At 37.9% G+C, this 72,089-nt stretch overlaps 1 protein-coding gene across 1 annotated transcript; it reads left to right on the top strand.

The window, feature by feature from the left end:
* The first annotated feature begins 37,036 nt into the window (after nucleotides 1-37,036).
* On the top strand, nucleotides 37,037-53,438 carry LOC120540521 (alpha-1-antitrypsin homolog). The gene is made up of 5 exons (XM_039771361.1): nucleotides 37,037-37,165; nucleotides 42,799-43,427; nucleotides 48,192-48,456; nucleotides 49,459-49,606; nucleotides 53,134-53,438. Exons 1-5 carry the CDS (start codon nucleotides 37,155-37,157, stop codon nucleotides 53,323-53,325), a joined length of 1,245 nt encoding a protein of 414 aa, XP_039627295.1. The 5' UTR covers nucleotides 37,037-37,154; the 3' UTR covers nucleotides 53,326-53,438.
* The last annotated feature ends 18,651 nt before the right edge of the window (nucleotides 53,439-72,089 follow it).

The raw sequence follows: 72,089 nt of genomic DNA, 5'->3' as shown, positions 1-72,089 counted from the left end.
TACTTTAGAATAAGTCATTTTTACAAACAATCCATGAAAGCTTATTTAAGGAACAACATAAAAAACTTAGTAGAGTAGTGCAACATGATACAAATTGAACGTTTGAGACAGTACTCGATTCCTTGTATTGTAAGTCCATAACAATTACTCATGATTTGATTATATTTTATCTTTATATATATTACACTACCGTGGCTGTTCATTTATCTGTCCAGGGTTTTAAGTCACCTGTAGCTCGCAAACCGTTTGACCGATTGACCTGAAACCTGGTACACATATACTCCGTGACCTCTACTATCAGGGTGATGATTGACCTCCAAGGTTATTCATCTTTTTATCTTTATTTTATTTTATTGTAGAATCAACTCTCGGCAGCGACACATGTGTACGGGCGCTGTTCTCATTCCCTACCACCTTCACCGTCACCTCCCCAACTCTTTATATCTTCAATCGTTCTTGAGGCAGATTGAAGGCTTAAGTGCCAGCTTAAGTGAAAAATGAAAGAAAACGTACTAAGTAATTGCAACACAAACACGGACTTAATCAGTTTTTAACGTGAAAAGATGCCAACGAAAGAAGAGAAGAAGCGGGCTGCTAGGGTGGAGAAAAGAAGAGCTGATCAGGAAGCAGCAAGCGCATCGTCATCTGAGCAAACGAATGATAAACGTACAGAGAAAGAGGAGGAAAACTAGAAATGCTCAAGTCAAGTGGATTCACTGCACGTTATCGTTATAGCAGTGCGCTGTTACTGGTAGATAATAATTTATTGTCTGCCTTCCATAGCTTGCAGATATGATAGTATTTTTTCTTTGAAAATTTTCTAAGATTTGAATCCACCAAATGCATAACAAGGAAGTTTGGAATGCAATTTGAAAGAGTAAAATTAGTGAACACAAAGAAATAACTAACATATTAATGAAACTATGTAAACATTGCATACTCATTGGAGTGTAATAATAGTGAAGCCTATAATAATTATTTACTAGAATAAAATGGAAATGCCACAGCTTGATGCACATAGAGAAGTTAGATAAACCCTATTTGAAATGCACGATATTATAAATACCTCACAAAACAGACTATCCAGTGTAATTTTATAAAAACAAATTCATTTAAATTGGTCCTGCTAATGTAAGGTATATTTAAGAAAAAAAAAGAAAATAGCATATGACCAAAAACACCTCTTTTGAGTGTGCATCCTACAAACCAGTCTGCCTACTGAACAGCAATGTGAACATTTTAGCCAAAAAAAACAAAAAGAGTGGAAATGTCACTTTTTTAATATCACAATACCATCAAACTGTACTTGAATTGTTAAAGGTATACATTTATTAATAAACATTTGACTATTGCTTAGCATAATATACATATTCCTGCAGGAAATGAGCTTCCAGCAGTCTTTCTACCTCTCGATTACAGTAAAAACCTTTAATAACCGTTGGAATGAGGAAATCTGTTTACTGTGCTGTGCAAATTTGTCTTTGGGCTCAACATATGTACATGCATTATATTATTATACTCCAGCTGAGAAACCTTGGTTGTATATACATCATAAATTCCGGCTGTTTCTACACTATAAAATTACAGCTTGCCTGAAGAAGGGGCCTGAATTGCCCCAAAAGCTTGCATATTGTAATCTGTTTAGTTAGCCAATAAAATGGCTAACATGGCACAACACCCCTCTACTATAACATAGAAATTGATGGGGCTGTTCTTGAATCCCTTGCTGTTCACCTCTACAGAACAAGATTAAGGTTATTATTAAATAAGGATTTCATTATTTATTTTAAATGCTCTGACTCTCCCATTGCAAGACTTTTGCTACAAAGAAAAGCTGCATTGAAACTGGCCGACCTTAATTTAGTGCACGACATGTTTACCTGGTATATTACAAACATTTGTCATAATAAGACTAGCAGCAATTTGTAATTTAGCATTAAGACGTTAACAGAACAATAATGAAAGCTGCCAGCAACTTTGAGCAGAGGTCATTAAACAGGAATAGTTTATTATCAGTACATTTCACATTGTCTGAGCAATACTTACTTGCAATTCCAGAGATCTGAGTTCAAAATCCTCCTGCTTGCTGTCTGTGGGGCATTTTCAAATTCCGCCACACTTGTAAGAGTTTTTCTTCAGTGGCATCCCTAACATGCACATATTAGGGTAATTGGTGAGGGTAAAATAGTGTGGCATGATTGAGGTGCGGGTGTAAGCATGACTTCATATTGCTGGAAAGTACATATAATATGGTTTTCTCAGACACATTTAATTCAATTTTAAAATTAAATATTTATTGATTAATCTCTGCTTTAATTTCACAGTCCAAAGATAGTCTGTTGTCTTTATTGGTAGCAACACAAGTGGTAGTTGACGAGTTTAAACTGTGTTGAATTGGCATGCAATTCCATCTACGCTCATGTGTTGCATACACACACTATTACTTGGAATATTTCCAAAGAAGAAAATGTATTTAGATAATGAATAAATGAGTGAATATAATCTTCATGTGCTCTTTTAACGACTTTTTCATTTTAAATCTCTAAGTAAAGTAAAACTAACTCATGAAATTAAGAATAAAATTTAGAAAACTAAAAATATGTACATGATTTTAATGCCATTCAAAATTCCTGCCCAAAAAACCTAGAAAGTACAGATGCTTTAAAATACTGAAATGTTTCTTAGTCCCCAAACGCATCTCTGATGAGTCCTCGCTTGTTTCAACTTATCATTTTTAATGTCATGGTTTATTTTTCCGCTAGCCAGTTTTTGCTGTCCTGCTTCAGACGATGAGACTGTGTGAAAGTGAAGAGTAGTACCCCACATTTTAAGCATTCGGGGCTAAGATTATATAATTAGATTAATACGGCTGACATTTCATTACATTATGATTAAGCTTGTGACTGAGACTTTAGGTCATACAACTGTTGATATTTTGCTATAACTGTAACTTCATCAGAAGCTGTTCTATGCATCATTACCATCAACTGTGCCCACCTATTTTAAATATCACTACTGTGATGGGGGGCATTGCATTTCAAAGCTATTTAAAATGATAAATATTTCTAATAAGTGCAGTGGCGACTCTGCCATAATGACAGTCTTTGCCTTAATGAACCGCACCCCATCCTTGAGCAGGTGGCGCTGTTGTGCAAAAATTAAGTAGTAAACTTAAAGCTGTAATAATTATGTTTTTTACATTTTCTATGATGTATTCAATGAAATGTCTTATATAGAAACATTTTATAGTATGTCACATTTTCTTGAAGCCTGGAGTCATTTATGGATTGCTCAGACAGGCCTTTCCACACCGCAGTGTCCTCTTCTTAGCTTTGCTCAGATTGTGTTCACATGCAGTCTCCGCTTTTCAGTTGTACCTTTAGACTTAAAGGTTTGATTTTTTATGACACAGTATAAAGCATATATGAACTTGCACATCTCACTGTGTTGGAGGGTTATCATTATTATAATGGACCATGTTAATAACTTATGTACAATGGAGTGTAGCACTCCATTCCATTCTAGAAAAGACATATCTTTTAATATTAACATTTGAGGTTGGACTGTATGACAACATAATACAATATGTTGATAGATATTCACTTATACTTAGTGAAACTCCGCGTCTTCCTCTTACTTCCTCATTAGAGATTTACTGGAAGACATCTTCTTCCTCAGCCACCCTGCAGCACCGTTGTCCCCATACCAATCTTCCATGGTTCCTTTCATGTGTCTCCAATGATTATTTTCTCTGCTATGTCCACTGTGTAGACATTCATGCTGTTGGCTCTGCCTTGTACTACTCACTTGGATTCAGAAACAAAACAATCTACACTCCATTTCCTCAGCTTTGTGAGGAGATTCAACTCAGGGTCCTTCCTGAGTTCTGATAGCAGCCGTATACCCAGGCCAATGGATTTCAGAAGACGAGTTGGACTCATAGGTGCTGTAAGTGCTTGATCGTCTCTTTCACTCTTACTCTCTCTCACACACACACACACAAATACACACACCCTTCTGTTTGCTCTGCCCCTTCTGGCACTGTGTGTGTCTCTCTGTCTTTCTCTTTCCCAAGTTCATGTGGCCTTTCCAGAATTTCCAGTCCAGAACATTCAATAATAATTAGGAGAAAACACTCACAGCTTACATTTAAATGTTTTAAAGCAATTAGAAAACAACAACTCTTCAACAACAGTATTTAATTTGTGGCAGTCTTCAATATAAAAGGTGCTATAATAAAGCACTAACTAACTGATATTCTTCGTCATGAACTAGATTGCTCATTTTGAATAGCCATCTGTATGGTGTACCAGTTACTGTAGAGCTCAGTGGACACCACACGGCAGAAAGTGGAGTCAGGCGTCCCGTAGTCGATGCACAACTGCCAACTTGTGTCCCTGAGAAATGACCTTCTCTGCTACCACAAGTACAAGTTAGAAGCACTTTGACTTCACTACACTTCATATTCTGTCTACTTCTCCTGATGTGTCACAGTGGCTACATGCTGAGCTGGGTAGCCTAGATGACCATATACTCAATCAATTATTCCAACCCAACTTGAAGAATTCCCAGAAAATTCATTTTCTGCCATTTGAGACATACAATCTTCCAGCTAATCCTGGGTCTCCCCTGAGTCTTCTTCCAGTAGCTGTCTCTCAACTGACAAATTATGAGTTAATGGAAATGTATGTTGTAGTCTGTCTTAAAATAAAGAATACAATATAAATTTGCATTTAATTGTAAAACATTGTTGTAAAACAGTGATATCTAAGATTAGGTGGTCCATTTGTATCCACCATGGCTAATCTCTAGCTGGCATCAAACCCTGGCCTAAGAAGTCTTCACACTTGAATGAGTAAACATAAAGGACACCTCAGAGGCTCAACAAATGAAGCTCTTCTGAAAATCTGATAGTTAGCATTGTTGTTGTCTTGAGGGCAATACGATCACTGCATCTTTACAGGCTTAGAGGTTGAACATTGTTATAATTGATGATGGGAAGATACAGTATATCTTAGAAAGCAGAGAGCTAGGAGCATTGGCATGATAGCCTTGCATAGCAGAAGAGGGATGGTACAGTCGCTTTCCAGTCTAGAGCATTGTTGTTTTTACTCAGTGGCCTGTGTCATTCATTTTAACATTTCTAGGCCAGTCTTGGCAGTGTGAGGTTATACATATGGAATCAAGAAGAAAAAGGTGTGATGGTTATTTACACTATATTTATATACTGTAAGTTACTCACATTTTGGCTTGATTAACTCTTTCGGGGCTGATGTCGACTTTTGTCAAAAGGAGGAGTTGACGATGGTAATCAACTGTAAAATCGTGACAAAACCAACTGTTATGTTTTAGTTGGACTATCGTTGCTTGAAGGGAACTGAGCTTCATTGGTTTGACAGAGATTTCTTGCGCTTGTGTGAGTAGCAAGGTGCAAAACAACAGCAAAAATGGCACTGACAGCTGATGAGAGATCAAAGTGATTGCATAAAGCAAACTACTGCGTGGACGACGTTTTGATTATTATCTCTGAACTGGACTATGACTTGTCGGACTCCGATTTTGATACAAGTGATCGAAAACAATGTGAGGTTCCAGCTTCAATTGACTGGTCCCCAGCCAATCATGGTGCTGAATGGGTTCATGTAGCTGATATGCCTACGGCAATGTTCGCGAGGAAGGACCTAGATTGCAATGCCTCAGCCACGTGAAGACAGCTTGGCAGCAAGCCTGCCACACATTCTTGTCAAACTGGCAGCCACAGCATGCAGCAACAGATGTTTAATCTTGATTTCTGTGTGAAACCATTGATTTTCAAGAATTGTTTTTTGTAAAAATATTCAGCCCTCAAAGAGTTAAACATATGCAATAATATAAATGAACAAATTTCTTTACAGTTTATTTTAAACAAATTAAAGAGTTTATACTGTATACATAGGTGGCAGGAATGGAACTCATTCATAACTCAGTTTTGTATGTAAGTCAGAGTTTTAACTGAAAAGGACTGTTAATAGAAACATCAACAAAAAATGCATAATGCCTTATTGCTTTTATTACAGAAAAATATTTCATACTTGTTCATAAAATAACAGTGAAGCAATATATTTATACTTTAAATCACAAATCACAATGTAAACCAAAATGAAGCAGTGGTATGTGCAGTATATTGCTCTTACACTCCTAAAACTCAAACATCCTTCAGTTTTTGATAATGATGCAGTAACCTTTAGAGTTAGGCAAACATTAATAATGGCATGGAAGCTCACTACAACTTATGACTGATCACTGCCTTTGCTAAGGGAGCACCTCCACCTCCCAGCAGCAGTGCTCTCCAAAATGACATGGCTGTGACACATACTTAGGACACTGGGGATTACAAGCAGCAGTCTGCACTGCTCCGTTACACAGCCAGATGCCAACTGAGCTGCATCTGGCCTATGACAGAGATTGTTGTGCGGATGCACATTCTCCTGGTTATATTTAACAACATATGAGTAAAAAACACAAAATGGTTGAAAATGATGGCACAGTGTGCAGCACTACACCTCACTCACTGTTAGTGATGGCTGCTATGTACAGTATTCATCCACATCAAAACTAGCTTCTTTCATTTCTAAGTAGAAAAACAGAAGTTGCTAAATGAAAATTAGCTGGATTTCATTTGAAAAGAAAAATTTGGAGGTTTCATGTGCTTGTTCATATCTACAGAATTACATTAACCAATCCTACATATTGTCAACAACCCTAACCCTAACCCTATTGTCAAATTGCCAGGGAGGAGAAACATCCCAGTTTAATATAATGTTTGAAAACCCAAGAACACACAAGAAGGAGGAAGAGGAGGTTGGGAGCATGTGCTGATACTGTACTGTATACACACCCACCACACAACAAACCACCTCAGGATCCCAAATTAGGACCTGAGTGCAGCTGTGTACAAATGTGCAATGTAAGTATTGACAACTGCGGCTCAAAAACAAGATTCTCTGATCGCGTGTAACTCACTGGAGCGCTGTCCTTTGTGATCGCTGGGTCATAATGAGACAACACCTTCTGGGTTTGCCTGTTTTTATGGGGTCTGATCGGAAGGGTGTTGCCTTCTCTGGATATCATGGATGGGTTAGATATTTTCCCTGGGTGGCTTCTCAGGTTGAACTACATTTATTTCTATAGCACATTTTCATACAAATAATGTAGCTCAAAGTGCTTTACATGATGAAGAATAGAAAAATACAAAGTAAGACAAAGTAAGAATTAGAATAAGACAACACTAATTAACACAGAATAAGAGTAAGGTCCGATGGCCAGGGAGGACAGAAAAAACAAAAAAAACTCCAGATGGCTGGAGAGAAAAAATTAAATCTGCAGGGGTTCCAGGCCATGGGACCGGCCAGTCCCTTCTGGGCATTCTGCCTAACATAAATGAAACAGTCCTCTTTATATTTAGGATTCTCATGGAAGGACTTGATGATGATGGTCATGCAGACTTCTGGCTTTTAATCCATCAATGTGGGAACATCATGGTGCTTTGATCAGCTGGTGGTGGTGCAGGTTGCCACCACAGAAAACTGGAAAAAGAAACAGAAGAGAAAGTAGGGGATAGTATGGATTTTAGAGCCATCATGAATAGTTATTATAATGAATTGAATATATAGAGTATCAGGATTAGATGAAGGTGAAGTTATCAGAAAGCCATGTTAAAGTGATGTGTTGTAAGCAGTTTTTTTTAAAGTGCTCCACCGTATCAGCCTGGTGAATTCCTATTGGCTGGCTATTCCAAAATTTTAGGTGCATAACAGCAGACTTCTTTTAAGTTTTGCTCTTGGAATTCTAAGGAGACACTCATTTGAGGATCTAAGGTTACGATTTGGAATATAAGATGTCAGACATTACGATATATAAGATGGAGCAGATTATTTAGGGCTTTGTAAAAAGCAGAATTTTAAAGTCAATTCTAAATGACACAGGTAACCAGTGTAGTGACATCAAAACTGGAGAAATGTGCTCGGATTTTCTTTACCTAGTTAGGATTCTAGCAGCTGCATTCTGCACTCGTTGCAAAGGTTGATAAGTTTAGCAAAAGCCCCCTGCTCATCCAGGAGTGGTACTGCTTACCATAGTAAAGCTGGGAAAATGATCCCCAGGTGCGCCTGCATGACAGTAAGCTCTGTATATATTAATTTATGTTTAAAATGACTATTTACAGTATATCACAGTTGACTCTAAACCCAGATGACCTTGAATTTGATTAAGTGGATTTCAAAATGTTATCTATACTAATAAAAGGCAAAGCCCTCACTGACTGACTGACTCACTCACTCACTCAATCATCACTAATTCTCTAAGTTCCCGTGTAGGTAGAAGGCTGAAATTTGGCAGGTTCATTCCTTACAGCTTACTTACAAAAGTTGGGCAGGTTTCATTTCGAAATTCTATGTGTAATGGTCATAACTGGAAGCTATTTTTCTCCATATACTGTAATGGAGTTGAGCTCGAAAGCCGTGGGGGGCGGAGTTTCATGTGACATCATCACGCCTTCCACGTAATCACGTGAACTGACTTTCAACGCAGTACGTAGAAAACCAAGAAGAGCTCCAAAAAGCACTGAAGAAAACATGCATTATATAATTGAGAAGGCAGCGAAACAATAAGAAGCGAGCGAGTGACACATACAACCATATTCATGAGTTCTGCTACTTTGGAAACAAAGCACGGTGTAAACCTAAAGTTTAAATTAAGTTCATAGACAGGCTGCCGCTGGCGTTTCTCATGCCCACGGGTAATGCGGGATGCAAGTTTAATGAGAGGGCGCAGGATATAAACGAGAGTTTTGATCACTTTGTAACTAAGTTAAAATTGCAGGTGAAGGGCAAATTCCGAGATACTGTGTTTGTGGGGGATTGACAGTTAAGGCGGGTGAGGGAGTCACGTCATCATCTCCCCTCCCATTCACCTCATTTCGCTCTGAGCTGAGCTCCACAGCTAACGCAGTCTTACGGAAGCGACTTTGTGACGCTGCCACCAAATACTCACAGAAAAATCCACAAGTTAATACACACGCTGTCTCTAGAGTTTCTCCACACTGAATCCTCCAGGCACTACTTACAAAAGGTTACATTGACAATCGTGTTACGTTATTTTTAAAATGTTTCCTTTTCTTAGCACAAGCACAGCTGAGAAGCTTCGATGCATGTGCTCTGTAACGCGTTAAAAAATCACACATTTAATCACACTTTGCATTCCAAGTGAAGGGGAACTTCTGTCAATGCATGATTTCCTGGCACACCGATTACATTGATCAGCGCTTCCCGATTCATTTTACCCTCGCACCCCCTTGGTTTGAGAAGAAGTCTGAAAAAATATGAGGTTAACACAGAAAAACAGATCACCAATTGAAGCTTTATGAATAATCGATTCGCCATCAATAATTGTTTTGGTAAAGCCATACTCAGTGTAATCCTCCTTCCATTTTATAATTTTTCCGCCACTAGCCATGATTAAATGAATGGTAAAAAAGTAAGAGCGAAGCGAGGTGACTTATTCAGGCAGGCAGGCGACAGCTCAATAGCTCGAATTTGGATATGAGTAGGTTCTATTTAGTCCCCAGAAATATCTTTGGTAGGAATGGAAGTTGAATTTAGTCTTTAAATTTCTATGGTGAAGAAAAATATATGCAATGATGACTAAATTTAACAATATAAAGTCAAAACTTGTATATATAAAGTCATTCCTGAATATATAAAATCAAAACTTGATTATATAGTCACTGTCGGAATAAATAAAGTCAAAACTTGGGCGCAAGGCAGGAACCAATCCTGGCAGGGCACATTCATCATTTTCAAAACATTAACCGAACATTGTTTTCTTAATTTATTTTTCTGAATACGTTTTTGTTCACTTAGTTCAGTTCAGAGTCGTTTCAATCAATATATTTTGACTTTCACTTTATATATTCAGGAATGAGTTTATATACTCCGATGTTGACTTTATATAATCATGAATGACTTTATATATACCGACGCTGACTTTATATATTCAAGTTTTGACTTTATATATTCCGACAGTGACATTATACAGTATATTTAAATTTATGACTTTATATATTCGGGAATGACTTTATATATTCAAGTTTTGACTTTATATATTCTGACGCCGACTTTATATATTCAGAAAATCTATGTATTTGCCTGTTTGGCACCCCATAGTATATGTGTGTGTTGTGGTCCCCGGCCAGGGCTGGAGCCCGGCTGGGACGCCCAGGAAGACCAGAGGATTATGGCTTGTGCCTCCTCCAGACCGCGAGGGGGCGTCCGTCCTGGTTATGTTGGGGGCCTCGGGTACATGGCTTGGAAGCCCAGCCCTGTAGGGACCCGTGGCCACCGCCAGGCGGCGCCCCGGTGCCGGAATATCCTGTGTGGTCCCCGGCCGGGGCTGGAGGACCAGAGGAGGGCTTGTGCCTCCTCCAGACCGCAAGGGGCGATCACCCTGGTTGTATTGGGGGCCATGGCTTGGAAGCCCAACCCTGTAGGGGCCTGTGGCCACCGTCAGGCGGCGCCCAGGTGCCTGAGGAACCCTGGAGCCCAGCACTTCCGCCACACCAGGAAGTGCTGGGGGGAAGACCACAGGGGACATCCGGACGGCTTCCGGGTGCGCAGCCGGCACTTCCGCCACACTGGGGTGTGGCTAGGACTGATTGCCAGGAAGCAGCTGGAGCCCATCTGGGTTCCCATTTTAGGGGCCACCTCCCTCCAGTCAGAGACAAGAGTCGGGTGGAAGAGTGGCAATGTCTGGAGAAGGGAGGAGGCAGTAAGAAGAAAAGAAAGAGAGAGAGCGAGAAAAAAGAGAAGAAGAGAAGAGAAGGCATTGGAGTAGCCTGGACTGAGGGGTATTGGGGATTAGTGAGCTGAATTGTAAAAAGAGATGAAGAATAAACGTGTGTTTGTGGGTGACATTAACGTGTCTGCCTGTCTGTGTCCGGGGCAAGGTTCACAGTGTGTATATATGTACACATGTATGTGTATATATATAGATATATATAAAAATATATAGATATGACAACAACACTCATATCAATGACAAAACAATTACATTAACAATCATGTTACGTTATTTTTAAAATTTTTCCTTTTCTTTTTCATAACTTCTTTAACACACTACTTCTCCACTGCGAAGTGCGGGTATTCTTCTAGTATTTTTATATATACATAATTCAAGATCTCTTGAGTTATAAATATTTAATAGAGTATTTGTCTTAATTAGAAAAATTAAAATATCAGTCTATTCAGTTTCTAATCCTCTTGTATATTTCCGGGTCATGGGGAACTTCTGCCTACTAGGACACCCTCCAGTCTCAAATAGTCTCCTAACACTTATGTGTTTGATATGCGGAAAGAAAATGTAAGTACCTGGGTGAAAACCAATGAAAACATGAGGAGAACATGGACATTTTGCACAAAAGTGACCAGACTGGAATTAGAATCCAGGACTCTGAAGTTGTGAGGCAGAAATACTAACCAGTGGTCCATTATACCTCCATAAAACACACTGTATATCAATCCAATTATTTTCTAAATTAATATTATCCCATTCCAGACCTGTAAGGTATGCAAAATCTATTCTAGAAGTGTTAAGCACGAGTCATGATCCAACTCAGGAGAGAAATGCAAAAATACAATATTTAAACATATATCCATCCATCCATTGTCTAACCCGCTGAATCCGAATACAGGGTCACGGGGGTCTGCTGGAGCCAATCCCAGCCAACACAGGGCACAAGGCAGGAACCAATCCTGGGCAGAGTGCCAACCCACCGCAGATTTAAACATATATTCTAAATATAATTAAATAATACTCCTGAAGGGAGGCATGGTGGCACAGTGATAGACCAGGGTTCGCATCCTCCCTGCATGGAGTTTGCATGTTCTCCCCACGTCTTTGGGGGCTTTCTCCGGTTGCTTTGGTTTCTTCCAACAGTCCAAAGACATACAAGTTAGGTGGACTGACAATACTTAATTGGCGCTAGTGTGCAGTTGGAGCATGTGTGTGTTTGCTCTGCGATGGACTGGCATCCTGTCCAGGGTTTGTTCCTGCTTTGTGCCCTGTGCTGGCTGGGATAGGGTTCAGCACCCCCCATGACCCTACTCAGGACAAAGCAGTTTAGAAAATGACTGACTAATAACACTGCTGAAACTGAGATCTAGATATTTTGAAAGATATTTTAAAAACATTACCTGAAAATATTTTTTAAAGCATAGCAAAGATTCTTCAATATATTTGAAATACTGTCCAGTATGTACATTTCACATTCAATTTTTAAGCACTTTAAGAAATTCCTCGGTATTCTGACACTGCTAATAGTTCCATATGGATGTTGAGTTGCAAGTTGTCATTTTTTAGGTTAAAGGGACTGCTGCTAATAGTATAATTTGTTTCTTACATTTTTTTTCAATGTTTTTTCTTTTGACTATTATTATATTGGGATTAGTCTAAATACTAATATATTTTTCTGTTCTCGTTTAGAGGGGTGGTAGGTTGTGCTTAGGAACACAGTGTCCCAATGTCTTATTCAGTTGCTGACATTTGCCATGTTTCTGAGATAATTTGTCACCTATAAAGCATTTGTCCACCAGAATGCTATCAATTTCTACAACATGACTCCTAAAATTAAAATTGATTACCACCTACACTTTAATGCTGCTTCCAATAACCCTCTTATATTGTCTGACACATGCTGCCCTGAAACCGAGTTTCTGCTCGGGCCCTCTGTGCTCGATCACTGCTAAAGGGCCGCAGGTCAGGATGTTACCAATAAAGCCGGCAGTGCACACTTAAGTAGTTCTCATTTCACATGAAGCTCTCACTGGGACCTGTCCATTATGCACGCTTGGTTCAGACTTTACATTTTCCTGTTCAAGCGATTGAAACGGTTAATTTAGAATTAAATTCATCATCTAAAATGACTGATTTCTGTTTTTATTTTTTTTACAATCAACTTCTGCCAAAAAAAAAAGTGAAATACTTTAAAATTATATAGAAAATCAAGCAAAGGCTAGTGGTGCATCCTCACAGTTCCAAGGACCCAGGTTCAATTCCCAATCCAGTCTGTGCCCAAGTGGAATTCCCCCTGTGTAGCAGCTTTGTCAAGGCACTCAGCTTTCTGCCCATATCTCGAGGACCTGCGTATCAAATTAGCTGAAGTCCCTGAACTGACACAGTTTCAGTGCCTCTGGCCCTGTGCATAAATGTGCCCTGTGGTTGCCTGATGCTCCAACTATAACTGTTTCCTATTTTCCATACAATGGTCTGCTCCCACCTTCCCCAGCAAACGTACATTAGATTAAGTGGATAATGAAAAAATGAATAGCAAAGTGAAGCTTTATAGGCATTTAAAGATGATAAGACAACACATTTTCACAAAAGTGCAGCCTTATATTTCTACTTATGTGACAGATTTATTCCACTAGCTTTCAGTTAAGATCCAATATTACAATCCTGTTTTTCACATATAGAGACACAAAGAGCTAAAACCGTCTTTTACATTATAAAACCTATTAATGCATATACCCTAATGCATTCCCTTCAATTACAAGATGAATTTATCTCTAAACTCCCACAAAAAATAAAACAACTATAGGAGGTCCTCATCTCCAGGAGCTTAGGTATGGTTGTATCTGTATTAATGTTGTATCTGCATTTTCTTCCAACGTCTGTGTTCATTTTTCCTTCAAGTACTTCTTTTTCCCTTCCTCACCCCAAAGATGAGCACACTAGGTTGATTGGGGACTCTAAATTGGCCTGCTATGAGTGAATGTGGATGACATGGATGGCCCAATGGTGGTGCTGCTGCCTTGTAAAGGAGACCAGGGTTCATGTCCTGAGTTTTCATGTTTTCCTCATGACTGCATGGGTGTCTTATGGATGCTCTGGATTCCGAAGACATGTCCTGGTGTGTGTGTGTGTTCACCCTGTGATGGTCTGACACTCTCTGCAGGGTTTGTTTTTGCTTTGTACCCAATGCTAGCTGGGATTTGCTGCACCCCCCCTGCGACTCTGGTCTGGAATAAGGGGATTAGAAAATGACATGGCACTACAATAAAATGTTAGTTTGTATTAATGTGTCCAGCTCCAGTCTGAAATGTTTCTTTATTTTCACTCAGTACTCCTGGAATATCCTTTGACTCTTTGTGACATGGAAATGGAATGACGCAGTTCATAAAATAAGTGGATGGATGAATGGAATGATTGAATTAAAAGCACCTGGGATGTGCACCTACTTAAAAAGAAGTCTGGCTCCCATTCCTCTAATTAGTTCCGAAAACCTAAAACTTAAAAGTGACTGAAAGAACGTTACAAAGCGGAACTCGCCAGCACAAAATTCATGTGACATAATCTGAAAACTCACATAACTGCTCATTTAATGGCAGTGTATTTGGGCATCATGGCATTGTTTTCTGTATTGAATTCCTGATTGAACTGAAGTAGGAGGCGAGTTGTTTAGTTATAAGACTCCTAAACCCCAACAACTTTCCTGTAATGAACAGATTGGCAAACAGCCTGAACAAAATTGTTAGAGAAGGGTTGGATCAGGAACAGAAAAGAGATTACATGTCTTTTTTGAAGGGGAGAAGGCCGTCTTATGATCTGAATTCAGGCAGAGGGTCATAAACAAAAGATCAAAGTAACCAGTAAACTGAGCCAGGGGATAATGACTAAAGGCCGAGATAAACTGGAGCACATGCAAATGTTCTTTTATACAGATTATCCAAAAACTAGCATATGCAAATTATGACATCCTAAATAGTCCTTGTGTGTTAACATCATACTTCACATCTATGTAAGAAGTGCAGAGTGCATGCAGGCATAAAACAAATTCTCAAAATGGCACCACAAATGGCAAAATGTCATGTCATTTTTCTAACCCACTTAATCCAGACCAGGGTCCTTGGAGGAGACTGGAGTCAATTGCAGCTACCATAGGCTATAAGGCAAGAACAAACCCTGGCCTTGGCATCAGTCAATCACATGGGGAACACCCACACCCAAAACACATACAACCTCCAATTTAACCTCGCTTTTCACCTAACTTGCCGTATCAACGAGTGAAATTAATCAGTCCATTTCAGACTGGGTGCTGGGCATATTAACACACTCTAACAGCCTCTTGTCATGTCATGGCATTTTCTAACCTGTTAAATCCAGACTAGGGCCATAGGAGCACAGGGGCACAAGGCAGGAACAAACCCTGGAGACAGAGTCAGACCATCAGAGGGTGAACATCCACACAGACACACACGCACACACACACACACACACCAGGGCATGTCTCTGGGCAGTGGGAGGAAACCTGAGCACCTGGAAGAAACCCATACAGACATGAGGAGAACATGCCAACTCCACGCAGGGAGAACCTGCGACTCAAACCTGGGTCTCCTTGCTGCGAGGAAGCATTACTACCGCTGCACCACCATGCAACCCCTGATGGCAAAATGGGCTCCCAAAACGATGGCAAAATGACATCATTATTACAATGATCCAAATAGTACAACTAATGTAAAGTAAGCATATTCTTATCAGAAAGTACATGAAACATGTGCAAAATACCAAAATAATCAGATTTATAACGCTACCTACCAGTACAGAAGAGGCTTCATTGCTTTTAGCCCTTAAATGAAATTAGCATTTAATTTAAATTTATATTAGTATTTCATTTAATTTTAGGACAGCGCACTTCTCATACAGCAAACGACTTTGCTTTTTAATAATTATAGCCATCATTGTATTGTTATAAATAAGTCTTTCCATTGTCTTTTTGCTTCTTGGTGTCTTCCAGTGTCACTGTCTTTACGATGAAGTTAACAGTGTTAACCATGGGATGACATTAGATGATGAGTCTCATCGCAAACCATCCACCAACATGGCCACCATTCGCCTCTGGAGTTTTACATTTTGAAATGCCAAGTGGGGGTTTGGCCAACTGAGTGACTGGCATTTTTCATAATGACATTGTGCCCCAGGCACTCATTCTCCATAGTCTTTATGCAGCCTAGTAACTTCTTCTTAATTGCTTTTACATATTAGTTTTCAGTCCTTTCCAACAGCCAATTTTTTAAAAGATCTCTATTTATAAGCGTATATATTAATTAATATGGAAATATTAATTTTTGTTTGGTGTTCAATGTTGTATTTTTCTGTTTAATTTTAACTATAATATTATTTGTAATTGTGTACACATCATGGGAGGGCAATTAATATAGGAAAAAAATTGAACTGAGTCATACAGGGAAAAACGTTAAAACCAACTGTCTTGTTGCTGTATTTGATAAGCGCAAATGTTTTGTGGCTTAATTATACAAATTGTGGATGTGAGTAGTAAAGGTTAATTGTCACACATGCTGTTTATATACAACACAATGAGATGCACTTCTTATCGAGGTAGTTAATGTTCTGTCAAAACCTCACGGCTTTGCTGCCTGATTAGTGAATAAAATAATCTGACAGGAGGATTTTAACTAGTATACTGTAACACGAAGGTCCTCTACAACATACATGTTTGGCACATTGTGCACAAGACGTATGCATTTACTAGTAGTCCCTCCATTGAGTGTACACAATAAAAGTAATGGGCAGGCAGAGGCACTGTCACAGAGGCAATTATGGTGACTGGGAGCAGTTTCAGGGCTGCCAACACAGCTAATACCCAGTTTAAGATGTTTAAAGTGTACAGAAAAGCTGAAGAGAGCCAGACCTGTACAGCCTGAGAAGGGACTGTAACAGATGTGGAATGTACTCATACAAATTTAGAAATACGGACAAACTGTCTCTAGTTATTCATCCTGGGAAACAGAAATTGACTTGTAATAACGTGATTACCCGAAGCAGTCTTATCTAGGACTTAAAACTGAGCATCTCTTCACATTGACTGTAAAATTCTGATTAACTACTGCATAAAATCATGATTGCAGTTCACTAATTATATTTTTGGGAAGAATAATAAAATTTTCCAAGTACAAAATAAACTTGCAGTGTATATTTTGTTTAATTTCACAAATTCAAAGTGATTTCCAAGCAAAATATGTAAACAAAGGCAGAACTATAGTCATAATGGGGTGGGGGGGTACCTCAGTCAGAGTGAGTATTTTATAGTGTTTAAAAAAATGAATGCCCTTCTTTCCGGTGCACAGCAGTGCATCATCCTGCTTCAAGCACCGCGTCCAGTCAGTCCCCAGGTGGAGTTCACACGTTCTCCTCCTGTCTGCATTGATTTTTCTTCCAAGCACTCTGCTTTACCTCCTGCATCCCAAAATTGTGTGTGTTAGGTTAACCAGTGATGCTAAATTGGCCCTGTGTGAATGATTGTGTGTGTGTGTGTGTGTGTGTGTGTGTGTGTGTAATGGAACAGCAGAGGACTGGCATCCCATACAGGGCTTGTGTCTACTGCTGCCAAGATGGCCTCTCATGACCCTGATTGAGTGAATATCATGTGATATTCTTTTATTTTAACACTACACTTATCTATTTTTTGCCATTTTTCCACCACTGGATTTTTACAACAGATAGGCAAAGTTTAATACTCCCTTAGAAAACAGAAACTTCAGAGAGAGAAGTGCTGCACACCACAGCCTTTTATTCAAAAATGGCCCCAGTGATGTGCTACATCAATAGTGTGGAGATCTATCGCACTTCTTAATGAAATTTAATCACGTGGCATGCCGAACATGGTCAACTGCACAAACTAATAAAAACAAACCCATATCCTTACACAGCATTAAACTGGCATGTACTGTTGAGATGGATATGTTGGCCATTCTTTATAATCACAATTGTGATATGCACCTCTCCCTAAGCCATACGTTTCCAGTGGCCATCGTCGCTAGGCAACGGCTGTCATTGCTCACTGATGGCACTTGCTAGATTGTTACAAATCTAAATAAGAGCAGCATTTAAACAAGCCAGGGCAGCACAGCGAGGCAATGATTAGTGCTGCTGCCTCATAGCTTCAGAGGAACCTGGGGAAAGCTTTGAATTCTGGTCTGTTTACTGCTTGTGGAATTTGCAACAACTCCCTGTCTCTGCACTCCAGCTTTCCTTCAACAGCAACAGCATCTAAGTGTATATATATCATGTTTTCATACAGTACATAATTAAAGCTGACAAACTGTACGCATAAAATATAGTTATGGCCCTGAACCTAATTAATCATGTCTAAAATGGCTGAATGGATAGGTTTGTGCAAGTTGTACTCAACTCACAAGGTCTTCTCCTTAGCTGACCTTTTGATCTCAGCGCTTTATTATTTTAGGGGTTTACTATTGTAGCAGTGCTACTATTAGTGAGAACTGCATCTCCCAGCAGTCCCTGCAGGGGCTCTTGGGGTCAAAGGTGGTCAAAGTAGTTTAAAAGGAGGGCAGGAGGCCAAAGGAAAAAAGTGTTTTTTGTTGTTGAATTTTTGTGTGTCGTTTACCTGTTGGACTGCCTTCGGTTAATCAAGCCATATTTAGTCGCCGTGTCCTGGATTGTATTCGTTGTTGGAGTCTACCTGTGTGTTGAGGACTGCTTGTGGATTCATGGCTTTCCTGCAAGTATAGGAGCGCTCCTGAACCATCCATCTGTCTTCACCCTTACAGTGTCTACCAGTAGGACATACAGATCCCTGGACTTACTCCCGTCATCTATCATTACATCCAGTGAGTTATTCCATGGACTTTGCTGTGTGGTGTTTGCGTTTTTATGTTTAATGTATTATCGCCGTAGGGGTACAGGGGTGGTATTATTGTTTTTTAGTGTAATTGTCTTTAGTTCCCAGTGTGCTTTATTTTGTCTCTGTTTTTGAGTTTTTGCGGGTCGTTCCAAGGCTGGGGGCGTCCCTGGGATCTGCTCTACAAAATAAATAAATCACCGTCCTATTGACGATGAGAATCTTAGCGGCACCGGACTGCTACACTCTTCTCAGTGCTAAAATAGTTGGTGATGCTGTTCCCATGGGCATTGGTTTGATTGTTGCCCTACTTTCTGTCTGTTTAGAGTTTTCAAGTTACCCCCATATCTACAGGCATTTTCTACAAATTCCATTTTCTTTCAATATTCTAAAGATAAGCATTTTAGGTTTACATGATGCAGGTTGTAAATGGGCAGTAAATAAAACAAAGAAGAAAGGAAAAGATTTGGGTCACCCTCAGGCAAACCCCATATATAACAAAATGATAAATATGAATGAATGTGTAGTGAGAGAAACGTCTTCACAGAAGAGAGTCTATCATTACACTGGAGAAAGATGGCAGTGGTGCCAGTTATGAAGTTGGTAACGTAGAAGGTGCAGGGCCAGCAGATGATGTCATAAAGCCGTAAGCTGTTGATTTCTAGATCTGCAGAGGGAAGGAGAAGAGAAGCATTACAAAACAGAGCCAGTCCTTGGGTCAGGCTGCAATTATAAGTTGACAAGCTCTGAAATCGTCTCCTAGGCATGCGTGAGTAATAGGGCCCAATATTAATGAACCTTGGGGAGTGTATGAGTGTATCATATTATGGCCTATGTCCTTTCTAAGTTAGCTCTTTGCCTTGGCCGTATATTGTCTCTCTGCAATCCTAATATGGAATGAGCAGGCTCTGAACATAGATGGTGCTATGCTCCAAATGGCCTCTTATAACACCAAATCAGTAGCCCTACCTGGAGTAGGACTGCAATTACATCATGCCATACCATAATCCTAAGAAGGGTCGCATGGGGCTGGAGCCTATCCCAGCAAGCATGGGGTCCAAGGCAAGAACAATTAGCAGGGCACTAGTCCATGGCAGTATTGTATAATGGTTGTGAAAATATGTCATGCATGATGTTCTAACTAATATCACTTATGCTATAATGTGTTTCTGCAAATGTGGGATATAGTGCTAAAAAGGAAATTCGTTTTATGCCTCTATTTTATTATTTCACTAATGCTGTTATTGCCATTCAAGATTTAATGTTGCACATTATTACATCTTTGTGCAAAATGAAAAAAAAAGAGAATACAGAACACAAATCCTGTATTTAGAAGGCATTTTAGTTATATGAAAAACAACAGTCTCTAAGCCAGACAGAAGCAAGACAGGCTTCTAGCGGCACACACATTTTTTTTAACAGCTCTTATTTAAATTATTCCGTTTTCTTTAGGATTAAATTAAAGGCACTTTCTTGTGTAAGCTTGCCTGATTTTACAAGGCCACCTACGCTTTGGACTGCCACATCTTCCTTGTCCAGATTGCTGCTGGTGGGTGGTTGAAAATCTCCTACTGTGATGCCCACTTATTCCTAATTCCCTTATTTCCTTTTGTTCTTTGGTAATGAATTTGTGATTTAGGGTCAAAAGCATGCTGGTGTGTGTGACTTTTTCTTCTTTACAGTGAATTATGAAGCAACCTCTTTGGATTATTTTAAAACATTGTTGAGCTACATTAATGAATTAATACTGTATGAAAATGCCACCTCTGATAAATTGCCTCTATCTTTTTGAAAATTGTCCAGTAAAATTATGTACCATTATTATACAGGAGTCTGTCAGAATCAAGGAAAATTGAAACACTTTTTCCGGACAGAAACAAAATACAATGTTAGGCCAACAACATGATTGTGCAATACTATAAAGATTCACTCAGTGTCACAGGAGCTGGAAGCCAGTGCTATTTCCCTGCAAAGCATTCTGCTTCTTTTGGGAGCTCTGGCGAAAGACTGCAAGATATTTGCAGTCCTAAACTCATCACTCAGTTTCTCAGTAACTTTTGCATTTGTATGATGCCTGCACGTCCTGTACCAAGATGTGGCGTTCTTATTTAACATGACATTAATCACTCCATACTTCACAAGCTGCTAAATGTGAGCACAGAAGTGATTGCCGTAAGGTAAATGAACTCCGAAATTCTAATACTAGCCAAAGAGTCTAAGAGGAAAATAATGTACAAGGACAGCATTGCATCATCAAGTTCAGACTTTGAACTCTTTTTCATTTACATGCAGATGTTTTCCCAAGATGCACTTTAATCTACTAGTTTAAATATATTTTAAAACAATGAATTTACAAAGGCAGACTTACTATATAAAACAGTCATTTCTATAGTGGACTAAGAAGCAAATGTACAGTAAGGTCCATCAAATCTTGCTGTATCTTCTGAACATATTAACAGACATTCATGTTTGTTACATTTTTTCTTCTATTCTACTTATTTATTTATTCCTCATAATTACCGACAACTCTACACTTAAGTAACACCTTACAATGACAAATTAGAGTATTGAATTCAGTTTATTGTTTTGTAGCAGTGCAGTCTCAAAGCATTGTAGTCAGTCAGTCAGTCATTGTCCAACCCGCTATATCCTAACACAGGGTCACATGGGTCTGCTGGAGCCAATCCCAGCCAACACAGGGCACAAGGTAGGAACAAATCCTGGGCAGGGCGCCAGTCCACCGCAGGGCACAAACACACACACGCACCAAGCACAATTTAGGATCGCCAATATACCTAACCTGCATGTCTTTGGACTGTGGGAGGAAACTCACGCCGACACGGGGAGAACATGCAAACTCCACACAGGGAGGACCCGGGAAGCGAACCCAGACGGGTCTCCTAACTGCAAGGCAGCAGCGCTACCTCTGTGCCCCCGTGCCACCCCAAAGCATTGTAAAAGTACTACATAATTATTACACATTACGATACAGATTAGTTTTAATCAGATAAGTAAACAAAGTAGTCCAAGCTACCTACATAAATGGAACCAACCAATTTCTGTCCATTTGTTAATTGTTGAACTATGACCAGTTGACAACAGAAAGAGGAAAACAAAACCTCCAATCCACAACATCCCTGGAAAAAACAAACTTCTGAGGGGTCCATGGTCATTTAATAATACAAAGTCAAAAGACAGAGTTAGACACAGTCAGAGTCCTGGAGATCCAGGCCAACTGGCCACCGACTCCCGTCAGGGCATTATACAGTAGAATCTGTGCTGGGCCATCTATTGTGACAGCAGAATCTCTCCACCTCGTCGACTCCCAGTATCACAGATGAGTTTACTTGTGCAGGAAAACTGCTTGGAAGTTGAGCAGTGCCAGCAAGTGCTATAGCAGGAGACTGTGAAGAGAAACAGAAAAGAGGATTTTTAGGAATGGTTCATAAATATTGTAATTATTATATTTTTGTACAAATGATTAACAAACAGAGATGCAAACAAAACTGTTAATTGGTAGCTCTAAACTAGTGAGACTTCAGGCTGGATTTAAAAGCTGAGACCAATGAGACATACCTTATATAAGTAGGCAGGGCCACAGCTTTGTGATCCTATAACTGAAAGTTTTACTTCCTACTGTTATTTTATTAAATCTTGGAGTCTTTAGTAGGCTGTCATCTTGAGATCTGAATGCACATTCCGGTTTCTAAGTACGGTATATACTCACATATAAATCGGGTCTTGAAACCTGAAAAATCAATCATAAAATCAGACCCTGACTTGTACACCCGTTCAAAAATGTGATACTTAATTTTTATTTTTTTTACATCTTCTTGCCTCCTCCAATCGCCCTCATCAGTTTCTCAGGCGTTTCGAAGTTTGCTGCAGCAGCGCAGTTACCAATTTCTTTTGCTACTTCAACGACGTTTAATTTAAAACCAGCTTCATATTCTCTTCTGATAGAACACTCCGTTGTAGATAAGGGATTCTGTTACAATAAAGGTGTATGAGGGTGTGAGATACAAAAAACACAAATCAGTGCAAACGTTGCTTAGAAATAGTTTGGGTATTACTGTGTGGTCAAGTAGGCACAATAGATAGAGAGAGAGAGAGGTTAGGAGCACACGCTGATACAGCGCATACCCACAAAGAAAAAAAGGCTGTGTGCTCCGTGTTTACTCTCTCAGGCGAGTGTTAGCATATCGTAATCTCTTGTACCAATAGCTTGAGTTTTCCACATTCGATTTATACGAGCGGCATTATAAAATACCAGAAATTATACTGTAAAATCAAGTCCCGATTTATCCGTGGGACAACTTATCCATGAGTATATATGGTAGCAAGAAGTCTATATAAGTAAGCATGGCCTTGGCCATTTAAAGCTTTATATGTAAGAAGGAGGATTTTGAAATCAGTCATAAGCTTAACAGGAAGCTAGTGTAAAGGTTTACGAATAGAGTTATGTGGTTATACTTTCTAGTTCTTGTAATGATTCTCGCAGCAGCTTTTTGAATTAAGTGATATCTGCATATAGAAGGATTTGAAGTAGTCAGTCCTGGTAGAAATAAATACATGAATTTAAATCTCGGTACCCTCCATATTTAGATGTAATGCTGGAAAAACAGGTCTTTGGATAATTTTTCTTTGTGTGTTTTAAAAGACATACCGGCCTCAGGTATGTGCTAATTCAGTGAAACTACTGGTTAGTTCAGCTGAGTTAAAAAGTGACACAATGTTGTTGTTGTTGTCTGCATCACTTTTCCCAGTAATTAACAGTTTTTATTTTTTTCTGCATTTAGAAAGAAGTACTTTACAATTAATTAAAGCCACAATTGGAGAAATATCATTTGGTCATATAGTAAGGTATAGTGGAATATCTGAGTAAAAATTAAGGCTGGCTCCCAATGAAAGCATGCAGAGTAAAACAGCTAAGGTCAGAGGACATTCTGCAGAACATTATATTTAACTTCTGAATATAATGAAGGAGGACTCTCAACACATTGCTCTACATGTTGAAATTGATTTGGTAAATATAAGTAAGCCACGTAAAGTCAGTACCTGAGAGCCAAATGTAATTTTCCAGCCTGTTTAATAGAATAGGGTTGTAATTGGTGCCCAAGGGTGTGCTTGAATCTAACCACACAATTACTGAAGAGTTTCTTTCATTAGGGAATTTTAGAATGTAATTTACAACACAGGTTAGTGCCATTTCTGTACTGTGGCTGGTATAAACGCCAGACTGGAATTTATCAAATAACTTGTGATGTGTAAGGTATTTCTATTCAGCTTCATTCTCTTGTGTCAATTTTCTGCCAGCATCAAGAACCACGTACCAGTATAAGCTGGCATCATTTCTTAAAAACAACATGAGGCTTCAACACTCACTTACTTCCTACTTCATATGGAAACATGCCCCAGTGTAACAGCATTGTGGTGACATTGCTCTCAGTGATTTTTCTTTAGCCTCTGTTGTTGTGAGGACCATAGCTAAAACATGACTGCTTTGAATGATAATTTAAACACATTGGCCTACAGTAGGTGCTTGGATTGTTTTTGTTTTGTGTAATAATCCCATTTTATGTAAAATGAAGTCGCAAGTGCACTTGACACCGCACAGAGTACTGGCATCTACTGCAGTTTAATCAGGTGACAATGTTCAAGGCCTGTTTGATACATAATAGAATAATATGCAGACAAATATCAAAGACATTGGATGAAATACATGAAATGCCTGAAACAGTGCAAGGAAAAAAATAAAACGAGAATATAAAAAAGTAGCACAAGTAACAATTACTAGAGCAATTTGTAATAGAAGATTGTTACTATAGCAAGCAACTAAAGCACAACACTGACATCAACTACCTGTGAGAGGAAATATAATTAAAAAAAGCATATTTCCAAAACAATGGAGTTTCATATGAGTTGATTTTTCATAAAACAATATCAAAGTGAATGAAGTGATGATGTTGTAATTTGCACATCTGCCTGATAACTGGTGTTTCACTGCCCGCCTTGCCACCATTAGTGTGTAGTTTCCCTTTTTCCTCCCACATCTGAAAAAGTGTGGAATTGTGCATTGTGATGTATTGACATGCCACCCAAAGCTGTTCTCCCAAATTTGCAAGGGCTAGAGTTGGTTCAAAAAGGGGTTTATAACAACTGCTGTACTTAATTGGAACCATTTTATTAAATTACTAGCTGTGCTATGATGGGTTGAAATCTAAATATTCAACACAGACTTCAGCATTAAAGTTTGCAGTGCACAGTGAAATGCAAATATCTCTGTAATATGCCACTCTGTATGGGATTTGTAAAAGCAGTGTTAATGTGTGTGATGTGCCATCTACTGGAATGTCAAATGCAATGAATTCTGTTACTAAAAATGTGTGTGATGTGCCATCTGTTGGAATGACAGAGACATAGCAACCAGACTGAGATACAGACAGACACACTGACACTTATCCTTTTATTAAGGTGGACTGTTACCTGCAGACACTCTCATCTTTTTTAATTGGCTCTTGTCTTTTTTTGAGTTTGAAAATAGTTTCAACATGCAAAATTCAAGAATATCCAACAAAGCTGTCCTAAGAAAATGTCCTGACGAGGCACTGTCTGAAATGCATTTAATAAGAAATCAAACAATAAAGTCTGCTAGCATTCCCCATATCAAATTACTATAAATAACAAGGTCACTTCAAACTGTAGTCAGCCATAGCAGCATTGGGCACAAGATTGAAACCAACCATGACCAGAATGGCAGTCAACTGCACAGCAGTCTTATTTATTCATTTTACAAAGCAACTTCTCCAGAAACAAGATGGCAGCAGACTGGATCTTATCCGTAGTTCATGGAGTACATGACAGACAGATTAATTCATCATAAGGCAATCCCCATTACTCATACAAATCTAATAACCCACATGCCTTAGAGACAAAGAGCTGAGTACGAAAAGGAAACAAGCATGGACACAATGGGGACATGTAAACTCCACAAACAGTGACCATGTCAAGAGTCAAACTGGGAAAGAACACAGCTGGCCACTGTTCTACTTTCCTGTCCTGTCAAGATGGATGTTCAATGCGGATGAGGTGACACACATTTTTAGCCTTTAATTAAATGAATATGATGGATTTCTTGAAAATATGAACTCTGCAAATGTGAAACCGAAATGAGTACAAAGGTAAAGGAATGCATTTTAAAATAACTATGCATCAAAGTCTCGATATTTAAATAAATGAATAAATTCTGTTTAATCTGCCTCCATACGGACATAATTAGGTTGTCTGAGGGTAGTCATATATACTTCACATAGGCTGCTTGCCAGTAGATTTGATGTTTTATAGTTGTGTTTCTACTACATTTTACTTCTAAACTTTTGATGGCTCCAGGGCCATCAATATAATAATGAGGATACAAGGATGTCCACAGTAGATTGCCACCTGAATGGGAAAAATTGAGTAATTAAAGGGAATGACTGGAAAGAAAAGTATCTCTTTTAAAGAAGGCCCATTATATAATCTGTTTCTGGAAATAATCTAAAGAACACATTAAAGTTTTTGTACACTGTATATGAAAATAGGTATACTGTATATAAAGTTCTCAATCATAACATATTCACATACGTTTTATATACAATAATTGACTTTTTCCATTTCTAACTTATTTACGGGCATTTACTATTTCCCTTTCCCAGCAATTAACTTACATATTGTCGTCAGTCATGCATGTCTTAAAAAGGTGCGTGATACCACCTTGGGACAAGAGGGGGCGCTGGGGGTAACTGTTTTTTCACTCTCCACTCCAGATATGCGAAGACACCCCAGGACCAAGTCTAGCCCCTCCCACAACACTCTGGATGGCATAAAAACAGGCGGTCATTCTGAACATTAACCTCAATGGAGACAGAGCTCAGTCTGACGTGTGCTTTCGGGATGTTGAAGCCTCATCCACCTGACTGCCTGCAGGTATTATTTCTTTTTTTTCTGTTTTTTGCAGTTAAACAGGGTTGCCCGGTTGGTACCCCAACATTTTGTTGCCATCCCTGGTCTGTTTTCACCAAGTCACACTGTATAACCCTATCACAAGCAGTAGGAATGAGGGAAAAAATCCTTAGGCTTTGAAAGTGTTAAACGACTATAGACGTTAACTTACATTTTTCAGTCTATAGATCTCAGTCTGTTTGTAAGTTGGTATTTAAAAAGACATTTAATGAGCAATTGGAGTAAAGTATTTACCATAATTATCGGTACTAATGATATTACAGCAGGTTACTTTAGCAGATAGAGCTAGAGGACACACAAGCAAATTAAATCAAGGCCAATTTTTTCCTGAAATCAGGGAAACCATTTTCATATAAATGATAAGCACTACATTTAGGGGTTTAACAGAACACAGCTGTATGGGATGATTACTGAAAATAATGTGGAGGCTGTGAAGTTAATACGCTATTAACAGAATGAATAAATAAACAAAGCTAGCTGAATACCAATTGGCGAGACTTCATTTTCTATTAGAAGAGGCTTTAATGGTGAAAAAGTACATAGACAATTGCACTCATGTTGATATTGCACCTTAAAGTCTATTTATTCCTGTAATTTGTTTGCTATGATTAGCTGAGAAACAATTCTCTTTGGATATTTGCACCTGTTGTCATGATGCGAATTTTCTTTTAATTCTTTGCAGGCGTTTCCTTGGCCTCTACATATAATGGAGATATTGTTTTGGGGGCTTTAGTGTTTTAGGGTTCCAGTATATAAGCAGGGTGTCCACAGGGTGCCTAGAGCATTGGGCAAAATATTACCTTACCCGCAGTCATAATGGGTTTTGGAACATAGATTGCGGGTACCCCATGAGTGCAGGGTGAGGAACTGACACATACCTCTGGCAATAAAGTTGTTGAACAAACTGTATAGATAGAAATTGTAATGTTTATGCATTTTACCTGAAAATGTGCTATATGATATTTCAGTAATCTACAGTGCCTATTTAAAACGCATGCAGTTCAATTCTCAAAAGACGCACAAGAGAGGAACACTTTTCAAGCCCGCCTGTGGCTAAATTGTGTGGAGAAATGGGAAATTCTTGTGTCGTGACCACAAAAAAAAGTGGAAACCGCAAGATGGACATTACAGCCCAAAGACACATCGTGACAGTTGTGTGGCATCTTTTGCAAAAACATCATTCAGCGTCAAGTTCTTAATCTGACAACAGCAACCAAATATTTGACTGTTGATAAAATAAGAGCTATAAAGTGCTGAACAAACAGCATAAGGCAAGATGATATAACAGCAGTATATTACACAATTGGAGATTGCAAGTGAAAGTCTGTCATTTTGTCTTCACTGTACTATTATTTTTACTCTTTCCTTTTCATTGTTTATTTTTATTGTTTCAATTGTTGTATGGCAGCCATGAACACACACACTTTTAACACGGGTGCTAAAGAAAAAATGAAGTCTTCACAGCCAGTCGAGATAAAGAGAAATGTCCTCCTTGTAGAACCACTGACTGCCAATTGATGATGCCATGTGTACATTGCATTAACAAGTTTTACTTATTGAAGAATTAAGAGTCTAGCACTTCGTCCTCAGCAGCGAATAGCTCCGCAGTGACAAGTCAGCATTGATCTGTTGAATTCAGTTTATGGTACCAGTGTGAGTATTTTTCTGACAGGAATGTTTCTACACCATTGCGAGCACGCGTGCCTTTGAGGACATAAATTCTGACAGTGTAACTGCAAAAAATCAAGTCTTTGTAGTAATCTTTTAACTTTAATGTCAGAGAGCACTGACGCTCATGTACTCAAACACTTTGGAACAGGCTTCCTTACACGTGAAACCTATTTTTAAGTAAGAGCTAATGTGCAAATGTTGAATTTTTAATTAATATATAATAATCTTTTAAAATTTATTTGAAGTATTTATATTTGAAACCATAACAGAATTAATTATTAGACACAAGGAAAAGGATTGAATGTCACTCAAGGGTTAAGTAAATGTAACTTAAAGCTAAAAGCACATGAGGTCTCTGTCCGATCTTAGAGAAACTACTAAACATTATTTTCCAAGGCTGGAGTGAGGTAAATGAGTAACAAACACCCCTCCAGAAACCGGGGATAAACTGATGGGAAAGCCCATACCTCCCTCCTATGAAGTGGTGCTAAGATCAGTAGGGCAATCTGCAAAGCACCCCTCTTAACGAAGAATCGACATGAGTCCGAAATTACTGATGCCGTTAATTAATTGTAGGAGGTGAAACTGAATGGAGGAAGTTCTGCATATTAAAAGTCAGATAACGTGATGTATTAGATGAGGTAATGACAACAGTATAAAAGCAGATGAATTGTTTAAGTGATTGTTCACTCCATGGACTGAGGCATTTGCCCTACATTCTCATCTGGGCTCCATGACTGCCTTCTTCGAAGACAGAGGAAAGTTTTACCACGACACAAACAAAAGTTATGTTGCACAATTTAACAAAATGTGGCTCTTATATTTCTTTACAATAGAACCTTTATTCCATATTGCCCATGGGTGTGAATACTTTCACCTACAGACTCAATAGAAAACCCACAATATAAAAAGAATGCATGCTTTTCTTCTCAGGTGGCACCAGAAATATTCTGATGAATTTGTGTGTATATGTGTTTGACAGTGGTTCTTTTATGATCAAATTTTATTATGCAAGCATAAAAAGTCTGTTACCAAGCAAACAGATGCAACAAACCTGATGCTATATGACCTGCTTCTGTATAAAATCCCATAAATGTAGATAAAACAAACCCCAACGCTACCCTAGGGAAATAAAAAAAAAAGGTGACACCTGACCTCTGTAGTCCATTAGGGGCAAAAAAGAGAGAAAACACACCTTTACTTTTAAGTACTAGTGAATGTATGTTAGGGGTAGGATTGATGTTCAGTTATCTGGGATCATAATCACCGTGTTAGTTCCTGCCAAATGTTATCTTGGTCATTCCTTGCCACCTTTCCCAGCCGGCAGCTACACCTCCAAGACCTGTGGCCTCGATAATTTACTGAGGTTGAATCTAAATATCAAGCCTCTAACAAATGAAACTTTTCCCCACAATTGACGGTGTAAATATAAGCACAACAGAAAAGCAAATATGTAAAATTAAACTGATTAAGTGTATTTAAAATTAAACAACAAGAAATATGCAAAATTATATACAGTATATATAACCCTCCACCACAGCAACAACGTGACACCACCATATATAAATACAACAAAACCTCCCTTGCTACTGTCACATATAACAAACAACGAATAACAACAATGAATGATAAACGAAATGAATGATCATGAATTATAATCCGGTTATAAAAACTGTCCTGAAGACGGATGACTGTACGAGAGATAAGTGAGTTGTTTGAATTTCCCGGCAAATGGAGCAACCTCACCATGATTCCTCGGCACGTGGTGGATGATGATCCGACCCCGGGGTCTCTGCAGATGAGGGATGGAAGACAGTCCGGCGGAATGAAAAACAAACTAGAGTAAAAGCGCAATGTGAAAAAACAGCAGGTAAGCTGCTTCATGGTTCTGAAAAAATGGTCTCCTTCTTTCTCCTCTCCTCTCTCCTCTTTGTTTCCTGTGCTGGATGTAATTGACTGATAGTTAACAGGTGTTTTCCAGGTTTGGGGCTGCGGTTTCCTTCCATCATCCGTCCCCCTTTGTATTTACGGGGACGACATTTACTGATGCACACAAACAGCAAACGGGACGATGGAAACAAGACGCACTCGTACTAACATTTGACACTACTACTATGTAGCCCCGCTACAACCTAAATATTTAAGATAAGCCATGTTAAGAAAGGTAGCTTTCCACTGGATGAAGGATAATGCATCGCTAAACTCCAACCAGGATATTAGTGCTGGTTTAGCTGCTATTGTGCCAAACCGCTTCGGGTTTAGGTTAAGACATAGCGTGGAAAGATCCAAGAGTTAAAAATGGGAAGAGGAAGGAGTATTTTCATGGATAACAAGAGGCTATAAAATTTGAAATGACTCACTAAAAATTACAAACTTTTGGGTAATTGCAGAAAGTATTGATAAAGGTAACTGGTATTTGACCATAACAGGATGCACAAAAATGATCCATAGACAAATCCATGATATAGCGTCTTCAAGGGGATATGTATATAATCGGTGCACAAATTTGAACTGTATTTGCTGGTGATGTTTATTTCTTGAAGCTAGGTGAATATTTTTGAACACAGAGTTCTAGGAGATAGAAGATAATAGAATTAATATAACAAAGTAAGACTGTATTGTTCAGAATGGGTGATAGGGGGCCTTTTACAGTAAATCGTATAAAACAGCTACTAGTCTTGAATCTGTGCCTAATGAGAAGAAGAGGAAGAGAGGAAAATGATGAAAAAATAGGAACACTAGCAGATTTAAGGACTAACCTTAACTGTAGATAAATGAAAAAGAAATGTTTGATGGAATGGCATCCAGTCTAGGATGGGACTCAGTCTTACATGTGCTGCAGTTGGCATAAGCTTTAGTGAAGAGATACAACAATTTTAACAAAAGAACATTTACTCAGATGCAGAGAAGACTCTTTAAAAGTTAAGTGCAAAACTCATATTAAACTAACAACATGCAACAAAAACATTTCATATAACAAATAAAAATTTGTCCACATTCAAAAGACTGCAGAAGTTACATTGACCTTTAACTGAATGTACGATACTTACTCCAATACTTACACACTAAATACATTTTAAATGGAGTATTTCTTAACAGTTTATCTCCTTTGTATATTGTGGGTCTACAATGAAAGCAGGATATGTTGTCATTATTGTTATATTTTATTATATTTTTTATATCCACTCATTTCTTTCAGAACAGGCATACCGGAGACAAGGGTAATTGGCACCATGCAAGAAGCAACTGTAGGTGAGGCATACCATTTCTATAGGGCATACACTCATTCATCATGGGAACACCATTCCACTTTAATCTGTAGGACGAGAATGGAAACCTGAGTATTTAGTGCACTAAATCCATATACAGTAGTCAGTGAGTGAGCTGGGATCTTAAGACATGACTCTAAAGCTGTTGTAGATAAAATACATTTGGGCACAACCATCCATACTTTACTGAGAAGTTGTATTATTTATGATGAAGTAACAAGAACTAGCTGCATCGTGTCAGGATGAGAGTAGGGTTAAATAATGTACAAGTACAAACTACTGTGGGTATGAGTGGATTAGAGCAAACACTGCCACAGGTACTGGTAGGTTGACCTGCACCAGGTATGAGTTTAATTTTCAGTACCAGTCCATCTAACTATGAAATAAGTCTTCCCACCGTGCCATTTTGTTGTCATTATGGGTATGGCCAGGTACATGACGATTGTGATGCAGGGTTGCCAGGGTGTTGCCAGGGTGTTGCTAGGCCGCAAGACTGGGAGTTTGTGGTTATCATTTCTGTGATGGTATAAAGGTCAGCATCATACACTTCCTGGTTGTTCAAGAGGATATGATAAAGAATTAAGAATTAGTGTTAGTGAGTGCTTATATTCCTGATTATTAATTACTTTCTGTACCTCAACTACAAAATATCAAATTGGCTCTGGTTTGTTAATCTTCTTTGGTTTTCAACAAAAACAAAATGTCTCTTGATTTCTAACTTTGGCCTCAAGTTCTAAGCTGGTCCTTTCAAATCTACAACTTTGCAGCTACCAACCTTTGTTTATTGCTTCTAGTGGTTTGTCTCCTGATTGGCACTCATTCATCCCTGGGATCACCTAGCACGGTTTACACCACTCATTTCTTAATTATGCCATGGTTTCTATGTCAAAGCAGATATTAAACATTGCTCTGTATTTGATTTGTGCATTTAAAAGCTTTCAGAATATTCATGTAGTACAAAACTATTTATTGCCCATACAGTAACTGTGCAAGGAGTTGATTAAAAATTAGGAAGCTGTCTGCTTGTTAACTTGGATACTCCCAAAGTCTCTGACCTCCCATCATCCTAAAATCATGCAGCACAAAATTTGTATCTGAAAGCTATGTTCCCCTTCTTTTAGGGAAACATAAAATAAACTACTATTAGCAGCTCATAACAGTAGTTCATAGTTTATTATGAAGAATATGCTCACATTTAAAAGCTTAGAACAATTGGCACGATTTGTGTCTGCCATCTTGTGTAATAAGGGTCTGCTTTTGAGTTGACCTCACTCGTTTATTGTGAAGCTTGCTTAAAATTCTCTTGCCCATTGTCACGCACGCACGAGTAGGAGACCGCGGACGGATTTTAACACACCTGGGAAAACATTCGCCTGCAGGGAATGGCGGGGTACTAACTTTCTCCCTGTGCTTTCTTACAGAAAAAAGGACGCTCCGCCGCCATAAGCCAGCTTTGCCCGCAGTACGTTTACTTACGCCCTTCCTCCGCCATCTTGTCCTGACATCATTGGTCCCAGCATCCCTCACGGTTCCTTCCCAGCATTCCTCCACTTGCGGCTCCTCCCTCATAAAATGGCCGCCGACGCCATGCTTCGGTGTCTCGCATTTGAACTGTTTAGTTTATGTTTGACCTGTTTTTCTTTTTTTGATTATTGTGGATCGTCTACAATATACGGGGCCGGAAAACCCCAAACCTTTGTGCTGTCTCCTATTGGAATTATTACACCATCAAAGTCCGTGATTACATTTTTTAGTTTGTGCATCGCAGGTCATAGTGGTTTCTGTCCATCTGCTTTGTGTATGTGATAATATTGTTCATTATCAGCTGTGAGGTGCAATTCTAAAGGTTTTTTCCTAATTTGCATATCAAAGTAGTTCTGTTGACCTGACAATCTACTTCTTTTGGTGTTTCCCTTTTTGTTTAATTCCTAGGATATGATGACCTCCTGTAGCACATGCTGATTCAGACCTGCAAGGATTACCTATCTCACCAATGAGGATATCACTCATCAATGTTAAGAACACTTGAAATGGCTGACGAGGCTTCTCTGATTTTCTAATAATACTGAGATACAGATTTGTGTGTTTCCTTTATTATTTTTGTAAACTGCACATACATCTTTACAAAACAATTGAAAAGAAATCAGGACTTGTAGTACTGAAGGTTCATATTCATTTGTAATCTCCATTTACTGCATGTTTATTGGGGTCACATTCTGACGTGACAGTTGCTGCTATGTCATGTTTAGCAAATTTTACTGTTATTTTTACTGTAAAATGTCTTAATGTAATGTGTGTCAGGTTCAAAACAAACGTTGAAGTAGTCCAGAAACGCTTATCTATTTCTACCGTTTGTCATGGCACGTATAGGATCTAATGACCTTTCTTAAAATTTTCTGGTATCTAAGAAGTGATTTCCAAGAAAGGTGTAAAAATTCCCAAAATGTCCTAAATTTGTGTGCTCATATCAGCCCATAACATAAAAAGTGTCACAGGCAGTCTGATTAGAGTTTATAATGAAGAGCATTATTTCTTCTCTGAGTGAGGTGTAAATGATTATTTCTGTCTAAAGACGATTCACATGGATGGACTTCACGTAGTTCTGTGCCTCTGCTGTACATGAGTCTAAATCTTCATGCCTTCACTTTACCTATCGCCTTGGCTTATGAAAGTCCAGAGCAGCGTGTTTGCATTAAGTTTTTTTTTTTATCCAGTCAGCAAATGTTTATGAAATCAGATCCCCGTGGATGAAGTGTCACCCTTCATAATTCAGATGTTGCAAGTGATTTGACAGTGATTGTCTGGTATGAATCTAAAATCTGTCCTGACTCCTTTCTTTTTATCTAATCCTAATTTTGACAATGCGCTGCTTACTTTGTTGCTAGACAATTGTTATTATGTTTCACTCATGTGATGAGGAGTTGGGAAATGAAAAAAGGACTATGTGGCCTATCATCTGAATTTCCCCTTGGGATTAATAAGGTATCTATCTATCTATCTATCTATCGTGACAGATAGGGGGCTCTGTCAGTCCCTTGAACCCTCGGATCAGACGGCAGACACCAGATAAAAGTCCAATTATTTAGTTTTGAACAATAATAATGTGCACAAAGTACCCTAGGCTCCACTTTATTCATAAACAATAAACAATAACCAATACAATAACCAAATCCTCCATTCCCAGATGCATTGTCACCCTGCCACCCGACTCAGCTAAACTCACTGGGGTTTCACCGAGTCCTTTTATAGTTCTAGACCCGGAAGTGCTTCTGAACCCTCAGTCCATGTGACTTCGTAACACTTCCAGGTCAGTTCAAAACTCTTCTTTTTCATCCCAGAAGTACGTCATTTCCTCTGTCGCTGTGCCTAAGACGTACTTCCGGGTTATAGGGAAAATAAACATCTCTGAGCCTCCCTGCAGCATCTCCTGGCGGCCCGACATTATCCAGTAGGGTTGTGTATTAAAACTACATAGTCCATGATGCGCTGCTGGAATTCGGGGCATCTACATGTCACAGGGAGGTCTCCCTCTGGTGGCCTGGGGGTATTGGGCAGGATGAATGGCCAGCCATAGTCCACACTATTTATCATTCAAAGTGAATTTTGAAAACACTAATTTCTGTTTTCATTTGCATGTTCCATATCTTTCTAACTTTTTCCACGTTGGGGTGTACTCTGGGTCAAAAACAGTACAGCTGCTTTGCGCACACTCTCAATTTGGAATCACAGGCTGCTATGAAAATTCCATCAATTGCCCACTCGCTCGGCCGGGGGAGGCATGTTGCAAACTTTTTCAGTTAGAAGTTCAGTTAGCAGTACAGCTAGCTGCATGCTTAAAGAGAAGCAATGTTTACTGGACAGCCCAACACATAAACTTGTGATTGATATGGCCATGCCATGGAAAAATGCATTGGAAATGGGAGAAAGGTTTTTGGAAAAACAGCTAGTCAGCCATCTCAGCAGCTCTACATATAAGCAGGAAGGTTGCTCCCAGTATGACGGGCATGCAGCGTGCTTGTCTGCAACATATCCTCCACCAATGCCATGTCGTTTTTTAATGTAGTGACATTGACTACCACATAGGAATCTGCTTTCCTGGATGTTCAGCTGTCACAAGTTAGTGCTACTCTCTCCACTGACCTGAGGGACATGGCGATGCTTTGCTTAAGATCTTCATAAAGCCTGGGTATAACAACTTCACTGCTTTCTGTTTGCTTTCTGTTTGGCATAGCATACCAAAGTTCCAAAACTGTTATCTTTTGTCGAAAGCCCTCGTTTTCAACAACAGTGTAGGGTCTCATATCTTTATAGATAACAACTGCTGTAGGTTCTGTTATTTTTTGGGCATGAGGTGAATTAAATGGAAGCTTGGAGCTACCCCCATCTCTAGTGTAGATTGTATAGCCTTTACTCATTTGAATGATGTCAGGAGAAATGATTTTTCAAATTTGTTATGTTACAATAATCCTTTACTTCTAAGTTGCACAACTTAAATATCCGGATGTTCTTTACCGACGCACCGTTTGAATCCGTAGGAAGTCCTCACATCTAATTTAAGTGTCTGTCGCTACTCAGTGTTGAGGAGGACACACCATTTTATGCAGTGCTACCTGTAGCCGGACCCTTCTCGTTCTATGCAAGGCAATAAAGCATCTGTTGGATCGGACACCAAAAACAAAGATAGCCAAAACATCTACATATAATAATTCAGCAGGATAGAAATCCACACGATTAAACGAAAAATATCGATTAACTGGAAAAATTGATATTTTTACCCAGGTCTATTTGTGACCCTGGAATTTTAAACAATTACTGAATATCAGAGGATTGATAGTTTTCTAATTGACTTGAATAATTTATAATTAGTTTTGTCAAGTTTCACTTTCCTTACTTGACATGAAGCACATTTTAACAAAAAACAAATATAAAAGGCAAGTAAATTTAATTAAATGGGTAAAGAGACACACAAACTCTTTTAAGGAAAGTAAAAATGACATTATTAGTTAGTAATGTGGAGTTATTTATTAGCAGAACAAAACCAGTGTGACAATTTTATTTTAATGTCACTGTCATGTTGATATTTATTAAAGCCGCTTCTCTTTGGCACTTCTGCCTGAACGCAGGAGGCTTAGCTTTGAAGCTATCATAATTTGTTTTGTGACGTACCAAGTGGCATATTGCGTTAGTGTTTTTGAAACCCTACACCCACGTGTCTTTGCATGATCTCTTTGCTTCTCCATAAAGAGTCCAGTGAATCATGATTTTTATTTATTTTTTTAAACAAATCCTGTGACTAATGCATTAGTGTGTTATAGCAGAACACACTTCACCTTTGTGCTTTGGGTAAGCAAACAAAACCAGAAGTCAAAGTTATTTTGTAACTATATCCAGTGTTGCTTGCCACAGTCTTAGTTAATGTTTAGGAGGCGCTCTCTTCCGCTTAATCTGAGTATAAATTGGTGGGGAAAAAAAAGAAAGATAGTTTAGCATCACACACTTGACAACAATTTCTGTAGCAGAGAATGAAAAGGGGGTAAGTGTGTTTTAGCATTATATATAAAGAGTTTTCACCTTATTGTGTGATAATGAAGAAGGGTTACAGCTGCAGTTTGGAGAAATAAGAATTACATTAAAATGAAACATGCTATGCCAGTTGCTAATATTACATTATATTATGAATAAGGAATAGTATTGTTGAGCCTTGCTGCCACACCGGTTTTTAATCCTCCTTTCAACACAGAAAACAAAGCCATGTCAGAAAAATTGCAAATAATGTTTCAGTCAAGCTCTGCCCAGAATGAAATTCTGATAATTACAAGAGCGTAGCTTAAACGCAGCAGCTGGCTTAGTGGCGTAATCCTTGCTGCTTGGCAAGCGTCACACAACGGACCCTCACAAACATTGTTTTCATTTATTTTTTACAAAGAATCAAAACTAGAGCTTGTTACATTGGACTCCAGCAACTCATTAGAATGAGCGACGGTATAAACCACCAAATTTGCAGCATAATAATTACTGGGTAGCTGTCTTTGAAATAGAGCCAATTGAAGTGCATATTTTTTCTGCATTTACTTAATTATTGATGAGGGAAAAGGCTAAAGTTAAGCAGTCGCTCTTGTCAGGTAGAGTACAAAGATAAGCTTATTTAACATACATAAGAAGAAGAAAAAAATGTTTGTGGATAGAGATGTCATTTTATTTTGCAATATACAATGACTATCAGTACCAGTTTAATTAAACATTTAATAGCAAACGGGTACTTTAGCAAGCTGTTAAGTATGCCTAAATTACACTCAGTTATTCTGCAGTTATTTTTGAATATTTTAACCTAATGTGAGATCAGCAAGTTAATAACTGTTTATAAAATTTAAAGTATTATTTTTTCATGACATCTACTAAATTTGCATGACGTTTATTAAAAATTCTTTGTCATATATGCTGCACAAATAAATGTATTCCTTTATATTAAGCTACATAGTGGCCCAATACTGTGCACGGTTGCTTCAAAAGTCAAATTGTGAGCAGCTCCTTACCACTGTGGAGGCTGCATGTCCTCCTCATGTCTTCATGGGTTTTCTTTTAGGTAGACCCAGTTTTCCTGCTCCATTCCAAAGACATGCTTGGTATTTTAACTGGCCACTCCAAATTGGCCTTGTGTGTGTGTGTGTGTGTGTGTGTAGGGTGTCCCATAATAGACACCTTGTCCACCATTTGTTCGAGCTTATGCATGGTGCTTCCAGGGTACACTCCAGCCTCCTACAACTCTATTGGATAAAACAGATTTTGAAAATGAATGCATGGCCATTTAATATTATTTTCATACGGATAGGTAAATCTTACTTTGGCATATATAACCTTAATAAAAGGTAACAAATAGGAAATCCCTTCAACTGGACTCAAAAGCTATGATTTAAACAAGTAATCCAGTAAATATGCATGCATTGTGTATAGTATAGAACTGCAATTACTGTATTGTATTGCAACGATGAGTGTACTTGATACACTAGTACTTAAAAAGATTAATAGTAAAACAATCTTTACACCTGTTTTACCTTAAAAGGTCCTACATGTAATAAAGAACTTAAAACGTTGATTTAAGTGTATATGATGACATTCACTATGCCCCACGCAAAGATAAACACTGTTTCTGCTTAAGACGGTCGCCTCTCACTGGTAGCAAAACCCGGAGAGATGAACAAAAAATTGAGCACACAATAAAATTAAATGAACCAAAGAAGATTGAGCTGTCAAATGTGCTAGTATATATTACTACAGTATATTTACTCCAAGGATGGAAAAACATACCATAAAAACAGATTTCATTTCATATCCCGTGAGATAAATGAGTGCTCCTTATTTTACTTTTCTTACTGAAGGTTCACACACCAGCTTCCTAAAACAAAAACAGGTATCATGGTCTTTGAAGTTGTTCCTCCATCATAATGTTCTCAAACCTGCTTAATCCAGTTCAAAGTCACAGTACATTCTAGAAGCATCAAGCACAACCCTGGGAGAAATCACACACACACGCACACACACTCATACAGGGTCAATTTAGAATTGGCAGTTAACATGGAACATGCAAGTATTTAGTACGTAGGAAGAAAACTGGAACATTAAAAAAAAAACAAAACACGCAGACACAGAGAACCAAGGAGACTGGATCTGTGAATCACAGCATTAAACTGCTGGCAATGTCTCCCTCCATGTATTTAGCAAAGATATGAAAAAAGGATGCTGTGCTATCAACTCGTTATACACAAAATGGTTCTCCCTAAATCTCACCTTGGCACATGCATGGCACTGATGCTACCATGCATGGTTTGCAGGGCAAGTTTTCATTAGAGGACAGCAAATATAGCCAGAAAAAAATGAAATACAGTCCAATATCCCCAGATCTTGGCACTGAGTAGGACAGCTCAGACTGTTACTATTTTCCGTTATTACTTTATGTTCTTTCCTATTGGCATCTCTTCACACTGACCTGTCAAACAGCATTTTTTAAAGCATAAGCAATGGGGTCCCATTCACTTTGTTGCCAAATTCATAATTTATTATTAAATAAAAAAACTTCAGTACTTTTTAAACCAGGTTAGATTTTTAATACAGTGTTAAGAGCAAGGTTACTTCAAAAATCTTTTAATAATCAAGAACCTAAATAAGTGATATGTGTTTGTTTCTGTTTAATCACTTTCTGCATAAGATCCAGTGGTTAATAGCTGAGGAGAAAGAACCATGGAGCAGCAGCCATTTGTGATGAACGTTTTGCTGCTGAGGACATTTTAATTCAACCTATTGATACTTGATAATGTTCCTCTCATAATAAAAAAGGAAGGAAAGGATTTTAAAAAAAGAACAGCAAAATTTGCATAATAAAGTTTATTCAGGCATATTGGAAAAGGGCAGACTCAGAAAAGAAGCAAGAACTGAGACCTTAAGAAAGTTTCTTTTATGGCAGGAAAGCAATTGCTCAGAAATTCATTTTCACCAAATGGGAAACTCCTTAGTATCTTGGTTCTGTACTTAATGAGTGAAATCTTTACTACTAGTTAGTATTCACTAACTATCATGACAGAAAAAATATCTGGAACGCTTAAAAGTATGACTGCCAGTTATGTAGGAACAGGCCATCCAGGTCTTTGGTTGCATGAACTATCATTAACATGGCACAGTGAGACAGGGCACAGTACACACATGCAAGGTGGGTTTTAGGTTACATCTTAATATCCATCAATAATTTTAAGATCACTGCAACAAGAATTCATAATTTACAATATTCCTTACTGACAGTAGTTGCTAGCTGCAGATGCTAAAGGTAATGTAGAAATTACTTCAGTCCAAACAAGTGAACAATTATAACACACATCATCATCATCACCTTCAACTTAAGGAATTAGGCGTTTATTTGGATTGAAATCCATCCATCCTAACTGAGAAAGATAAAGGACTGCAGCGTTAAATGTAAAATAGAACCTCTAAATCGGAGGACAATTCAATCTATAAATGGCACATTTTATGACAATAACTTATTTTTGTGAAATATATCTAGCCACATAATATTATATTTATATTTATTACTTATATTTTTACCAAATTCAGCCTTTGGTTACTTATTGTCAGATTTCTCTGAGCCAAGTAACTGTCAAGTAGTCATTTAAAAGATGTCAAGAACAAAGAACATATAAAGATCTATAACAAAAGATTGTACCATTTTCTGAGTTAGGTGTCAACTTTTAATATGTCACTTGATTGAGAAAAAGTATGCGTTATGGCAAAAAAAGGACTTACTGTTCTCTGCTAGATATGTATGTATTAAACCAAGTGTGTGACTGGGCTGAAACAGGAAAGATTAACAGAAAGAAAGAAAGTTTTTGGCTCTTAAACTTAATGAACACAGCAAACCAAAAAGGAAGGCGCTGATTGTGTTCTCAGGATCTTTTTTTTTTGAAGATATTGTCATCATTTTGAATTTCAATTCCATAATTTAAATAACAGAGACGACATTTTAAGTATAATATTTGTTGGGTCAGACCTATTATTTTTTGCTTCAACTTTTTTCTTTTATGTATTTGCTCTAAGTCTTTATTACTAGTGACTGATGTCATTTAAATATAACTTAAAAACGAATAGAGACAAAAATTCAGGTCACTGTATTATACTGTTTTAGAAATTTTAAATATTTCTTAGCAAAACTGAAAAAAAGACTATTGCAACCACTTCTAGTAAGTCTAGAAATACAAAGCTAATACAGTGGGATGGTGGTAAGCATTACTACTTTGTAAATCCAAGAAACTAATTTGGATTTCCTTCTTGATCGCCATCTATTCAAAGTTGGAATGTCCTTCTTGTGCTACTTGAGATTTCCAGGATCCACCAGTGTAGATTGAGAGATAGATAGATAGTACTGTATAAGTCCACTGGGGAAATGTAACTTTTTACAGAAACTCAGTGAATAAATAAATGAATTAATTCATAAAACAACACCCTTTCTCAAACATACACCAGAATTACTAAAAAGACGGAAAACCTCTGAGTTGGCTAACAATAAAAAGAGCAATCAAGTCACGGTGAGGCATTGTAAAAGAGTAATGCTGTTGGTATAAAGGAGCCCCGGTCGCGTTTCTTGACACACTTCTGCTGAATGATTCATTGGCTGAAAGTCCTCAGTGTTAGTGTGTCACAGTGAGGATGTGCAGTATTGTTCATAATGGCCATCGGTTATGTCTTCACTCTCTCCTCTGCTACTATCTCCAGTAAGTCGACAGTACACCTCATAACTGAGTCTGTCTTCTTAATCATTTCCCCTTCACCAAATTTGTTGCACTTTTAGTTAATTCAAGTCAAATTTTTGATGAGTGGGTGTGTGTACAAATGTGTTCTCTGAGATGGACTATTGTGACACCCAGGGCTGGTTTTCACCTAACGAGAATATGTAATGTAGCAGCTATCTGAGATAAAGTAGAGTGAGGTGGCTGATATATTGAAATGGTGGTGAAAGTTGCACCAGCCTTGGATGGCATCAGCGATGAGTGACCAACAGTATGAACTGGCATTCCATCATTCAAATGAGTAGTTTCCGCCCTAGCTGCTGGGAAGCCAATAAAGACGGCAAGCCTGCCAAAGTCACACAGATCTTTTGTCACAACCTCCTTATGTTTCTGAGCTCATTAATAAAATCATACTGTACATCAGACTTCTATTAAACAGAGTACAGTATGCGGCTTTGTTATTTAATTTCCACTTACCACAAATAATTCGTCAACTGGTTTTTTCTTATTATATGTTCCTCTCGAGAAGTTTCATGAGCTACGCTTGGTCACTTGAGTATATAACAAGCTTGCTACACATCAAATATTCAAACTTTATGGATTGTATTTCTTATTTAAGTTGTTAAAAATGGATTAAATGGCTTCAGTGGTAAAAGAATATCTGCCAATCACAACAATGCTCTTCAGGAATTGTGTGCTAAAGTCTGCTAATCTGCACTTTGTGCCTATATTGATATTCTCTAGGAGTTTCCAAAAAGACATTTAACAATATGTCCTCTGGGAGCTGAAGACAGCTGAAGAAATATACACATAATTCATTTAATCTGATAAATACATAGTATGTATATTTCTTGGAAATGACATCATTATACATTGTAATCTGTTTTTTGTTTGACAGGTACACAATGAAAACCTTTGTTCATATGAGTTTAATCGTGATCCTGCTCTGCAGTGGAATCAGAACTGATGACAGCCTTCACCATGAAGATAGGGATACTCCGCAGAATTGTCACATATGTTCATTGGCTGTAGCAAATGCCGACTTTGGCTTGGGCTTATATCATGCATTAAGCTCCATGGAGGACATGCATGGCAAGAACCTTTTCTTTTCACCACTTAGCGTCTCCAGGGCCCTATCTATGGTGGCCCTGGGTGCTGCTGCAGAAACTCACGATCAGCTTTTTAAAGCATTGGGCTTTAACAAGACAGTAGTTAATGAAACAGTGGTCAACTCTGCCTTTATGAAATTGTTTGACAAATTCCAAAAAGATGAGAAGGAACTCCAGCTGGATACTGGCAGTGCCATCTTCCTAAAAGAAGGATTCAAACCAAATGACCAGTTTCTAGAGGATATCAAGCACTATTTTGAATCAGAGGGTTTTTTGATTGACTTTTCGGAAACAGAGAAAGCAAAAAACGTAATCAATGATTACATATCACAGAAGACACATGGCAATATTGAAAACCTGGTTAACAAATTAGATCCTAGCAGCTTAATGATTCTGGTGAATTACATTTATTTCAAGGGTAAATACACTTCCTTAAAATATTTATTTTGTGAAATTTTCACCTATATTTGTTTTATGTTGCATGCCATTTGATTAAGACATTTGTGTTCATTTACTCTAATGGATGTGTGTGTGTGTGCAATAGTGCCAAGACCCGCTGTCCTGCATTCACTGCTGTGGTCAGTAGGATGTGGACCACAGGGCCCAAATAGGATTAGGCAGACATGTTATATTTTACCCGTAATCCAATAACAGAGGCCAACAAAAATGTGACGAGTTGATAGGATGTTTATGGATAAAGTGATATAATACTCAAGACCATAAAATGTTTTAAACTGATCTTGCCTTGTAATTTAACTAGAGGTGAAGTTAAGCAGGCACATTTTCTCAAATTAATAAATTAAGATTGAGGGCCAACCTTTCACACCATCCTTCTCCCTTTTCTAGAGAAGCTGGGATTGCTAAGGCAATACTTCTAATACAGATACAGCACAGAACGTGTGGGCCTCTCCACAATAGCAGAAGTGGGACCCTGAAAAAAAGCATTTACCACCCAATTAGTGATCACGTATCTAGCATTTCCGCAAATATAACTTTTGTTTTGGAAGCTGTTGTTGACATTAAAAAGCTGTGGAAGCGTAAGACTTTTAAGGCTGTGTTCATACTGCAGCTAAATGTTCCCCTCATATCTTATTTTAACTGTACTCACATACATTGTTTGATTGATATCATTCCAATATTAGTACAGATGATTATCTGGAATGTGTCTGATATATGCAAAGCGAGTAAACCAATTTTTTCAGACAAATACCCTGTAGACAGATGCTGGCTAGTGTGCTACTTAACACTTTTAAAGTGCTGAGCATCTGCAAATTCATAAGGAAGGAAGGGAACCAGAAAATGAAATATCATAGCTGTTGTTTTGAGCACATTTATCACTGCCTAAATTCTGCATATAGAAACAAGTAACCCAAACGACTGGACAGAAGACCGGTGAGGGCCCATAGAGACAGATTGGGAGTAAAACAGTTGTTACGAGATTAGTGTAAATCCATTCAGAAGCATTTTGGTTCCATTTAAATGTTTACCGCTCGCACTTCTATCCATCCATCCATCCATTATCCAACCCGCTATATCTCAGCTACAGGGTAACGGGGGTCTGCTGGAGCCAATCCCAGCCAACACAGGGTGCAAGGCAGGAAACAAACCCCGGCGGCAGGGTGCCAGCTCACCGCAGGCTCGCACTACTATAAAAACATCAAATCTGCATCTCATACTGTATGAGTTTAACATTAAAATTGTGCTGCCGTGTGAATATAGACTTTGTTGGTTTCAAAAATCACACGTAAGCTTGTGTGCTCTGCTTTGCACTCAGTCGTTAGGTTCTGATGGTTAAGAATGGTGCAGATGTTGCCAACTACCACGGTGGTGTTCACAGAAGAAATAACACAGTAACTCCATCAATTAAATTGATCTAATCTGAAAACTTCTAACTGGATCATAACTCTTAATCATAAAAAATAACTGCAGTGAAAACATAAAAAAAACTCTTAAGCAGAGCAAAGTCAGGTCTGTACTAATGGGATACTGAGAAACCATTTTCTGGAATTAACACTTTTCTTTCATCAGTCCCTATGAAAACACAGTTCTGTCATATTTCAACCTTGCCTGTATCTCCACAGAAGTCAGAAAATATCCAAACAAATGTTTTTTAGTAACCAAATGAATTGAATCTGTGCTGTGTATGGCCAATTTGTCAGGGGAAAACTACTGTGCTGTTAATATAATAATATTGGAACTTTTGAGACACCAATGTTATGATTTACTTATTTGTGTTCAAATACTGCAGATTGTTATTTCTGTCTGGGCCTGGCAGGTCGCTTGGTATATTTTTATTAATACATTTGTGGTTGTCTGCAATGGGAAGAGCTGGACAGGAAGGACGAGTAGAAGAAGTCTTTGCTGTTAAGCTCAAAGCAATGCTCGATTCACCTAACATTCAATAATCGACTCCATTGAGGACACGGATAACATTTTAGAAATTCCATCTTCCACTGATGATTAAAGCACAGATGTTATCTTTGGTACAGCTGGAAGTGGCTTGTTTTATCAGATGCTTGCTTTAGGTACAGTACAGTTAGCTCTTAGTTGTCTACTAGCTAATTTACACAATTTTCAAGCATTACGGCAACCACCTGTTTGTTGACTATAATGTCCATGATGCTGCACACCATTTTCTCACTGCTTTGATTAGCCTGAAAATGCACCCTTTTTTCTATTTTCAAAATTAAATTCATATTTTTGTGTCTGATGGAAGGGCTCTGTGGGTCTGGAGGCTGCAACCCCAACCAAATCGCCTTGTGGGGTCTGTGTGTGACTTCTAATGATTTGCTACTTTAGAGGGTATTGAATCTTATCATCTGTTTTTGCCAAGTTAAACTAAATGGCTTTTTGAGGGTGGAATTTGAACTATCGTATACACAGTAAACTGTTGATATCAGGGGCGTTTCTAAGTGTTGATTCTATCAGGGTCTTTAGCCCCTTTATGGGTGTCTAGATATAAAAGAAGGACTGGGAGAGTGGAGAAGAGGTTTTGAGCAGGTTGTAATAATACAGGGAAGAAAAGATCTGAGGCATAGCACCGTAGATCAGCCCAACACCACTGGTTGAAATTACAAATATTTGTATCTAAATACTAAAACACAGCAGCGTTAGTTGCTGTTGTTGCACCCTGAATTGTGACGTGTCCTCGAAACTATGATAGAAGACTAAACATTGTTCTTAAGGTGTTCTTGTTTTTTTTGTTAACATTTTATTCATTTTACTAGAATCAAACAACACTCCATAAAAGCAAGTCAAGTTTAACAAAGCTAGGTTCAAAACGAATCAGCCTCCACCCATGAGAAAGACAGCCAGGCCAGCAAAGCAAAACTTTAACAATAGTAAGAATATGTAAATAAATAAATGAATAAAAATAAATAGAATAAAAAAGAGGGGGGAGAATCCGCTTCCTCAGTTTAAATGCTTAATCAAAAATGTTATTGATGAGATCCTGCCAGGTTTTGAAAAAGTTCTGCACAGATCCTCTAAGTGAGAATTTGCTTTTTTCCAATTTTAGATGATATAAAACATCAATTACTCACTGACTTAACAGAGGTGAGTTAGGATTCTTCCAGTTGAGCGTTATTAGTCTACGTGCCAATAGTGAAGTAAAGGCAATGACAGTTTGTTTGTCCTTCTCCACTCTAAGCCCCTCTGTAAGCCCACCAAACACAGCTGTTAGTGGATTAGGAGGGATTGGGACACCAAGGCTGTCTGAGAGGCATTTCAAGATTTTGGTCCAGAATGATGTTAATTTGGTTCAGGCACAACACATGTGATCCAGTGAGGCTGGAGCTCGATTGCAACGTTCGCAGGTTGGATCTTGGCGTGGAAACATTTTGGGCAATTTTAAACGAGACAGATGTGCACGATATAAGATTTGAAGTTGAATAATTGTATGCTTTGCGCATATGGAGCTCGAATGAATTCTGTGCATGGCTGCCTTCCACTACTTTTCTGAGGGAAATTGGGCAGGTTTTGTTTAACAAAGTCTCTAATGTGAAGGTAGTGAAATAAATATGCTGCTGAAAAGTTAAAGTTGGAGTGTAATTGTTTGTAGGATGCAAAGATGTTGTCTATGTACAGATCTCTAAGTGATTTGATCCCAGATGTCTTCCAGACATGAAAAACTGCATATGTTTGTGAGGGTTGAAAAAGGTGGTTCTCAAGCAGAGGTGCCACAAATAAAAGCTTCTCCATCTTAAAATACTTCCTACATTGGGTCCATATTCTCATTGAGTGAAGTACAGTTGGGCTGTTAGTATATTGGCGATAACTTGCATTTATTGGGGTACAAGGCAAGGAATATAAACAAGTACTGCAGGATTTTATTTCTATTGTGAACCAAGCCGTGTATGTTCATCTATTTGTGTCCATGTCCAAGTTTTTATAGCTTGTATATTTACTGCCCAGTAATAAAACTGAAAGTCAGGTTTGGTTCTTAAGGTTTTCTATATTTATAATGCAACATATTCAGCTAGAAAAGCAAGATGTAAAATTAGTTAATTAGTTCAATTAAATATAAGAAACTGGCACCAATTAAGGAATTAGTTGGAATAAATAAGCTTCTGCTGCAAAACCCAAAATAGGCAGAGGAGCAGGTTTTAGGTCTGCATGTGCTTTTTATTGGTTGAAAGCCACCATAATAATTCATTTGGTGTTTTACACCTTGACTGAGCATATTATTAGTCCTAATATTATTTGCTGGCATTAACTGGTGAGTAAAACAAATGTACATACATCCTACTTCTGTGCCTATCACTAATAATTCTCAGAGATTCTCATCACTTTGTCCAAAGAGGTTTTCAGAAAGAACGGCCCTGTGAAACAGAAGAGGATAGACTTATTACAGAAATGGCCACAGATGAATTTGTCACTGCAAGATTCACAGGCAGACATAATACTGTCAGTGGTTGTGAAACGCATTTCCATAATTTAACAATGTGTTGAAAGAAATGTGCCTAAGCAGGCAGCAGACACAAGTCAAAAGATTTGCGAATTGCTTTTGTTACTGTCGCTGTTTAGACAGTTGTCTTCCACTCCAGTTAGCTCAAAGGCTTTGAGGATAAAACTACATTTAAAGTGTAGACTTTAATTATAATGAGCCACAGCAAATTTTCAGGCAGCATTAATGAGCTTCTTTTTCACAATTTAGTAATTTCTTCTTCTTCTTCTTCTACAGGCAAGTGGGAGAAGCCTTTCAATCCAAAGCTTACTCACAAGGAAAGCTTCTATGTGGACAATCATACTGTGATACAAGTTAAGATGATGACCCGAAATGGCAAATATGATGTGTATGAAGATGAGAACCTCACTGCAGTACTCCTTCCATACAAAGGAAACTCTACAATGATGATTGTTTTACCAAAACCAGAAAAATTTAAAGAAGTGGAGCAGCTCTTGAATAGAGATAAAATAGGAGTATGGATCCAAGGAATGGAGAAAACGTAATTTAATTTATTCAGATTCATGTACTGCATGAAAAACGGTTGTCAGTTCTCTGGTTTGAAAGGAACGAGTTATTCTTACAACAGGAATATGTTATAACAGCATGCTACTTTATGTGAAATGGTAAAGCCAAGACAGGAATCTCCTCGTTCCGCGACTGGATACAAGTATATTTAAGTGAATCACTAAGCTCTAAAGGTAGCCAGTGCTCTTTACCTAAAATATCTGATCACACAAGGTAGGCTACATTTGTGAAATGTGTGTGTTTGTAAAGAGTCAAATTTTGTAACATCACTTGCGTAAAGATAATAAACAGATAGCTACTACTTTATTGACACCGGAGGGGAAATTCCCACGGCCCTAAGGAAGTGATTCAGAATTTCACTGAATCCACTGAGGTGCTGATCAATCTGATATGGCGTATTAGTGTGGCACAGATAAGGAGTATCACACTGCGACATTATGTTCTACAAAGCCAGACAGATCACAGATTGTGATGACTACCATAAAACAGAATCAGTTAAAACCAATTTCAAAGTTATGTTTATTACCATTGGTTTACCAGACCTTGTCCTTAGGATTTCTTATACCTGGGGTTAGAATAAGTTACTATTACTCTTGTGTGCCATAAACAATGGCTGAAGGACATTCATGTCACAAGGGGAATCTGGGCATAACATTTTATGATCCAATACTCCCAAAATATGGCCAACCTGGGTAGACCCAGAAAATGGCTGATAAACTGGAAAATAGAGTTTAAGTCCACTGGTGTTTTGTGGCAAAAAAAAAAATCAATATGTAAGAACTCAGCTGTGAAGACAAGAGGCACACACTGGCAGTCACCTGGCACAGGATTAGACAAAAGAAAAAACAGTGGCTACAAGTTTTATCTTTTTTTCATTCTGCTGAATTACAGTTTATTATGCGTTTCATAACAATTTACTTTATACAAGGTACTATGTGAAATATTCAGCAACAAAAAATGTTTTCTTTTCTTATAGCAATATCCATCTGCACGTTCCCAAATTTTCTGTTTCAACCTCCTACTCACTCAAAGACGCATTGAAGAACATGGGCATCACTGATTTGTTTGAAGGTGACGCTAACCTTTCCCGAATTACTGATAAGACTAAATTGAAGGTGTCGCAGGTAAGGCAAATCAAATTGCAGATTATCTTGAAAACCACACTCTAAAGTAGATTTGATGTTATTTTTTAATTTTACTTTTCGACATCACATAGTTTTGTCGACAGTTACTATGAGTAATGGTACAGCCATGCTTCATGCAATACCCCAGACCCACAGCCATGGCATCTTCCTTTATCCAGGACAACAATAGTCATGAACTGAAGACAGAGCAGGGCTAGTGAGCAGACACACAGAGACTTTAATATCAGAAAAAAAGGAAATTTATTTAACACAAAGAATTAAAAATGCAAAAAAAGTGCAAGAGTTCAAAAGTTAATAAATAGTTCAGTATGTAAATCCAACCATAAAACTTGTGGCATTACAACCACAGTCCTGGGGTGTATATATGCAAACAAATAACTCCAATAATTAGTAATTAATCACAACAGAGAAGAGTTATGATCTTTTCATGCTGCTCTGGCTCTCTTTCAGTACCTGTCAAAACTCTGGGAGACTTCACTGTCGCATTACAACAGGGCTGGTTGCCACAACTCAAAGGCGCCTTGACCCTCTCTTGCTCCCATGATGCAACCTGCCACATCTCTGGTGTCCCACGCAGACCTAAACTACACCAATAAAAACTATCTGCAGCTCCTAGGATGCCTCTCCCTTCAACAAATGCCACTGTGTCTTGAGCCTCCTGCCTTTTCCCTGCTCTGGTGGTCCGTCTCTTTCTCGCCTGCTCCACTGCTCAGCAAACAAGCATATGGCTATTCCATGGAACCTGCACTCAGCACTCAGTCTGGCTCTCTGTTTAAATGGTGAGCCAATCTGCAGCTGCCCTTTCCATCCTTTTGCTCCCCAGCCTTTTGACGCAGCAATCACTTTCTTCCAAAGATGACAACCCTTAAAAAAACCAACCTTTTTCTAATGCTAACCTGCTTGTCCTTTATTCTGCTTACTGCCCAGCTGGTGCCTGCCGATTACCATTCTGCAACTCAATCATCTCATTAAACCAGCTCAGGCTAAACCAATGGTTTGTACTAATATGAATTAAAATTACTAATACAATTAGTCCATTAACACCCCCTGTATTTGTTTTACCACACTTCACCATTGCTGATAACATTTTTTGATAGGACAGCATCAAAAATCCTACTAATCTGTTGCTTCATTTAGTGCATTTTGAGTTCCAAAGGCCCAAGCACAGGGGTCAAGTTCAACACGTGGAGGGACACAAAGGCAGGAGGATTTGGTTAAAACCAATTCAGATGCCAGTTTCTGGTGCTGTAATGAAGTGGTTACTGCAGTCCCCCATTTTAGATTAGGTGTGGTAATACTTTGTTGTTTTACTCATTACCCATAATGCATCCATTAATCACATACTGCTATGTTATCAGACCTTAACAAAGGCTTCCTTTGGACTTAACACTTACAAGGCATCAGTAGTGTGGAGAGTAACATATTATGAGCTTGTGATATGCTGGTCAAAAGTGATGAGAGAAACCCACTAAGTTTGGCAAAATCATAGGAAGGTTTGGGAATTTCACCAAATTCAGAGAAATGCACTGAAAATAATGGGAATGGAGAAACTGAACTAGATTTGAGTAGGAGTAGACTATAATGGTGCCATGGTCTTTTATGGGTCCCTGAGGGCTACTGAAGCATCTGCCAACTAGGCTGGACTGGATACTGGGGCCAAAAATGCACCATATGTGTGACCTAAGATGTGAGGCAGCAGTTCTACGAGTGGAAAGCTCCACCTAAAGATATTTTTTAATGTTTTGTATTTCCCTTGCAGTTTGTATTGATGCCCAAGGAAAAAACTATAATCTTATGTTTTCATTCAGTGTGCAGAGAAAAAACGTTTATGATATAATAAAATCCAATGGTGTCTTCAATTTAAAAGTGCAATGCTATGGGAATACACTTCTGTTTATGATGTGCGCTGATTATTTGAGCATATGACTGGATAAACGTTATGCATTATGCAATGCAAGGCGCAGAGTTCTATTTTTTTTTCCATGAATCTTTTTCACATTGTTTGCTATTGTACAGCACTGGAAACAGTAACCACTGGCTTCAATTACTGCATATCAAAAACATTTTTCTCTACATTCTGCATAAAAAAACATGAAGTAAGTTTGTACCACATTTTGTCCCTACATGTAATCATCATAGGTTTACTTTACTAAATATAACATTTGAATTGTAGGAAAAATGTTCAGGACTGAAGGATTCTAATGCACTTTGGTCTTGCGTTACAAATTACAAATAGGACATTTCATAAAACAAGTGGGAATGCACTCGATTAGTGTAATGGCTCTCAAGTTCTAAGAGACTGAGCTGAATGCCAGTCTGGTCTTTGTTTGTGTGGAGTCTCAATTGGACTCTATGGATTTTTCACCAGTACTCCATTTTCTCCACAAGCCTTTGAAGTTTAATTGAGTAGTAACTTTAAATTACTCAATGTAAGAAAGTGCCCGGATGTTGGTATAGTCCTCGGTCACCCATAACATCGTACAGAACTCAAAAGGTTCATCAGATCTTGCTATCATTCAAACTTTGCACCGCAAAGTCACTGATCACATTAATCATTTATCAAACTTAAAAGTTTACAATGAGAACATTTCTATTTAACTAATGGCAAAAATGTTTATTTTTGTTTACAGATACTTAAAATGTGAAGACTGTGGGAAATGCTGATGCTAATTTAACATATATGACTTAGAATTTGGTACCTTCTATAGTTTTCCCTTTGGTCTTTTCAAAATGTTTGATATATTCGATTAGTGAGAACCTGTCTCTGTCCCTGCAAGTATGTCCTCCAACGTTTAGGGAATACTCCGGGTTTGGTGACTGGATTGGCACTCCAGCCACTGTAGAAAACCTCACTCTGTTCCATTCCATTCAAACCAGTGAGGTGCTGAGGTGTCACCCATTGCACGACTGCTCTCGGGTCCTAATTTGAGGTCCTGAGGTGGTTCGTCATATGGTGGGTGCAGCACTGTGCTGTATCAGTGTGTGCTCCTAACCTCTAATGAGAAGAATTAGGGCAAACTACTCTGTTTCAGAATGGAATTCTTAGTGGATATAAAAAGCAGACATTAGTTATCTTTATCACGTTTCTTCTTTGTTTTAACTTCACATTATGTTTTCTTCCTCATTCTTCTCAAGTATTCGCTTCCAGAAGGACTGTTCTATGTAACATTTATAAATGTTTCAATGTACTTGTATACAGTATGATTGTTCTTTAGTAGCGAAGCCATGGGGTGGCACAGTAATGGTACAATTTTTTATACTCTAGATATTCAATCTTTTAAATATAGATGGCTGTATAAACGTAGTAATCATGAAACTTTCATTACAAAAAATATTACAATGCCAGCATGTGTCTGTTCTCTATAAATTTACTTTTCATAATTAAGTGACTACTAATCTCCTTTTTTTACAATTGCTATAAACTAAATGTGGAAAATGTTTCAAATGTAAGGAAATTCTGCTAGTGACAAAATATAATGTGCCCTTTTTATTGTTTTTTTCTACAGTTTAGTCATAAAGCCGTACTTACTGTTGATGAAGTTGGGACAGAGGCATCTGCAGGAAGTTTTTCTGAAATAATGCCACTGCGAAAACCACCCGTCATAAAAGTGAACAGGCCTTATATCCTGATGATTCTTCAAAAAACAACTGACCAGCTGCTCTTCATGGGAAAAATTGTAAATCCTAAAGAAATTTGAATCTACATATGTGACAAATAAAACACAACAATCTGATCAAGGTCATATGCTGACTTTATATTTAAGCTTTATTTTTTGAAAGTAAACTTTCTTGTGCATTATTTAAAAAATACCAAAAAACGTTAATCAGAAAATATTAAAAAGTGGGTGAATTTGAGTAAAAAAACTACATCAAAATTGGTATCTCTTGGCAGGCCCTTTAATGATTCTGCCTTTGAATTGTTTCAAAATGTCTAATCTCACTTTGGTATTTGGTCCTGATTTTTTTACTTTTTGTGTTTTGCCTGTGAAGTTCCACTAACGTCATCCTTACCCTTTCATCCGCTGTTCACTCTCGTAAGTTTCTTCTCTCCTGATAGACAATACGTCTCTGGTCTGACCAGCTATGTAAACCTCTTTCTTTAATTGATCAAAGGTCCCATGGCCGGTCTCTTACTGCAAGGACTCCACCATTTTGAAAAACATTAGAAATTCTACCACAAACTCTTATAATGAATTGATTCAGTTTAAATGTTCAGACTTGACCTAAGCATTTATAAACTACACCATTTCTGCTATCTCCACTTCCATGGTATTCTGACATATTCATGCATACAGTATTGTTCTGTTCTTCCATCTAACACTGTCGCTCTTCATTATTATCTGTTACAGTTCCCACGTTGCCTCACACTCAAGCATATGTTCTTGTCTTTGATGTTTGCTTCCATCGTCAATTCTTCTGGAATAATCCGGTCTCTATCCTCAGTTATCACTGCCTCTATTCTTGATTGAGGTCTCCTAAGTGAATTACTTCAGGCAACTGGCTCTCCTAATTTTAGAATTTGATTCATTTAGTTCTGTTTGCATCATAGATCTGAAAAGCATCACAATACCATTGAAGATTGGCACCCATTTGCAGCACTGGTTAAATCATTTCTTGCCAGAGACTTGCCCTGCTGCAAGTGCTATCCATGTTCTATCTTTTCTTCCACTGCTTTCTTAGAGAGTATGGTGAGCAGACATTAACATTGCACTAATGATACTACATGGGATTTGACACTGGGGTGGGCGCTATTCCGGATGTTATTCTTATTGCAATACTGCTGCTTTGGAATGAAGTTTTTACTCTTGATCGAACAAATAAAGCTTTGCTTCCAAAATCAAATTCTGCAAATCTTTATTTTTGGTGCATTTTTAATGTGAGATATGATTACAGAAAGTTTCATTGCCCCTATCCAACTCTCTTAACCCACTTATCCCATTCCATGACTCCTGCGGTGAGAAAATGGAGGAATCAGTACTGTGTAAGGTTTACTGGTCACATACATCCACAGTTACTCATAAAAGGTCATTTTGGAGTTTTCATTATAAAAATAATAAAAATGACATTTGTGCCCTTGCCTTGATAACAGCATCTTGTGCTGTTCTTTCACATAATACTTAATGTATTACTACGCCATTAACTTAATGACATTGAAGAGAATAGGAGAGGCATCACTACATAAACTGGATCTTGGAGCAGGGTATACAGTAGTTTCCACCACAGGATATTACTTGACTTTTATATGAACTACTACTTCATCCCAGTTCCCCACATACAGAAAGAAAGGAAAAACACAAAGCCACGGGTTCTATGTTAGACAAAGTTCAGGTCAATAACGTATAATCAATAAGGCAGGTTGTGGGAAAGATTGTGGCTTACACGGTATCTTTATGGCACAGATTTCTTGAAAATTGGAAAAGTTTTCACTGACAGGACACCCAAATGGTTTGTTCATTTAGCCAGTATCTTGGCTAGGTTTACTGGAAAGCTGAGTTGGTTTAATTACAACAGCATTTCTGTGTATCACTATCTAGAACTTTCACTGCTGCAATATGCACCCACTTAAATGCATTATCATTTAGTGCCGAGATGTCAATGGAAATTTCTGTTACAATGATGAAAATACAGTAATGCAATATACAATTTTACCAGAAATTTACATTATTGGTAGCACTGCTGCCTTGCAGTAAGGAGACCAGGATTCACATCCTGGGTCGTTCCTGCGTGATGTTTGCATGTGCTCTCCTTGTCCACATGGGTCTGATGATCTGCTTGACGAATCCTGGTTTTAATTCAAACATGCGACACTGTGGGAATGACACCTTTTCTGTTGATATTAGTGCAGAGCTTTCAAGAAGTAACTTTGAATAATATTTTAGCAAATAACGCACACATTTTACATGTTTTGACCATAGAAACAGATGTGGATCATGTGACAGGAGTTATTATTTTCTTTTTTCCATGGTTGTTTTTCACATCGTTTGCCATTGTTCAGCACTGGACACTTATCGACCCCATTGAGTTTGAATATTCAAACATTCATCTCTCCAAGGAAACAGATGATTAAAAATTGTTCTTGGACACCTCTACTAACTACATGGGTTAGGTAACATTTTTAAAGAAATGTTGGGTGGAGTATTCTTTTAAGCTTTCATTGCTGCTTTGCTTGTAATTCATTCTTTTCAACAAAGTTTACTTCCTTGATTCTGTCCAAGTGTTGGCAAAACTGACTGCCATCTGTTCGTCAACTCAAGCTGAAGCGATCTTGGGTGCTGCAACAGGACAATGACCCTAAACACACCAGCAAATCCACCTCTGAATGGCTGAAGAAAAACAAAATGAAGACTTTGGAGTGACCTAGTCAAAGTCCTGACCTGAATCCAATTGAGATGCTATGGCATGACCTTCAAAAGGCGGTTCATGCTAGAAAACCGTCAAATAAAGCTGAATTACAACAATTCTGCAAAGATGAGTGGGCCAAAATTCCTCCAGAGCGCTGTAAAAGACTCATTGCAAGTTATCGCAAACGCTTGATTGCAGTTATTGCTGCTAAGGGTGGTCCAACCAGTTATTAGGATCAGGGGGCAATTACTTTTTCACACAGGGCCATGTAGGTTTGGATTTTTTTTCTCCCTAAATAATAAAAACCATCATTTAAAAACTGCATTTTGTGTTTACTTGTGTTATATTTGACTAATGGTTAAATGTGTTTGATGATCAGAAACATTTTGTGTGACAGACATGCAAAAGAATAAGAAATCAGGAAGGGGGCAAATAGTTTTTCACACCACTGTATATTCATCTGCCTGCTCATTTGTAATACACATTTTTTAATGGTCAGACAAGTGAAAATGGCACCTTAAGTAATTCATGTTGTATTCAATGTTGTTTGCACCCATGCCTGCAAACTCTATAAAATAACTCTATTAAAAAGAAACATAAGCATTTAGAGCTATGGCAAAGAATGCCATTATTAATGGATACCTTGGAAATATCTATAGGCCAGATAAATAAGCAATGAGATCAAATTAAAGTACGAATGATACACTGATTGTGAAACTGGTTGGAATGTAAAATATGTAATGTTTGAGTTAGTGCCACGCAGAGTGTGCTGCCATTGACTTCATGTCGCTTTAGAGATTCAATGAAATATAGACTTCATGATGCCAACAGGCCCACTTGTATGTGACTGATAAGCACTGGGAATATCTATTCAGTAGACTGAAAACAAACAAGTCGGCCTCATTACTGTGGTCAAGCAATCATTTTTAAGCCAGTGAATGACTGAAGGATGGTCATGTTACGATGCTGATAGTTACCCTTATATTCAGTATTTAGTAGCAAGGATAAAATATCTGCTGAATAATGCAGGTTTCCACTGACTCGTAAACTGGGACTTAGTTGACTAGGCTACAAGAACAGTTTGAGGTGTAACTGGGAAAAGCATAAACAGATAAAAATGCAACACTTTTACAGAAATCTCAACTATTTTATCTGTGCAAAGCTTGATTTGCCTCAGGTGCATAAGACATAAAAAAACTGCATGAATGCATGAACGAGTTCTGCCTGATGCCATATTAGTGTTGTATAGAGACAAGGAAATGGCAATATGCCACGTTTTGACAAAATATTGTAGTTCCTCTTTCCCAAAAGCAATAACAAACTCTGTTCATAAATTAGCTATATAGACAGTTTTGAAGAGTAAAATAATTCAACCATGAAAGAGCAGGCACTGAGTTTTGATATTGAATTTCTTGTACTTCATTGCCTTGTAGGCTTTAATATTAAACAAATTACAAGAAACTGCTTTATAGACTAAATGTACTAAACATTTTCATTTTGTAAGGCTTTAGTGAACAAAATCATTTATTTCTTAGAGTAAATGACATAAGATAATAAGAGGTTTTACATATTCATCAAATAATATTCTGGGTGTATTGGCAGCACACTGAGAAGAAAAGTTGCCATGATTTCAAAATCGTAATTTTATTGACCTGTAAAAAATTACAAATAAACATTGTGAAAATGTCTGCAAAGGTGAGCGAATAAAGCTTTGCTCAACATGCACAGTGAGTAATTCACTTTCTAAAGCATCACAGCTTATTTCATGAGTAACAGACCTGAGGCCGATTATAACTCCAAGTACAGTGAATGAAGAACGATAATTGAAGATCCACCCAATGTTATTACTGAATTAGGAGGCTCTCTTTTATATTCATTCACCTGTGGAATCTTGAGACGAGAAGCTGAAAATTAAGGAATTCTTTTTCTCAAATAAATTGGGGAATCTTGAGAGTAACCATTCCATTTATATAGTAGGAATTATCAGCTCATACATGTCAAGTCAACTTGGTAGTTTTCTGGGTTCACAGTGTTCATGCATTAAGTCCAAGGTCAGGTGACAGGCCACCACTGATATCATAGGGTTTATTTTTGTAAAAAATAATAAATACATAAAAGGCATTATTACAAATTATTATAGAGAATCAAAATAGCTTACAATTATTTCAAGATATATCATTTATACTTAAAGCACAGACTACTGAATCAGCTGCCTAAGATTTGGACTGTGAGTCAAAGGCAGGCAATGAAGCAGCTTCCTTGTTTCTACCGCACAGTTAGGCTGCTCGAAAACACTGCCTACTGTATAGAAAAGGCAAATACTATTTCAAGGCAAAGGCTACACGGAAAGAATCTGAGGAGACAAATAAAAGTTAAGCAAAAGCAAAACAAGCTTCTTTAGGCATTGCCTTGTACTCTTAATGGAAACCTGAATTCAAAGAGAAGAGGCCTATAACTAGGCAATAAATGTATAACATAGGACAATGCATGGTAATAAACACAGATTAAAATATGGTTTCTTCTCTATGTTCGAGGCTTTACCCACCAATCAAAGGAGGATTTTACATTTCTGCAGACCAGCGCTTAAAGTGTAAAAAAAGAATGGCAGTACTCGCAATTGGAGGGAGGTCCAGATACACAAAATGGCAGTTCACCTGAGAAAATGATGGTAGTTAAAATAGCAGAAAATACAGTAAATAAAACCATAAACTGCATTATTGTTATGTGCCTTGCAAAATTACAGTACTTCATGATTATGATGTCTAGGTATGCCAAATGCTGGCCGACAGCTAAATAAAAATGATATTGACAATCTAATGCAGTGCTAATAATAGACTGAACAAAAATGGAAGTGACAAATGCTGATCATTAACTTAAAGCACCATACTTTTAACTTTTTATTAAAGTCCCCTGTACAATTCCCTGAATATCTGATTGTGTAATAAAGTAGATGGCTGGTGGTTCAATGGCAATAGCAACAACCATTTATTTTTTCATCTTCTAAAACAGTAAAATCAGAATTTATATTACTTATTAGAACTAAAACCTTGGCCGGAGTTTAATCCATGCAGATGTATTTGGCCTAAACCCAGTTCTGCATAATGTGATGAATTAATTAACTGCATTCAACACTGCTTGAGAAATGGCAAAACTTCAAGGCCCTGTGTTGCTTTTAAGGTATATATTATGCTGAGTGTACTGTACATTGAAGATTTGATGGAAGTTGTCAGCCTTTGACAAATTCAGATGATTTTGTATATAATAGAATTAAACATTTTTCTATTCTCTTTTTAGTGTGCTTTGGCCAGAATTTTCAGATTGGTGTTTAACAGGGGAAACTGGTCTGAAGGATGCACATTGTAAAAGGATTTTATTTTTCTTAGAAGTAGCAGAACCCATCACCTCGCATAGTGTTTTTGGAAGGCACTTTTCTACTCAATCTGATTTTGATGAACACAAAAAACATTAATAGACCAAATATGACAAAAGTGGGTTTTTTTTATATATAAAATTCCACTAGAGAGCTGTCTGGGCCTGTAGTCTCTCCACTTTTTAGATATTTATAAGCATTCACAATTTCAAAGCTTTATTCATTTCACTTGCAAAAACAACCCAGAGTGGTGGTTTATATATTTTATTGATAACATATTAATGTAATTTTTACGCAGTAGTACCAAATTGACTAGCTTTATATAGTTATAGGCATTTCTATAACTTAGAATAACCTACGAAAAGTCTAACTTTAGGATTTGCCTAAATGTTTCATTTTCATACCAACCACAACTTTCATGCAACAAAATGACTTTGTACAGTACAAGAGTGGATTTTTCCAGGTTCTATTCTGTGTCACACACATACAATTAGTAGGCAGTCAGAAAGCCCAAACGTGAATGAAATATCGAGAGATGAAGGATTGTCACATGGTACTTACCTGAAACTTTTCTCCTAACAGGAAAACCAAAGAAAGATAATAGCCTCTATTTCCGGGTTTCAAAATGGCCACCATAACGTCACTTCCGGCAACTCCATTTTTTATCACTTCCGCCTGTCACCCATGGACATCACTTCCGGTTCCTCCACAATGATGTTGTCACTTCCTGCCAACCAGTTCCTTTTCCCATAATGCATCCTCTATAAAAACGTCATCTTGTCATATACATTTTGTCAACTGATATTGAATTACAAGTACAGTACTTTTGATCACTTTGGCATCCTTTTGTCTGCAGGACAATATACTGGGATGGTCCTCAAAACTTTATCTTTGTGGAGTTTCTTTTCTTTGTTGAATAATTATCACATCTGTTACCCCAATTCCCTGCTGTCATTTTTCATATTATACTGTAAATGTTAGCCTTCCATCTGTGTACTTTCTTCATTGTGGCAAAATTTTTCTTTCCTTTAATTTAACCTTTCTGTTAAAGTCTTCTAACTTTTTTTTCATCCAGTACTTCATATAAGCTCTATAAATGCTCCTTAGTTGAAACCCTTTTTCTACAATAAGTTCTGCCTAACTTTAGTCCTACCAGATTCCAAATTCATAAGTACGGAAATGAAAACTAACATAAATGTTGTGTCCTGTGGCTGTACTGCACCTATTATTAAATAATGGGGTTAATACATAAACATATAATATATCAATAACAATACATGAACTCTTTCTTTGTGGCTAGGGACAAACAAATTCAAATAAGGCATGGTTGAGATTTGTATTTGTGTGTATTTTATTTGGAATGTTTTTTATTTATACAATTTTCAAAATTAACTTAAAATCTTGAACAATTATTATAAATTTTAATAAACGTATGATGAAATTGTGACAATATATTGTCTATTTCTTGCATATAAGGCCATATTTTAAAATAAAGAAGACTTTTTAGGAGACATTTGTAAGCATATTTTTTGCTTTTTGGGGTATAATCAAAAAATGTACATTCTGGTAAATGCTACAAACTGCCAAAGAACTTCATGGTTTTAATTCCCACTGGTTCTCATTAGTCTTTCACATGCTGTCCATGATTGTAAGGGGAGTGGGTGTTAACATGAAATAAATTAGCTGAAATGTGTCACAACTAATAAATCTAATGGGAGCTTGAAACAGGTGAAAAGTTTGATCTGAAGCAAACTTATATCTCTGTCTCTGGAAATAAAAAGAGATGTCTATTCCTTAAAGGAATTTTTCACAAGAAAACAATTTTTTTTTTTTTTAGGGAACTGGTCAATTGCTTTGTTTTGATACTTTTGTGATAACTGTTTAATAATATTTAATATTATTTTTTTTTAACTTTAAAAAACATCTTTATCCATTCAGACAATTGTTTATAGATAATGTCACAAACCGCAAGTATAAAGTGCAGTGTTTTAAAATGAAACTAACATTAATGAAACATAATACAAGTTTATATACATATGTCCTGAAAAAAGACTACATATTTAATTAACGTTTAATGCTGTTTCATTGTTTTTAACTTTTTTTTTTTCCTTTTCACAGCCTTTTGTTAAATTAAACCTAATGTATCAAATAATGTAACTGATTTGAATATGCCATTATGCATTCAATGAGAATCAATCAACACTCAATACTATTTCGGTCATCTTAGTAAAGAAAACATTAGGAGTCACGTAAACTGAAAAAAGTGAATAGGATTACTTGGTCTTCATGTGAAATCGGATGAGTTTTGTTTTACTTTAATTACTCCGTTTTTTTCCTTTTAGCTTATGATGTCTAGGAGTACAAGTTTATCAATGTTGCATCTCTGCTTTTGATTCTGGACATCTTAAGCAAAAGGACAGTATGATAGATCTGAAAATGCTAAATAGACAAACATCACTGCTAATTGCACAGATTCTCAGAGTAAATATTATGCAAACTCGCCAAATTACTCCTGTATAAAAAAGGCTGTGATTATACGTATAACTTAATCTTCTAACTACACAAGAAAATGAGAAAGAACTAAGCTTTCCAGCATTTTTCTCAGGTGGCAACATGAATATAACTAAAATAAATATCTTCCCCAAATATTTATTACAAAAAAAGTTAGTTGATGATGAAGGGTTAGTGGATTTTTAAATAAGTTGCTATGAACTGTAAATTTTATGCAAAAAGGTACCACAAAATTTTCAATGGATAAAATCTGAGCACCACATTCAGCTCCAGAAGTAACCATATGATTCTTAAAGTTTCATAGAAACTGAAGGTTACATCAAATGATATACAGTCCTTAGAGTTGTAGGACGAAGTGAGCATTGACCATTCTCCTAGGGTTTAGTGGCACAACTGGCTTATTAAGAACCCACATTTAACAGGGATACAGGCATTCAGCAGTACCTTCCCCCACTTGCATTCCAAACTAAGTGACTTTACTCCAGCTTCTACCAACTCTGTCTTGACTTCGTTTGAGAACAATGGTGTTAACCAAAGTTGCACTGACATCTTTCCAGAGGCCAGCCTGCAGACATCTTGCATCTGAAGGTGCAGAATAGAAGGCAAAAGTAAAGAGCTGTAAATCAATGAATGACTACTCTGATGAACAGAAGAACTCGCTTATTAGGAGACACTGATTTTGTAACTGGGAGTGATTTTTATCCAATCAGGAGAGGTTATACATTCTCTTAAAACTAGTTACACTCATGCCATCCTGGATATTTCTGTACACTCTCACTGAACTCCATGGAGGGGAAACTCTCTGAAATGACTGAAAACCTCTGAAACCTGCTCTCTGAAACTAAAAGCTGATGAACCATCCTCTGTTTGGGGAGCAGAGAACCGACAACCTCTTTCTCTTTGTGGATCAGAAATTGACAATTTCTTTGCCATGCCAAACTTTGGGCCAGTGAACTGAAAAGGCTGAGAAGCAGCCATTACTTCAAGAAGGAAACTTCAGCATCTAAACTGTTGTGTCAGAACACATAATGCTTTTACCTAAAAAGTTACAGACAACATAGCAAAGAGACTAACAGCAGAAAGCAAACTGAGAAGGCAGCATCACAGAACACCCCAAACACAGGATTATGCAGTGAAAAGAAAGAGTGCACTCCACTGCAAGAAAATCCTACACTTGAACCCTGAGCAACAACAAAGTAGCAACTCCACACAGCATTGGACATCACTTTCAAGATTTTTCACCATAAAACTATTTATCTGTGTCAAGATAAATTATAACTCTAAATACTAAGTAAACAGCCAGCCTCTCTGTGTTACATGTTTGTCTCTCTAGTCTGTCTGCATCTTGTCTTGTATGTCAACATACTGTATATGTGCAATTATCATAATCCTTCCTTATATTGCGGTGGGCTGGCGCCCTGCCCGGGGTTTTTTGTCCTGCCTTGCGCCCCGTGTTGGCTGGGATTGGCTGCAGCAGACCCCCGTGACCCTGTAGTTAGGATATAGCGGGTTGGATAATGGGTGGATAATCCTTGTATTATCCATAATAATTGTATTATTTTGTTTCTTAAACTGACTATGCCTCAGTTACCTTGCTACACGGTGAGGCAGAAAGGACGGACGTTTTTTACAAAATCACAAAATTGTACATTTTTTCTTACAAAGAAATTTATTGAAAGATTTGAATTCATATTGAAATAGCATTTAACAATTTGTAGGGATGGAAATGCAAAATATGCCTTACCGAACGATTACTGAGGCCATGTTCAGAGGAATTCTTCTGAGCAGATCGACTTGGACTGCGCAGCAGGGCTAGTCGTACACTTTTCACATTTTCAGGGGTACGTGCCATTCGTGTAGCCCACGGCAGTCTTTTGTTCATTAGTGTACCTTGTGTACGAAGTGCTTTAACCCAACATAGGATAGTGTTACGAGCGGGAACAGCTTTATTTCTGTGGATATTGAAATGGCAACGAAACACATGCTGAACTGTGGTAATAGATTGGTTGTTCTTGACAAAACAGTCGTACGCAAAAACACAGTGTTCTATCGTCCACGGCTCCATGGCTTCAACTAAAAAGAAAATAAAAAAATGCTAAGACTTCGCGAACCTAATGCCACCTACCGCACATCTGTCACTCCACCTAGTGTTCAGTTCTAGCCATTTCAAACACGTCCGTCCTTTCTGCCTCACCCTGTATAAGTCTTGAGACAACCTCCTAAAACAGAGAAACGTAATCATCTTTCAGTTTCCTACATTTATTGCTGCCCCCCCAGTTGAGTGTCTTATTATTAATTTTAATATCTCCAGAGTCCACATTGTGGAAAATGTTTACATTTTCATTAAAAGAGTACAAGGAGGTAAACTTTTCTCCTTAATAGTAACATTGACAAATGCCTTAAAATACAGAAAAACCAGAAGTGTTCTGCAATAGTATACAATGGTAGCAAGTCAGAAAAATTTTGTCAGAGTTCAAATATAGACTTTAATTAGAAGAACCATGATGTATGGTCATTACTCAATGGGTTTGGTTTGAACACCTTGATGTTTTTGACTGTACCATACATCCCATTCTGCTTTCAGAAGTTACTACCGTAAAACATGAGATCATAAGTTTAAAATTTAAATCTGGCACCAGTCTGAATGATATTAGAAGATAAAATGATCCTATACACAGAAGTTAAAAAACAAACAAATTCAGGATTTTTAAATGGCCAAGACATCACCTCATCTCAATCACCATCCAGGTATTATAATGAGAGCCAAACGGAGCTGTTCAAAAGAAAACCCTCCAAACATTGCAGACTTTTAGCATGTCAGTAAGGGTATGCCAGGTGATGTGAGTGTCCAAATTAAAAGGATAAAAATGACTGAATCAAAAGGCTTACTTTTTTAAAATAAGTAGTGGTAAAGCAGAATATTGTATTTCTCAAATGGGGTTGTGTTTATCTACTTTTAGGTCCAGGTGAAGGTTGAAGTTGTCAAATATGGTTTAAACTCAGTCTTCCACCATAGCTTGACGTGAGCCAGAAGCCCTGACAGCACCTCCCTCTGACATTGAGCTGCTGTTTAAATTGTCCCAAATTTGGTTGACATTGGCAGAGTTTTTTTTTTATGTTAACATCCTTTATTGAACCACATGCTCAGTCATTTATCTATTCTACATAGATCATGCAGACTGAACAGAACACATTTTATTGTACAGAACACAGCATTCAAAGTAGCTTTAGTTCCGTAGTTTAGTTGCTTATCTATTTATTCATTTATTTAGCTGTCATTTGTGTACTGTACGTCCAGAAAATCATATGGGCATCCCACCACTTACGGGACTGGATAGCTGCACAGCTGATGAACAGTTTAGAGTGCCGGTGGCCAGATGTCCTCACCCTTAATTTTAGAGATCCTGTAAAGTCTCTTGGGGACCTGGCCATCATTTATCAGGCTTGCACTCTATGGCAGTTTCCCATTCATCAGACTTTAGCCCAGGGGATTTCTGAGTCTTCACAGAGTGAAGAGCACTATACAAAAATAACTAAATTAAATTGATTGGACTTTTTTTCTTCTTTTTTTTAGACTTGATGGGGATGGTTCAAAACCCTTGGTTGGTCTTGGTGCTCCACTTCCACATTCCTGATTGTTGCTTATAACTAATGGGCCGTAGCTGTGTTTGTTTTGCAGTCGGTGACATAAGAGCGAGCCCCACAAGTCTAGATTAGACTGTTAACTCTCTGTGTGTGGAGTCTCATCTTACCTCTCGTGTCTGTGTGGGTTTTTCTTTGGGTATGTGGCTTTCTGGTTTTTTTCAGTATATATGCAGGTTAAGGTAACATTCGTGTTTTATTTTTGAAAAGAGGTGATTGTGTGTCATATGTTGACAACTAATCAACAACATAGCTGTTATTATAAACTGCTACACTGTTTAAAATTTCCTGTTTTATTTCAATTTTCCTTAATTTAGGTATAATTTACTTGCTTCTTCCCATATAAGAGTAGAGCCTCTACTTCACAATGAGCAAGCACAGCCTTTATCAGAGTCTCTCTCAAGATAACGTTGTGCTGCTTTTCACTGCAGAGCAGACATCAGATCTACATAAGGATCTTATCTTTGAAGCTGCTCGTGATGTGAATAATTGGTTGGTTGATATAGTATTAGGTCTATCAGATGTCCCACGCTGGAGATCTGTATTGCTTATATTATAGTTAATGCACGTCACATCCACATGAGGTCTTCTTTCCTTAGCTGTCTTCAAAAGTTTATGTTGTAGGCAGCCTTGCATTTTAAAATTTCACCAGATTTCAGTCAACAAACACTGTGATAGCAAAGCTAAGGTAAACTTGGGGTTGTTCATAGTATAGATTGTGACAGTTAATAATTTATTGTGTTTAGGAAAATGACAATTGGTTTGGCAGACAGATAGATGTGATGAGCAGCTAAAGGTTTCTTCATATTTTTAACATTTTAAACTAAATTTTGATTCATTATCATATCTGTAAATGTTAAAATGGTTGGTCTATTATTGCACCCATGGCTGTGATTAAAAACAGTGCTGTAATTGTTAGTTGTTCTTGTGTATATTGCCCCATCCATCCATTTGTTGATCCGATATAATGTAGGCAGTGTGGTTTAGAGGCTCAATTTAAAACCTGAATGACTGATGGCACAATTCTTACATCCAGCTCAACATGCCCCAGGACAAATCTCTTTATCTTTGTATGCTCCAGTTGGAAAAAATGTACAATATGTAAACGACTGTACTGTATCGTAATCTTGTAAGTGTCCTTGGAAAAAGCCATGTCATATTAATAATGTCCTAGGGCTGCAGGATAGTGATACTTAAATCTGATTACTTGGCAGGAACCAATCTTGGGCAGAGTAGCAACACATCACAGAGTTTACTTTAGAGATGCTAAAGAGGACTCCCTGGTGAAAGCCCATGTGGATGTGGGAAGAATGCGCAGACACCTCAAAGAAAAGCAAGGAACTGAACCCATATGGTCTGATATGAGCAGCAATTCCCATCACTCCTGTTACCATTGTTAAACATTAAAGTGAGAGAAAAGCTGGTGTGAAAACTCCCTTAGACAAAAGAGCCACTTACATCAGACTTTAAAGATGATGAAAGTCAGAGTATGGCAGAGAAGTGGATGCTTATTTAGGGGTGTAATGATGTAACAAACTGAACTGGAGTGACGAAATCAGGTCAGTTGCTACCTGTCACCTTCAGAGTGAGTACGTGATGAAGTTATGGAAACGCTAATATTAACCCACAGAACAATCCACCGTAAGTTCCACCCTTTAAACAGTTTAATTCTTGAGACAGTGATACAAAGCATGTTCAGTCAGACATGATTAGGATTGTGTGCTATCAAGTCATTTTAGACTCCTGGCGACCACATTGGTGGATTTTCTCAGACATTTCATTTGTGCCTCAAGTGAGATCTCAGGATTGATTTGTTTGATGATTCTTTGGTTTATTTTTTTGGCTGCTCTTGGTTTTCTCAGGTGTCTTTTCCAACACCAAAGCTCTAAAGCGTTGATAGTGATCCTGTTGCGTTTCTTTATAGTCCAACTTTCACTTCCGTAGATTGTTACTGGGAATACTTGGCTTGCACAATTCTGATCTTTGTAGGTATATTCAAGTCACAGTAATACCTTCATGGCTGTTCTAACGAGTCCTACTTTCTGGCTGCCTGTTTCTTTTCTGCTGATGATTGATTCTAAAAGGGAGAAGCTTTCCACTGCTTCAGTATCTCCATTATCAATTCTAAGGCTGCTTGTTCTACCTATTGTCATTAGTATGGTGTTCTTTGTATTTAATTTTAGCCCCACTTTTTCACCATGCTCTTTATCATTTAGGACTAGGGCTTGCAGATCCTTCGCATTTTTGACTATCAGGGTGGTTTCATCAGCATAGGTCAATTGGTCAATCTGTTAAAAAAAAAAAAAACAAAGATGAAAACAACAATGACATTTTCTCTCCATATGAAAACACAGTGACTACAAACTCCAGCCCATCCCGAAGTTTACACAATAGTCCAGATTTATACAGTCTTTAATTACAAACTGGGTCAGGGGCTAAACCCATTAAACATCATTTTAAAGGAATTGTATACATCCAATAGACAATTTTATATTGAATAAACAGGCAGCTCAAATTTCTGGAGCAGTTTTTGACTTCTTTAAAGACTGAATCTCAGTTCAAGGCAGAAGTGGAGTGCAGATCTAAATCGCACTTAACTGAATTAGCAAGAGACTTTTTACTGACATCCTGGAGATGCGCATACAGACAGATCTTAATTGAAAACTGGTTGTTGAGGAGGAGGTTGGGATTGTTGAAATAAAATAAATAAAGAGAACATGTCATTTGAAATCGAAAATGAATCTATACTAATAAAAGGCAAAGCCCTCACTCGCTCACTCACTCATTGACTGACTGACTCATCACTAATTCTCCAACTTCCCATGTAGGTAGAAGGCTGAAATTTGGCAGGTTCATTCCTTACAGCTTACTTACAAAAGCTGGGCAGGTTTCATTTCGAAATTCTACGCCTAATGGTCATAACTGGAACCTATTTTTTCATCCATATACTATAATAGACTTCTGCTCGATGCCCGTGGGAGGTGGAGTTACCTTCTCCAGAGTGCTAAGGACCTCAGACTGGGCCGAAGGTTTACCTTCCAACAAGACAATGACCCTACGCACACAGCTAAAATAACGAAGGAGTGGCTTCACAACAACTCTGTGACTGTTCTTGAATGGCCCAGCCAGAGCCCTGACGTAAACCCAATTGAGCATCTCTGGAGAGACCTCAAAATGGCTGTCCACCAACGTTTACCATCCAACCTGACAGAACTGGAGAGGATCTGCAAGGAGGAATGGCAGAGGATCCCCAAATCCAGGTGTGAAAAACTTGTTGCATCTTTCCCAAGAAGACTCCTGGCTGTATGAGCTCAAAAGGGGGCTTCTACTAAATACTGAGGGTTCAAAGGGTCTGAATATTTAGGACCATGTGATATTTCAGTTTTTCTTTTTTAATAAATCTGTAACAATTTCAAAAATTATTTTTTTTGTCTGTCAATATGGGGTGCTGTGTGTACATTAATGAGGGAAAAAATTAATTGAAATGATTTTAGCAAATGGCTGCAATATAACAAAGAGTGAAAAATTGAAGGGGGTCTGAATACTTTCCGTACCCACTGTATATATATACAGTATATATATATGACAGCAACACTCATCACTCACAACAGTGACAAAACAATTACATTGACAATCATGTTACGTTATTTTTAAAATGTTCCCTTTTCTTTTTCATTACTTCTTTAACACACTACTTCTCTGCTGCGGGTATTTTGCTAGTCTTTTAATAAAAGAACGAATGGGTTGGTTCACAGGGTATCACAGGCTTCACACACATACACAGACAAACATAAATTCTTGTAGTTCCTGAGAACACCCAGTAGGTAGGAGTAAGATAAGAAAATGGAATCCCACTCAGAGAACAGGTAAGCTCCATAGATATCATTTTTTGCAAACATTAAACTACATTTTATGCAAATAATGGTTAGTCTTATTAACCATCAGCTTGGCCGTGTGCTTTATAACAGCACCCAAGAGATATAAACGTCTTGGATTGGCAGTCTCTTGGAATACAGTTGTTACTTCTGTGCCGTACAAAATTATGCAAACAATAATAAGAAGTAAATTAGAAAATTACCTAAATGAAAAGAATATCCTTCTATATAAAAGCGATCGGCATTGTCCTTCCGTCCCGTGAGTGGAAAGCGTAGTGGTATTCCGCTTATCACAGACTTACTAATTGCAGCTTGCGGTACGAAGCGACATGACGTGAGCAGAGTTCTGGTGCTCCCATCGTTCCCTTGCTTTTGTGCGCAATTCGCTGGAAAAATAGAGAAAATTATGTCTCTGGAAATAATTAATATTGATGGAGTACAAATGCCTCACCGCGTAGTAAATATCAAGGGGGTTCAAAAGGGCGACCTCAATATAGAAAAAAAGTTTAAATTTCATCACAAAAATAACAGAAACTACGAATATTAAAGTAATCCCGCTCAAATGCAATATAACCAAATTAATGAGTTTGTATAAAATATCAAATTGATCTACATATTGAATTGCCTTAAGAAGTGGTCAACTTAAAAGTCGGTTGCCTTAAAAGGCGGGTCAGCCTAGTACTAAATAACAGCCAACATGGGTTTATCAGAGAAAGGTCCTGCCAAACAAAGCATACAACATAATTTACTAAGATTTTCAAATAGTCTTTGCTACAGTCCCACACCAAAAATTAATTTTAAAAACCAAAAGGGTGAAGGCATCCAAGGTAACAAAACTGGATCTCAAGTTGATTAAGTGGCAAGAGACAAAGAGTACAGACAGGAGGAGAATGCTCCACGCGGGCCAAGGTCATCAGTGGAGTCCCTGTCCTTGGACCCTTACTTCTTCTGTTTTATATTAATGACATTGATTCTGGTAAAGTTTGTAAACTTGCGAAATTCACAGATCACACTAAAATTGGAGGGATGGCACACTGAGGAAGCAGCAAAAAGAATTCAAAAAGACACGGAAAATCCTCAGAACTGGGTAAACACAAGGAGAATGCAGTTTAATGTTGAAAAGTGCCAAGTACTACACATGGACAAAAGGAAGATCATAAAAACTGTTCAATTTAACTCAAGGGACATTATGCTTAGGCTGTAAATTAATATATCTGGAGTATTGTATGCAGTTGTGGTCACCACAGTACAAGTAAGGCATAGCAGCACTTGAAGCTCTGCAGAGGAGAGCAGCCAGGTGCATCATGGGACTGAAGGACATGACAGACTCTGATAGACTCACAAAATGAAACCTGTTTAGTCTCAAGCTAAGTAGGCTGCATGAGGACCTAATCCAGGCATTTAAAATCCTCAAATTCACTGCTAAGTAGATCCAGCAACATTCTTTTGGCTTAAGGGTGAATCACATACTAGAGGACATTAGTGGAAATGAAGTGGAAGTGCATTTAAGAGTAAATTCAGGAAGCACTTCTTTATGCAAAGAGTTGTGGGATGCTGGAACAAACTACTGAGCCATGGAGTTGAAGCAGAATCCCTGACAACCTTTAAGAAGAATCCAGATGAGATACTGAGACAGCTTAGCTGTTAGCGAAACAAATGGGCTTGATGGACCGAATGGTCTCCTTTCGTTTGTCAAATTTCTTACGTTTTTTTCCGTCAGCATTTTTCTTCTTGGTACATCATTGGAATGAAGGACCTTTTCTGCCGCTCTACCGCTGAAGATAGAGGTTCTGCTTCTCCTTCTGAATACCCAGGTCTGTCTGGTAGTAAAGAACAGAAATCCAACATGTGATCCAGTTATGCCCTGCAATAGGCTGGTTCTCTTTTCCTCTGCTGCCAGCATTGGTTCTAGACCTTTGTGACCCTCAGGATGTTTTATGATATATTTATTTCCCATCTTTAGGAATTTGTTTAATAAATTTGTGATATGGCGACAATACCATTATGACGGTATATGGACTGTATGTTTGCATTGACTGGAGCCAGCACTCACTCTGGCAGCCCCAGGTATATGTCCAGGATTCACTCATGCTTACACCAACACATGCTATACTGATTTAGAGTCATCTGTTCACCAAACTCATCTATTATCCAAAGAAATACAAGCATAAATACAAGAATAACATGCAACCTCCACAAATAAGGTCTAGAATCTGAACCCAGTCAGCTGTGTCTGTTTTCAAACACAACGCTGATTGAAAAAAATACACTTGTAAAGTGTTTAATCTTCACTTAACCGTGAAATTTAAAGACACAATCCCTACTTTTGCAATGGAGGTTCAAATACTGACTAACTTACCCCCCTTCTAACTCTCAGAAGCTGTAACTTTATTCCTCATTTAATAACTAATTTACATATCTCTATTCAGAGCAGCCAGCAAAACCGGAGCTTTGGCTCTATAGTGACAAGTAACAAAGTGATTCTGAGGTCAGTGAGGTAGTGTACGTAGTTAAGCAATTTAATGTTGATCTTTTCAAGCAAAGCTTTACTTAAAACATTGCACAACCTACTGTTGTCAGTATGTACTGGAATAACTGCTACCCTATGATTAGCAAACAAAATGAAAAGGGGCTTTTTCTGTCCTGGAGTTCATTTTGCATGGCATATATAAAAACATAAATTAATTAGGAAAAGCACTTTACATTGCACTTTTTGGAGGAA

This window comes from Polypterus senegalus, chromosome 12, assembly GCF_016835505.1.
Source record: "Polypterus senegalus isolate Bchr_013 chromosome 12, ASM1683550v1, whole genome shotgun sequence".
Lineage (NCBI taxonomy): Eukaryota > Metazoa > Chordata > Cladistia > Polypteriformes > Polypteridae > Polypterus > Polypterus senegalus.
The sequence above is the reverse complement of the archived record's forward strand: the minus strand, read 5'-3'. Positions and strand labels throughout refer to the sequence as shown.

Excerpts from the sequence above, each read along its gene's own strand:
- LOC120540521 (XM_039771361.1), top strand. Across the intron at positions 48,457-49,458 it reads ATCCAAGGAATGGAGAAAAC|CAATATCCATCTGCACGTTC; the intron begins GTAATTTAATTT and ends CTTTTCTTATAG. Across the intron at positions 49,607-53,133 it reads CTAAATTGAAGGTGTCGCAG|TTTAGTCATAAAGCCGTACT; the intron begins GTAAGGCAAATC and ends TTTTTTCTACAG.